Source organism: Lithobates pipiens, unplaced genomic scaffold (genome assembly GCF_037356315.1).
Source record: "Lithobates pipiens isolate NorthernLeopardFrog02 unplaced genomic scaffold, aLitPip1_a1.2 Scaffold_25, whole genome shotgun sequence".
Taxonomy (NCBI): Eukaryota; Metazoa; Chordata; class Amphibia; order Anura; family Ranidae; genus Lithobates; species Lithobates pipiens.
In genome coordinates this window covers 196,820,424-196,892,512 of record NW_027507787.1, presented here as the reverse complement: position 1 = coordinate 196,892,512, position 72,089 = coordinate 196,820,424, and the positions used below count along the sequence as shown (strand labels likewise).

Sequence of the window (72,089 nt, the reverse complement as noted above, 5' to 3'; positions counted from 1 at the left end):
CCACTGTGCACTACATCTGAAGCCGCATGATTTGAAAGCCGCATGTCAATGCAAATTCAGGTGCTGCGACTTGGAAGATATCTGTGAGGCTTCATGCACAGATGTCTATTGAAGTCGCACCTGAAATTGGCAAAAGTAGTGCAGGAACTACTTTTGCAAATCGGTGCGGTGCTGTAAAGTCTGCGTTCTACCGATTGGAACGGTGCCATTGCTGGCAATAGGCTGTGACTTGTCATGCAAAATCGCATGACAAATCGCTTTAATGTGAACGAGGGCTTATGGAGACGAGAGGGAGGTGCTATGTAGTCCTAACCCACTCCCAATCCTAGGCTGCTCGGTACAGTTGTCACCCTAGGACAGAAAGTCTGTTAATGGCAGGATCAGCAGGTGAAAAGAAGGAACAAATCAGCCTAAAAAAAGTAAATCTAATGACTGAATCCTGAAATCTAAGGGCTGGGAGCTGCAATATTATCAACCTGATGTTTTTACCATGCTAAAAACGCAACCCCTTTAAATCACATGGGACTCTTCACACCACTGCGCTGTGGGTGTGATGCATTTTTTAAAGGTTAATGCATGCTGCAGTAAAAAACGCAGGTCCCGTTGAAATGAATAGAATTGTCTCACAAAAACTAGGGTTGCACCGATACCGTATCGGTGCTGATAGTGAGTATTTGCTCGATACCCAAACCGATACCTTTGCGGTGTGATTTTAGCCCATACAAAATGAATGGACACAAATTACACTGTGAAGAATCGCATGTGATTTGAACAGGAATGCAATGGTATTCCTGTCTGAATCGCATGTGGTTTCTCGCACTGCACCAGGGTTTACTTCCTCTTTAAAGTAACGCAGGGCTGTATCACAAAAAAATGGCCTGGTCATGAAGGGGGTTAAATCTTGTGGTTAATCTGCGTTAATAAGCACATACATATATGACATTTTTAATGCTCATGAGAAGCATCATACACACACATCAGCATAAACAGTCATTTGGCGCGTTCCACATCAGGAAATCGAGTATACAGGTTTATGCTGATGCACTAAATCATTAGTAGAATGCGTGCCGCCATTCTCTTCTCTGGGTGGCTGTATGCACCCCCTGCGGCTCTCTGGACATGGAAAAACGCTGGGGTTTTGCGCTTGTGCAATTTGTTTAACCTTGTGCATGAGGCCAAATAACAGTCCACAAAAGAATTAATAAGAGAAGTTCATCGCTAAGGTTTACATCCATTGTTAACACCTTGTTATTCCTCGTCTGAAATGTTGGCAGGGAAAAACCCATATACTATATGCAGCACAGTGAAGTGCCGCCGCCTGTGGCTCATGTGCAGGCAGGAAAGGGGTTAATAGCGATGGTATTTCAGTGTTTGTGGGAGGCGGTAAGGACTGTGTTGTTGTGGTTTTCTGTGCTCGCCAGTCTTGTGACTGTATCACATGAGGACTAGGCAAGGTAAACAGGTGACTCAGGCAGTACGAAGGAGAAGGTGTGCACTGTCTGTGTCTGCACAACAACAAGGACAACATGGACTTCCATCAACTGTGTGGGACTAACGCAAGCCATACTTTTATTGTGCAATTATTTGTATGCGCTATATAAGCAGATCTAATAACATGCAAACGCGATTGATGCTCAATAACGCTGAATCTGATGACCAAATCGACCAGTTTTGTGAAAAGAAGGCTGAAATATGTGCAACCGCTTCCCGATCAATAAAATTGATTGCTGATGGAAACGAATTATTGATTAAAAGATCAATGAAATTGACCACAGCTCCCAATCTCCTACATTCTGATAAAATCAGACAGGGTGGGATGCGCTGAATAGATAAGGCTAGGGATGAGCTCAGGCGTGTTCGCATGGAACACGTGCAGAGCCCGCCAGGAAGTCGGTGCAGCGCTGCGCTAATCACAGGCAATGAGACATTGTCCCGATGCATGGCAGCAGAGATCAGGCAATGTCTCACTGCCTGTGATTAGCGCAGCTCTGCACCGACTTCCTGGTGGGCTCTGCACGTGTGCCATGCGAACACGCCCGAGCTCATCCCTAGAGAAGGCTACTTTCATAGGGGTGATTAGCGCACCTTGCGATTTTCAGTGGCAGGAATCTGCGTATTATGGCGTCCAAAATGACAGGTGTGTGCAAGCAGCTGTTATTCATGACTGTTCATACAGACAGCAATTAACTGCGGTGATCGTGGCTGGATGCACACCTGATGCTATTCGCACACACCTGTCATTCTAGACTCAGGAAGGCTTGCTAATCGCCTGTCTGAATGTGACCTCAGGCTGGGTTCACACCAGAACACGGCACGGCTCACAGCAGGAGTCCGGTGTGTCTTCATTCACCGGCTCAGGTCCGATTTCAGACTGAATTTTGGGCTGGAGCACCCCATCCCCCCCCCCCCCCCCCCCACCATTACCTCTTAGCCCAGGTCCACACTGAGCTGCGGGAATGAAGCCATGTGAGTTCAGCTGAACTCACACAATTTCGCTCCATCGCGTTGGTCCCGATTTCGGCCGCATCTGTGCAGGTTTCTGCACAGATGTACATGTAAACTGCAGCCCGAAATCGCAAAAAGTAGTACAGAAACGACTTTTTGAAATCGGTGGAGCACTGCAGATGCGGTGTCGCACCAGTTAGGACAGTGCCATTGACAGCAATTGCTGCCAATTTGAATTGAGAATTGACCCCCAAAAAAAGGTTAATTAAATCACATGTCAAAGTGCTCCAGTGTGAACCAGAGCTCAGTGTCCACCTGTGTTATAGGAGGAGTCCTCTAGTTCTCCCATGGTTCAGAAGTAGGATCTTCCATTCTATGATTAGTATAGGATCCACTGATAATGGGGTACTTTGATGCAGTAGTGGGCTTCACCCCTATATGGTGCGGTCAAATCCCCATATTTTTTGCTGAATATGTTCAGGTGTTTTAAACAGCCTTGCAGGATTTAAATGTAATTTTTGTATGTGTGCACTGTAATCTTTTGTTCTGAAACGGACCAGAAGACGCACAAGACTCCTGTGCAATTTGCACCGGAACTGCTCAGGAGATGTGTGAACCGGCTCCATAGAGAGCCAGTCACAATCTCCTGACATGCAGATTGGATGCAGAGATCTTCACATTCAGTTCACAATAGTGTGAACCCAGCCTAAAACCATTTTTAAATGGTGGAATTTGGTACTTTACAAGATCTACACGTCTATGGGCACAATGAGCGAGCTGATGTTAGTGTGATATTTATCAAACTGTCATTTCTAATGCCGCATACACACGAGCGGAATGTCCAACAGAAAAAGTCAGACGGAGGCTTTTTATCGTATATTCCGATTATGTGTTTGCCCCATCTGACTTTTTTTTCGAAAATTCTGACGGACCTAGAAATAGAACATTTAAAATATTTTCTATCGGGAAAACTGCTCGTCTCTATGCGGTTCCGACGGACCAAAAACGACGCATGCTTTGAAGCAAGTAAAATACAGAAGCTACTGGCTATTGACCTTCTTTTTTCTAATCCCGTTGTACGTCGCCGTATTCTTAACGAACAGACTTGGTGTACGCAAGACAGTTTCAGCGGAACTCCGTTGGAAAAGCCTTCGGAGTTTATTCCGACGGGAAAACCGGTCGTGTGTACGCGGCATTAGACGTCATTCACACCTGAGCATAGTGGTCCAATGCGGGGATCACGGGACGTGCAACATCCCATCATCATAAGCGCTGCAGGCTCCAGAAGGCAGGAATTACCATGCGGCTGCCGCACCACTGTCAGACGACCCCCACTCATCGCTAGGGCAGGCGGCTCCCCTCTACTGTCATGTCATCATGGCTCTGGCTACCTGGAGTGCCTGCTGTGTGTGATGGGCGCGCTGCAAACTACGGCTGAGCTGCAGGAGGAGGTCACTTCACTGAAGTCTGGTCAGGTATAGGGACGGGCTCGGTGTTCGACTCGAACATCGGCCGTTCATCTGTTCAGTGAATTCAGAACTTTGTGGACCGTTTGCACCAAATTTGTGTGGCACGAACGGCCCACAATGCACTACGCCATCGCAGTGCATTGCTGGCTCATGATTGGCCAAGCATGCACTGTGACCCCGCATGCTTGGCCAATCACAGCGCTGGCAGCAAGGAGAGCCATAATTGGCCACAGGCAGGATACCTGTGGCCAATTATAGCTCAGGGGGTTTAGTACACGCCCCACACTATATAAGGCCACCAGCGTGGCGGCCTTGTGTAGTGTGTTCCGGTGTGCAGGGAAAGAGCAAGATAGGCAGGGACAGTGTTCTTTTCTCAGGCATCTGCAGGAGTTAGTGGGTGTTGTGTGCCTCCAGCACAGTATACACCTGAAGATACCCCTTATTGCTGGTGTTGCCTGTTGCATACCTTGCATATTAGCCTTTAAAATTAGCACTTTTGATTTAGAACGTTTGAGTTCCATAGACTTTAATAGGATTCTAAAGTTCGTACAAATTTTTGGTCTGTTCGAAGGTTCTGGTGCGAACCGAACCGGGGGGTGTTTGGCTCATCCCTAGTCAGGTAGGTCAGTGTTTATCAGGTAGGTCAGTGTGTGTAGATGAAAGTTAACTAAGTAGCTAACTACTTCACCACTGTGCTACTAACACTCATTCATTTTTGTAGGAGGGCGGATTACCAGAATCTCCTGGGCACCAAAATACACAGTGTATTTATGTTGTAAGCAGTAGGTTTGTGTGAATGAGCCCCAAGGGATTCGGTTTGCACCATTTTCACATTCTGGAAAATACCTGCATGGGTATGTGCATGTAATCTCAAGCATTTCTCTCACCATTTACACCAGATTACAGGAGTACATTAATGGGGGCAGAATTAGGGCACCACTGCATACCGCCCAACATTTTGAGATGGGATTGAGGGACACCTACTAGCCAATGTATGCAGGCATAGGACACGCCCCCTGTCACGCCCCCTTACAGGAGAATTGACCCCAGAAAAGGTTAATTAAATGCACAAGGGTTTTTTTTATTTTTTTTGTTTTTACCACTACTATTCTTTTATATTGGCTTTTAAAATTTACAAATGCAGCCAGTTAGAATATGGATGAAAGGTTTAGCACCGGGGAAACACTTTTTGAAAGATAGAAAGTGCATTTTATATATACAGCTTTATAGATCAGACCAAAATGAATGACAAATGAGGAGGAAAGGGGGGCAGAGGGACATTGCTCCAAATCAGGGACAGTCCCTCAAAATCAGGGACAGTTGAGAGCTATGCAGCTGTTACTCCCGGGGCTGTAAACACAGGTGTATGTTATGCAATGCCTGTATTTGACCTCAATCACCCGTTTGCTGTGGCCTGTACTCTATGAATCAGTCATTTGTTTAGGAGGCTGGAGCCACCAGAGCAAGTGAGTATACCATGTTTATAAATTTTTTTTTCTTTCTTTAAATTGCCTTTAATACCGCTTTAACTCATGAGACCCCTTGAGTCGCTTTACAGGCGCTACAGCGCTAAAAATAGCGCCTGTAAAGCGTTGCTCCTGTCACTTCAGCGTGAAAGCCCGAGTGCTCTCGCACTGGAGCAGTGCGCTTGCAGGACATTAAAAAAAAACTCCTGCAAGCGGGATCTTTGGAGCTGTGTATACACCACTCCTGCCCATTGAAAGCAATGGGGCGGGGCGGCGTGGCTATACCGCTGGCATAGCGCTTTAGTCCTTTCTTGGCCACTAGCAAGGAGGTAAAAGCGCCCTGCTAGCAGCCAAACAGTGCCGCAAAATTGACAGTAAAACACCGCTAAAAAGAGCGGCACTTTACCGCCGACACACCCACCATCCCAGTGTGAAAGGGGCCTTAGACGCTTTTCACACTGGGGCACTTTGCAGGAGATATAGCGCTAAAAATAGCACCTGCAGTGTGAAAGCCAGCATCTTTGGAGAGGTGAAGGAGTGCTGTCTATACCTCTCCTGCCCATTGAAATCAATGGGGCAGTGCGGCTATACCGCCAGCAAAGCGCTGCTGCAGCAGCACTTAATGGGGGGTCTTAACCCCTTTTTGGCTGCTAGCAGGGGTTAAAAGCGCCCTGCTAGCGGCCGAATACCCCTGTAAATACGACAGTAAAGCACCGCTAAAATTACCGGCGCTTTACCGCTTTATTGTACTTGGAGGAGGCAAGAAGGCAACTGCGGCCTGAAGCACCTTAGAGAGGTTCAGCCCTGGGCCTGTTGCATGGATGGAAGGAGCCTGTCACAATCAGGAGTAAGATCAAATTCTGGCATTTTCAGGGCACCTAATGCCGCGTACACATGTAGCCGACTATCCGACGGACTTAGTCTGGCGGACTTCGCGCCAGACTGTCCGTCGGACTTTCCGAACGAGCTACTTGCCCACACACGGCACTTTTTCAGCGGACTAATACGGCGTACTAAGTCCGCCGTACTATCCACCCTACTTTTGAAAGGAACAGACTCGCCCACACACGCGGAGGAAAGTCTGCTCATTTAGAGCGCGTCTCCAGGTAGGCGGGGCCCGCGAAGGAGACATCGCGGGCCCCGCCACCTGGTATGGACTTAAAGGGGAACCCCAACGCCAAAAAAAAGTCCCCCCCAGGTCCACATCAGACCCTTGTCCGAGCACGCTACCCGGCCGGCCAGGAAAGAGGGGGCGAGCGCCCCCCCCCTCCTGAGCCTTACCAGGCCGCGTGCCCTCAACATGGGGGGTGCCTTGGGGAAGGGGGGGCCGCGCGGCCCCCCCCACCCCAAAGCACCTTGTCCCCATGTTGATGAGGACAAAGGCCTCTTCCCGACAACCCTGGCCGTTGGTTGTCGGGGTCTGCGGGCGGGGGCTTATCGGAATCCGGGAGCCCCCTTTAATAAGGGGGCCCCTGGATACCGGCCCCCCACCCTATGTGAATGAGTATGGGGTACAATGTACCCCTACCCATTCACCTGTAAAATAAAGTACAAAAAAAACACAACACACAAGATAAAATAGTTTATTGTACAGCTCCGGGGGTCTTCCGTCTTCGGGGGTCTTCTCGCCGGACTCCTCCGCTATCTTCTTGTAGCTCTTTTACTAGCGGAGGAGCCCCGCTTTCTTCCTCGCCGCCGGCCTCTTCTTCCGACTTCGGGGGTCTTGTCCCCCTCTTCGGTTCTTCTGCCGGGCCACCGCGCCTTCTTATAGCTCTTTTACAGGCGGTGGCCCGGTCTTCTGTCGTCGTCGCTGCCGCCTTCCGTTCTTCTTCTTCTCCTTCTTCTCCTGGAGATGTTGACTCGACGCTCTCTCCGGCCGCAATGCCAGGGACGCGCTGCGCGGCGACTTATATAGGGACAAGGGGCGGGGTCATCGGTTGATGTCACATGGGTTGATGTCACATGGTGACCCCCCCCCCGTCCCCTTATGATGTCACAGTCCCAGAGGAGGCTGGGACTGTCGCCATGTGACATCAACCCATGTGACATCAACCGATGACCCCGCCCCTTGTCCCTATATAAGTTGCCGCGCAGCGCGTCCCTGGCATTGCGGCCAGAGAGAGTGTTTTGTCAACATCTCCAGGAGAAGAAGGAGAAGAAGAAGAAGAACAGAAGGCGGCGGTGGCGACAGAAGAAACGAAGAGGGGGACAAGACCCCCGAAGTCGGAAGAAGAGGCCGGCGGCGAGGAAGCAAGCCGGGCTCCTCCGCTAGTAAAAGAGCTACAAGAAGATAGCGGAGGAGTCCGGCGAGAAGACCCCCGAAGACGGAAGACCCCCGGAGCTGTGCAATAAACTATTTTATCTTGTGTGTTGTCAAAATGCGTGTCCGGCGGGAAGATTGGAGTGCAAAACTACTTTCTAAGTCCGCCGTACTTTCGGGTCAAAAAAGTATGCCGGAGGCTACACACGGGGGGATTGTCCGGCGGACTTCAGTTTGCCGGACTTTTCCACCCGATTGTTTGATCGTGTGTACGCGGCATTAGAGACACAGGTACATTGTTCTGCCCTGTGGCCAGTAGCCAGTCAAAATCTATGACACTGAAATGCACTTTAGCGGCATATGACTGGATGTTGTACAAGTGGTGCTTCTGTTTAGGGGCCTTGAAGGCATACTTCCCTACCGTTGAGTACTGCTGGATACAGGGTCTAAATTAGGGCTGAAATAACTACTCGACATAATGGATTATAAAAATAGTTGTCAACAGTGGCGGTCACTCCATTAGTGGTGCCACCCCCCCAATCCATGCGATGAAAACCTGTTGGAGTCTGCAAAAGACCTGAAACTGGGACAAAGATTTATCTTCCAACAAGACAATGATCCCAAACATACAGCAAAATCTACAAACAAAATGGTTCACAAATAAACGTATCCAGGTGTTAGAATGGCCAAGTCAAAGTCCAGACCTGAATCCAATAGAGAATCTGTGGAAAGAGCTGAAAACTGCTGTTCACAAACGCTCTCCATCCAACCTCACTGAGCTCGAGCTGTTTTGCAAGGAAGAATGGGCAAGAATTTCAGTCTCTCGATGTGCAAAACTGATAGAGACATACCCCAAGCGACTTGCAGCTGTAATCGCAGCAAAAGGTGGCTCTACAAAGTATTAACGCAAGGGGGCCGAATAATTTTGCTCACCCTACTTTTCATTTTTTTATTAGTTAAAAAAGTTTCAAAAATCCAATAGATTTCGTTCCACTTCACAATTGTGTCCCACTTGTTGGTGATTCTTCACAAAAAATTAAAATTTTATATCTTTATGTTTGAAGCCTGAAATGTGGCAAAAGGTTGAAAAGTTCAAGGGGGCCGAATACTTTCGCAAGGCACTGTATATATATATATATATATATATATATATCTATATATATATCTATATATATATATAGATATATATATATATATCTTTGTGCTATAAAACATATCCAATAAAAAAAAACAAAAAAAACCCCATAAAAATAAATAAATAAATATATATATATATATATTTTTTTGAAATTGTCGATCTTTTTTTTGTTAATAGCGCAAAAGCATATAAAAAATGCAGCAGTGATCAAATACCACCAAAAGAAAGCTCTATTTGTGGGAAACAAATGACATACATTTTTATTTTTTATTTTCATGTACAGCGTCACACAACTGCGCAAATGTCAGTTAAAGTAACGCAATGCCATGTCGTAAAAAAATGGCCTGGACATGAACGGGGGGTAAATCTTCTGGAAGTCAAGTGGTTAAACTGACACATACGCAGCACCTATGCTTGTGCCTTGATAGAATCACTTCTGCACACCCAGAAAGCCTCTGTACGTGCGTGCCAGATGTAGCACTGTGTCTTATCATCTATGGCGACTATTACCTCTGACCATGCATAGATAAGGTATGCAGTCATCTTTGCTAAATGTGTGTAACAATCATGTGACAGTAATGACTATGTAGGATCACGTGTGTGATATTATCCGGTATGAGTGGATTATATCATGCTCTGTGAATTTATAAGGAGGAACCTGCTCTACTGGACACATGAGTCAGCAGATGTTGGCCATATGAACATCATGATTCCTGTTTTCCTTCTCTCTGGCTGCCAAATGCTGCGTTTATGTCACATGACTCAGTCATAAAGATTCTCTCATTATAACAGAAATAAAAGTCTATATTTACTGAACACTCCATTGTGTATTGTTGTGTTACTCTTAAGGCCTCTTGCACACTGCAGCTTGAAAAAGCTGAGTATAGCCATTTTTTTTCTTTTATACTGAGCTAAAATACAGCTCAATAATTGTAATGTGACTATGCACACAGGTGTGTAGACGAGCATTGTGTATTCTTCAGTAAAAAAAAAAAAAATAGAAAATTCTGCATTTATTTTTTGTCAGGAATTTACGCCTCTGTGCGCAAATGTCCATTAACATATTGTGAACGTGAGAATAAGTCCGCACAACATTGTGCGAACGCATATGCGCAAAAATACGCATAAATACATATAAAAGAAAAAAGTCTGAAAAAAAAATAGATGCTTAAACGGAAGCATTGTGTTTAAGAGGCCTTTATGTTGGGGCGTGGCCAGCACGCAAGCCGTATGGACGCATAGGATGAGAGCTCTGTAGCATCGGCAGAATCTACAGCGACACCGGACCACAAATCCATGCCAATCTGTCCACCTGACCGGCGGAACACCCCTGCATCAATAGCAGTATGACGAGGAAACGCAAGGACGACCGAAGAAACTCACGGAGTTCTTCCCTCCTCCATCACGCGGAGAAGGCCAAGATGGCGCCAGTCTGTCCACAGCCAGCTCTCACTACACTGATATGCCAGACACAGCGCCATTACCTGCAGACAGAGCGGGGAGCCAAACCTCTTCTTCAGGAGAGGATTCTCCTAGTCCATCATGCTGCAGTCCGGTGAAGACACGTTTAAAACTGGACTTTACGGGAGCTGAGGTAAGCCACACTCCTACTACTCTCCTAGGCCTTGACAAACCAGAGTTATCCCCTATTGCGGCCTTCCTGACCGCCAATCAACCCATTCTAGATACACAGCTAAAGGAGATGCTGCTAACTCTCCACAACTCCCTCCATAATGACTTATGTGCCCTGACTAAACAATTCTCCAGAGAATTCCAAGCCCTAGGAGAAAGAGTCGGTAACATTGAGCAATCAATGGGAGCCATGACGACTACAGTGAACGAGCTAGTAGATGCTCATGACGATAACTTAGAGGACAGAGCATGGATAAAAGCCAAAATGGCCGACCTTGAAGTCCGTTCGAGGAGAAATAACCTCAAAATCAGAGGCATCCCCGAAAATGTCCAACCACCTGACCTTAAGCAATATGCCACGACTTCTTCTCAACACTGCTACCGGACGCGCCGGCCATTGAGCTTACTATCGACTGGATACAGCGTATCCCAAAACCATCTTTCTTGTCTCCACAGGTTCCCCATGACGTGCTTATGAGAGTTCACTTTTATCATACTAAAGAGCAAGTTTTATACAAAGTCAGGGCTATGGGGCAATTACCTCAACCGTACACTGCGCTCCAAGTATTTGCGGATCTGTCTAAACACACACTAGACATTAGGGGGCAGTTGTCAACCATAACGAAAGCTCTCCGTAACCACAAAATCGAATGCAAGTGGAAACAGCCATCTAAACTCTCCATACAGAAAGACGGCACCCCCTACCTGGTCTCCACCCTTGAAAAAGGCCTGGCACTACTGCATAACTGGGGCATCATCCCGCAACCTGCACCTCCTTTGGGGGCAAAGAAAAATTTGGAGAAGCTTACACCTCAAAGGCAATGACAGCCACACTGACTCTCGCTTGGTCCAATGCAGCCACAGTCGGGTGATTATCCACCTGCAGTTTACCACTGACTTCCGCGATGCCTTCCTATGGTAGTTTCATACCAGTTGGCCCTTGAACTTTTTTCCCCAGCAAGATGCAGCATGGTGTATACTGCTGCACTCTTTGTTATGTTTTCACTTTTGTTCGCATTATTTGTTCTTTTTTTTGTTCATTCACAGCATTCTAACAGCACAGAGGAACGGAGGAACACATCATCCTGCATATAACCCAACACGTCATCCTTTGAAATCATTAGCAGTGGACGACCACCAATTCAACGAGCATCTAACGCCACCACGACCGTCTAACAACCAAATTCTCAGGTACCATTCGTCGAGACTTGTGAGTACCATGATAAATTCATTGCAACCTTCTCACTACCATATGAGTACGAAAATCATATCTTTAAATGTCAATGGGCTTAACCACCCAGCTAAGCGAAGCTCCCTGTGGCGTACTGCCAAATCCCACGCCTGTCAAATGTGTGCAGGAAACGCACTTCCAACAAGGCAAAGAACCTAAATGTACGCACCCTGACTTTCCCCATATCTGTGCATCAGGTCCCTAGAAAATGAAGGGAGTATTCATAGCCATACACCGCTCTGTGAACTTCCAGCTGATTGAGTCTATCCCGGATGTTAATGGAAGGTACATTATCCTAACATGCATAATTGACAACATTCCCATGACCCTAGCATTGATCTATACCCCGAATCGTAAACAACTGTCTTTTTTGAATAACATATTGAGGAGAAGCCGCAAGGTGCAAAAAGGCTCTCTAATCCTTTCCGGGGACTTTAATACTATTAGCGATCCAGATCTGGATTCCTCCAATCCTAAATTGAGACGCCATCTCACTTTGGGTCCTCTTTTACATAGACAAGAACTATATGATACCTGGAGATGCCACCATCCAGATGAGGGAGAGTATTCCTTTCATTCAACGGTTCACAATACATATACAGTGCCTTGCGAAAGTATTCGGCCCCCTTGAACTTTTCAACCTTTTGCCACATTTCAGGCTTCAAACATAAAGATATACATTTTTAATTTTTTTGTGAAGAATCACCAACAAGTGGGACACAATTGTGAGACATACCCCAAGCGACTTGCAGCTGTAATCGCAGCAAAAGGTGGCTCTAAAAAGTATTAATGCAAGGGGGTCGAATAATTTTGCACGCCCCACTTTTAATTTTTTTATTAGTTAAAAAAGTTTCAAAAATCCAATAGATTTCATTCCACTTCACAATTGTGTCCCACTTGTTGGTGATTCTTCACAAAAAAGTTTAATTTTATATCTTTATGTTTGAAGGCTGAAATGTGGCAAAAGGTTGAAAAGTTCCAGGGGGCCGAATACTTTCGCAAGGCACTGTACTCGTATTGACTATATTATTGTTGATAAATGGTTATTGCAGAGGGTCGCGGAGTCTGACATTGCACCCATAACTTGGGCGGATCATGCCTCTATTAGAATCACAATATGCCTATCCAACCCACATCCAAAGCATAAGATATGGAGGGCAAATGCCCACCTCCTGGGGAGCCCATAAGGCATTCAGTAGAGGGATTCTGATTCAACTCAATGCACAAGCTAGAAGGAGGAGGACGCAGCACATTGACTCTCTTACGGCTGACATTAAACAGCTGGATACCTTGAACCAATCAAACCCAACCCCTCAACTAAAACAAAAACTCCTAATTTTAAGACAGGAACTTAGGGTGGTCCTATTGGATACCTCCATTCAATGTGCAGGAAATTGCTGCATCTATTGTATCTCTCCCAAATGGGAAATCTCCTGGCCCAGATGGCCTAGCTGCAGAATATTACAAACTACTCAAAGACACTTTAGCGCCACACCTATGTCAGTTGTACAATGCTGCCTCCTCCTCAACATTTCCAGAAGAAATGCTTAAAGCCCTAGTGGTCACTTTGCCAAAACCAGGCAAAACAATTGACGTCCCCCAAAATTTCAGACCGATTTCTCTTTTGAACACCGACCTCAAGATCTACGCAAAGACAATAGCAAATAGACTGACAACTTATATGCCCCAGCTTATACATAGAGACCAAATGGGATTTATTAAAGGAAGACAAACCTCAGATGCAACTAGACGCTTGATTAATATTATCCATCATGTGGACTGCTCTTGAACGCCTTCTCTGCTTCTTTCCCTGGATGCAGAGAAGGCGTTCGACAGGGTCCACTGGGGTTACCTTCGACAGGTGTTCATTAATTTTGGGTTTACTGGTCCCATCCTTTCAGCAATTCTAGCTTTGTATAGCCGGCCCTCTGCACAAATCTTCGTTAACGAGATGTTATCCCTACCATTTGTAATCTTGAACGGCACAAGACAAGGATGTCCTCTCACCCCTTTGATCTTTAATTTGATTATTGAACCTTTAGCAGAACTAATTCACTCAGACCCCATCTCCACAGGTATAAATATTGGACCAACAGACCATCGCATAAGTCTATTCGCAGATGATATAATCCTTATAATTACCAACCCTAGAACTTCCCTCCCCTGACTACAATCTATATTAAAAGACTTCGGCGCTATTCCCTACTATAACGTAAATGAAACCAAGTCACACATTCTAGATCTAGGAGTAGATGACGTAACGAGACACGATCTATCTTCTACCTTTCCCTACAAATGGACAACTGACGGAATCCCATATCTAGGAGTAACATTGACTAAATTTACTAATAGACTATTCTCTGCTAACTTCCACCTATTTAAAGCGGAGGTCCACCCTAAAGTGGACCTTCCGCTCATCGGAACCCTCCCAATTGACACCTTTCAGGGGGGAGGGGGGTGCAGATACCTGTACAGTACAGGTATTCTGCACCAACTTCCGGGATAGCTCTCTGCGGAAAGGGGCGTGGATTACGCCCCTTTCCGCAAGTGCCCGCCCCTTTCCGCAAGTGCCCCGCTGCCTGCTGGGAAACACACAGATCCCAGAGGCAGCGGGGACCGTCCTTATTGCGCAGCGCGGCTCGCGCATGCGCAGTAGGGAACCGGGAAATGAACCCGAAAGGCTCCATTTCCTGATTCTCATACCCAAGATGGCGGCAGCAGCACCCGACAGACGATCTAGAGATCGGCTTCGGGTCCCGACATCGCGGGCGTGCTGGACAGGTAAGTGTCACTATTTGCAGTATTTGTAGCTGCTGGCTTTTAAAAAAAAAAAGTCCCGGCGGACTCCTGCTTTAACCACTACAATACAGGGCACTTTCGCCCCCTTCCTTCCCAGCCCAATTTTCAGCTTTCATCGCTCTAGCGCTTTCAGTGACAATTGCGCGGTCATGCTACGCTGTACCCAAATTAAATTTTTATCATTTTGTTCGCACAAATAGAGATTTATTTTGGTGGTATTTATTCACGACTCCGTTTTTTATTTTTTGCGATATAAGCGCAAAAAAGCGGAAATTTGGAAAAAAAACTATATTTTCTTTTTTATATTTTAAAAGAAATCCAATAAAATCAAATTTTGTCATAAATTTAAGCCAAAATGTATTCTGCTACATGTTTTTGGTAAAAAAAATTTCGTTAAGTGTATAATAATTGGTTTGTGTGATCACGGACATATGTACGCAAATGATCATGTACATATGTGTGCAGGTGATCACGTACATATGTGTGCACATAATCATTGGGACAAGTGATTTTAGTGGGACATATGTGGGGGACATGTTTTTATTATTAGGGACATGTGTTTTTATTTTTTGGGGACATGTATGTTTTGGGGACATGTGTGTTATGGGGACATATGTGGGGACTGTGTTTACACTGTGTGGTGTGTGAAAAAAACAGCTCATACTCACTGATCATCAGCCGGCTGCAGCAATCTGCTCTCCTCTCCTCAGCGATGACTTCTGTGTGAGGAGAGGAGGAGCCGATTGCCTAGCAACCGGCTGTTTGTTTACATCACATGACGGCCGTGATTGGACACGGCTGTCATGTGATCAGGAGGGCCAATCACAGAGCCCTCCTGCCGATCTGAGATGCGCCGTGTCCCGGTGACACGGGCGCATCGGGATCGCGCCGCTGCGCGGGCACGTGCGCGCGCGATCCCGCTCCTCCCGATGGACGTTCCTGAACGTCCTATCAGGAGTAGACGGCTCCCACCCGGCCGTATATGTGCATTGGCCGGGTGGGAAGTGGTTAAGCAACAATTTGAATCAGAACTACGGTCCCTTAGCAAATTTGAATTTTCTTGGATAGGCCGACTTGCGGCCTTTAAGATGATGGTATTACCCAAATTGTTATACCTACTTAGAGTTCTTCCTATCCTCATTCCTAGAAGTTACTTAAACTCATTAGAAGGCATTTTAGGACCTTATTTATGGCAACAAATGAAACCCCGATCCTCAAGACTAGCTCTTACTAAACACAAATCAGTAGGAGGGTCTGCAGTTCCTGACCTTAACGATTACTACGACGCTACTATCCTAAGCCAGCTTAGAGAATGGTTCTGCTCTCCCCAAAAATCCATATGGGGGAAATAGAACTAGCACTTATCTCTCAACCTTCTCTCCACTACTGGCTGTTCAGTTGTGGAGTGAAAAAACCCATACCAACCCATCTCCCACCCACAATCAAAGCTAGTGTTTTGAGTTGGCACAGTGTCCTTGCTAACCAGTGGCGTAACACCCCAACCACTAAATTAAACCCACATTTGACAATCCTTCCTTCATTAATGCCCAATATTAATATTAAATCGTGGAACATAACATCTACTACTAAACTTAATGCATTATACAACCAAGAATCCCTAAAACCGTACCACCAAATTCAAACAGACCTTAATCTCCATGTGCCTGCTCACTTTACTTACCTTCAAATAACACACTGCCTCAATGCCAATCCCCAGCTCCGGGCCAGTATTCCCATCAAAATCTGGACATACTTATCTAATCCTACTCTAGGATTGAAAGGTATCTCAACTATTTATAATGTACTGAATGAGAAGACTGCATTCACAATGATACCACCACTTGCCAAATGGGAACTAGATCTAGGTCGCCATTTTACGCCATCTCAATGGAAGACCGCCCTCCAATCCATACATAAAGCAACGGCTTGTGCCTCACTACTAGAACTAATGCAAAAAATAACACAATGTAGATATGTAACCCCGTCAATTATTTCAAAATTTGGGGGCTCTTACCCCCGTACCTGCTGGAGGAAGTGTGGCCAAATAGGGACAATATTCCATATTTTCTGGGACTGTCCTGTCATACTAGACTATTGGAAAACTGTCTTCGGGCTGATCTCCAAAGTCATAGGCACTCTTCTACGAACCTCCCCAGAATTGGCCCTACTCAATCTAGAAATCAATAACATTCCCCCTGTATACCGTAAAAATAGCAACTCCCATACTCCTATACTCCTAGCAGCTAGACTGTCGGTCACTAGGAACTGGAAATCGGAAACCCCACCTTCCTTAAATGATGTTATACTTTTGACTCAGACTCACTATTCCTATGAGCTCATAACTACAAATTCATGTGATCACTACCATAGAGAACAACAGCTATGGGCACCGTGGGTCAAATGGTACAAAAACTTCAAAGAAACAATATAACAATCTATGATGGTCCCTACTGTTAGCTAGTGGTTCCACATTTACGTTTTCAAGCGCTAGAGGTACTAAGTGATTTTGATCTTAATACCAGTGTGGTGGTGTCGGACCCCTCCTGACACAGAGAGTTCCCGTTAAGGGGTGTCGGAGGTGCCCTGTTACTGTCACTAAGGTTGAATAATGCAACTATCTATTGACTACTTGTACTACTGTGTACTCAGATTTTGGAACTGGATACTGTACTTCCTTATATGCCTCATGCTGTGTGTGACATGTCGAGCTGTGGTGTTCTTCTTCTTTCCCCATCCTCAGATGTAAGCTGTGTACTGTTTTTGTTTATTTTTGTTTATTTCTGTTTACTTTTGTATTGCTTTATTGTTGAAAATTAATAAAAAAGATTTGACGCAAAGAGGCCTTTATGTTTATGGAACAGTTATTTTCTAAATATTTTGTTTCCTTGTACCCCCCTCTTACCCTATATAACCAGGTCTAAAAGACACAAATACAGCTCTGTATTTATTAGGGTGGCACCGATACCATTTTTTTAATCGGTGAGTACAAGTACTGATACTTTCAGTCAAGTACTCGCCGATACTTTGCAGTGCGATTTGTGTCAATACAAAAAAAGGCACAAATCGCACTGCAAAGAATCGCATGGATTTCTATGTGTGTGTATGTATAGAAGCGCCATCTAGTGGGCAGTTTAGAACTTCAGAGAGAACGAAATTCAGAGGGAACACTGTTCTAGTAGGTAGGTAGAGACAGATTAGAAGTTCAAAGCAGCAATCATTTATTGGAAAACTGAACAGACTGATGACATTGGGTAAATCAATCACAAGCCCATGCAGGGAGAGGATAGTGTGCCAGTGAGGCACTGTGACTCGCGGGTTCTGTAGTTGAATCTGTTGAGCCTTGTGGAATAAGCGGCTGCCTCTAACCCTGGAGCTCCTGGGGGCAAGCGGTGAGCCAAATGGATGCCGGATCGATGGACAGAGCCGGCAACGGCTGGCGCACCTGGAAATGACAGCTTCCCTGAACTTCCAATGTACACAGGAAAGAGTTTACTGTGGATAGCACCTTACACAAGTAAGGGAGTGTCTTGCTGTCCTAGGCTATCGGGCCATGTGTTTCTATTGATATACATGGTGAAAGGGTCACAACTTTAGTCCCTGCATACAAGGGTGGCTCCATAAAAGGCTGTAAGAGAAAGGAGCCACCCTGAAACAGGAAACCATGACACCAGCTTGAAGAGGAGCTCCAGTCATATTTGTAAAAATAAAAAGTCAGCAGTTACAAAAACTGAACAGATACTTACCTGTCCCATACTAGTACACTATGGCTACCAGCTCAAGGGGTGCCCATTAAGGCTGGGTTCACACTATTGCGAATTGGATGTGGGGTTCCCTGCATCCAATTTGCATGACAGGAGAGTGTGACCGGCTCTCAATGGAGCCAGTTCACACATCTCCAGGGTGGCTGCGGAGCAGATTGCATGGGGGTCCTGTGCATCTTCTGCTCCGTTTCAGGTCTGAATTCAGGCAAAAATGTGGGCCTGATTCGTCCCTGAAACAGAACAGGAATGCACCAGACCCCTGCTGTGAGCCGCATGGAGTTGTAAAGTCAGAACGTTTTTTATCTTAATGCATTAAGATAAAAAGCCTTCTGTGTGCAGAAGCCCCCCTCAGTCTCCCCAATACTTACCTGAGCCCATCTCTGTCCAGCGATGTCCACAAATGTTTCAGCCGTCCATGATTCTCCCTCCTGATTGGCTGAGACACAGCAGTGGTGCCATTGGCTCCCGCAGCTGTCAATCAAAGTCAGTTAGCTAATCAGGAGAGAGAGGGGCGGGGCCGAATGGCAGCTCCATATCTGAATGGACACAGGGAGCTGCAGCTCGGCTCAGATGCCTCCATAGCAATCTGCTTGCTGTGGTGGCACTCGACAGGAGGGAGGGGCCAGGAGCAGCAAAGAGGGACCCGAGAAGAGGAGAATCCAGGCTACTCTGTGCAAATCACTGCACAGAGGAGGTAAGTATAACATGTTTGTTATTTTAAAAAAAACAAAAAAAAACGAGCCTTTGCAATCACTTTAAGTGTGAGCCCAGCCTTAAAAGAAAAATACTGAGTTTAAAGTGATACTAAAGTCTTGCTTTTTTTTTGTTTAAAAATAACAAACATGTTATACTTACCTGCTCTGTGTAATGGTTTTTCACAGAGCAGCCCAGATCCTCCTCTTCTCGTGTCCCTCTTTGGCCCTCCTGGCCCCTTCCTTCTGCCGAGTGCCCCCAGAGCAAGAAGCTTGCTCTGGGGGCACCCAAGCCGAGCCACTGCTCTGTTTGTCCATTCAGACACAGAGCTGTGGCTCAGCCTCTCCCCTCTCTCTCCTCATTGGCTCACTGCCTTTGCCTTTGGTGCAATCGGCTCCCGCTGCTGTCTTTGCCAATGAGGGAGAGCCCCCCAACAGCCAAGGCTCTTGTGCAACATTACTTGATCGGGATGGGGCTCAGGTAAGTATTAGGGGGGCTGGGGAGAAGCTGCTGCACACAGAAGGTTTTTGATCTTAATGCGCAGAATACATTGAAATATAAAACCTTCTGCCTTTAGAAGTACTTTAATTCCGCTTAAGTGGGAGAGTCTTGTACAGGTCCGCACTTGGTTGGTGTATAACTAAGGGGGGGTCTTTTCGGGTTCTCAGCCTATATGCCTGGCTTTGCTCTGGCAAACACAGGGTGCACAGCCTTTTTGGCTCACTCTCAGCTGAGCAAGGGGTAGCTTTCTTGCTCTCTATGTTATATCTGGTGCACAGAAAACTGAGCAGATCACTACAAATTAACAAGGGAAATTGCACCTCCTTTGTTATTTATAAGCAGGATCTTCTTAAATTTCTCCATTTAGAAGAGTGGCTTTATGCCTGTGCCACTCTTGCCTAATTCCCCCCTAGGTGTAAGAGCACTTGATGGTCGTTCACAACACAGTTGAGCTGCGTACATTAACACAATACCAAGACACATAGTTTTTCATGCATCCTATTCCCACCATAACACTGCGTTGAGGTGGGGTGGTACACAACGTACACCAGTCTGCACCAACCCTGTCACCCTAGGCCACAGACTACTAAAGTCTATTCCTGCCGCTGGTGATTAGGGATCCCACATCCTGCACAGCCAGGCACACCGAATCTTCATCGACACACTTGGAGTCAGTGAACAGTCCAGCAGCTTTGTTTTTGTGTTTTATTTAGGGATTAAAATACTTGAATGGGGATGAGGAAATTATGGAATGCCCACTTGACTTCTCAGCAAACTCTTCAGGGACACAACTATATACAGTGTATATATACGTCTCTTCTCACTTCTGCACAAACTTGCTTACAGATCCTCCGTAGTGTCACCGTATACTTGGAAAGGGGGTGACACCACTAGCACAATTCACAAACTTCCTCTCATGGTCACAGGTCCCAGAACCACCTCTTCAGGCTCTGCCAGCCCTCCTGTCTTCAGCAGCCCCTTTCACTAGCCCTCCTTGCTACTTCTCCACAGTCCTCCCAGACTGATGCTCCCAGCCATCCCAGGCTGTCACTCACCCGTCCTCCCAGACTGCCACTCCGGAGGTCTCCTGGAAGTGCTGACCTGCTTCTGCTATCATCTCCTTGCTCCTGTGCCTACAGGAAAGATGTCCTCTGTGTGTTGTAGAGGATCCCTCAGCACCCAAACTCAAGGCCCAAGGTCAACCCGCCCCCCTAGTCTAGGAGGCTCCTAAAAGGCCTCCAACAGCACTCTATCTCCAATCTTCCACCCGACACTCACTGCCCCCTGCTGGCATGACCCAGAATATTTAAGAGGTGCCCACCCCCTGCCAGTCTTAATACTCCAGGCAGCTCCGCCTAACCTATCACCCATTCTTCTAGAAGCTTCTCCAAGGTTCCAGCAAGTAGGGGGAGATACCAGAGGTGCTGCTTGATGAGTCATCCAGCCTCCCTGAGTCACTCATCCTGACCCAAATTCATCTCAGCCTGGCTCGCAGCCAAGCTAGCAATTATGTATAGATATCAGCGGCACTCGCTCCTCCGCTCCGAGAGGTGTTGAGAAAAGCGTAGATACACAGGACCGTATCTTGGTGGTGCCATTTTCAAAATGCAGTGACACTGACATGTCATTGCAGTTTAACTGCAGCCTGAGCAAGGCTGCAAATGACACTGAGGAGGCTGCAGATGGACGCTGCAAGGCTGCAAATTACACTGACAAGGATGTAAGGCTGCAAATGACACTGAGGAGGCTGCAGATGGACGCTGCATGGCTGCAAATTACACTGACCAAACTGCAAATGACACCGACAAGCATGCAGATGGATGCTGTGCAAGGCTGCAGATGGACACTGATAAGGCTGCATTGATGGGCATTTAAATGTAAGTTTGTTTTTTTTCCCTAAAAAGTTTTTTTCCTTAACCTCTTCGCGCCCGCCCTATGGCCGAATGACGGCAGTAGAGCAGGCGCCTTCGTCCGGGTTGTCGTCCCTGGACGGCGTGATGTTTACTTCCGCAATGCGCGCCGCCGCGGGCGCGCATCGCGGAAGTTCTGTGTTCGCCGTGTCCCCCGGGGACAGGCAAACACAGATCGCTGTAAACGGCCAATCACAGCGGCCGTTTACAGCGTGATCGGCGTATCCAATGGGAGATGATCTCATATGTTTACATATGAGATCATCTCTCAGCGCCGCTCTCCCTCCTCGCACAGACAGTGCGAGAGGGGAGAGATGAACGGCTGCAGCGGCAGCCGTTCTGACTGTGAAAGAAAAAAAAGTAAAAAAATAAAATAAAGTGCCATCCTCCCCTAGCAGTGCCATCCTCCCCTAGCAGTGCCATCCGCCCCAGTGCCATCTGCCCCAGTGCCATCTGCCCCAGTGCCATCCGCCCCAGTGCCATCCACCCCAGTGCCACCTGCCCCCAGTGCCATCCACCCCAGTGCTACCTGCCCCCAGTGCCATCCACCCCAGTGCTACCTGCCCCCAGTGCCATCCACCCCAGTGCTACCTGCCCCCAGTGCCATCCACCCCAGTGCTACCTGCCCCCAGTGCCATCCACCCCAGTGCTACCTGCCCCCAGTGCCATCCACCCCAGTGCCACCTGCCCCCAGTGCCACCTGCCCCCAGTGCCACGTGTCGTCAGTGCCACATGTCGTCAGTGCCACGTGTCAGTGCCACATAGTGCCATCTGTCATCAGTGCCATGTATCAGTGCCATTTGTCATCAGTGCCACCTGTCAGTGTCACGTGCCATCTGTTGTCAGTGTCACGTGTCATCAATGCCACTTATCAGTGCCATCTGTCATCAGTGTCACGCATTATTGGTGCCACGTATTAGTGCCATCTGTCACCGGTGGCACGTATTAGTGCCACGTATTAGTGCCACGTGTCATCAGTGCCACGTATTAGTGCCACGTGCCATCAGTGCCACGTATTAGTGCCACGTGTCATCAGTGCCACGTATTAGTGCCACGTGTCATCAGTGCCACATATTAGTGTCATCTGTCATCAGTGCCACATATTAGTGCCATCTGTCATCAGTGCCACGTGTCATCAGTGCCACGTATTAGTGCCATCTGTCATCAGTGTCACGTGTCATTGTCCTGGTATTTCAAAAGTGTAATAAATAGTCAACAAGTTAGATGTGTAATTTATGCTTCTAGAACACGTGATGGCGCTCCCTGCATGTTGGGCCTCTCTATGTGGCCAGGCTGTGAAAAAGTCCCACACATGTGGTATTGTAATATTCAGGAGGAGTAGCAGAATTTTTTGGGGGGTGTCATTTGTGGTATACACATGCCACGTGAGAGAAATAACCTATTACAATGACAATTTTGTGGAGAAAAATAAAAAAAATGAAAAATCTTCATTTTGCAAAGAATTGTGGGAAAAAAATGACAACATCAAAAAGCTCACCATGCCTCTTACTAAATACCTTGGAATGTCTACTTTCCAAAAAGGGGTCATTTGGGGGGTATTTATACTTTTCTGACTTGTTCGGGTCACAAGAAGCGAGATAGGCCACCAGTACATCAGATGTGATCAATTTTGTGCGATTCGCACCACAGCTTGTAGACGCTCTAACTTTCACAAAGACCAAATAATATCCACAAATTTGGGTTATTTTTACCAAAGATATGTAGCAGTATAAATTGTGACCAAAATTTATGAAGAAAAATTAATAATTTGCATAATTTTGTCACAGAAACAAAGAAATATGCGTTTTTTTTCAAAATTTTCGGTCTTTTTTCATTTATAGCGCAAAAAATAAAAACCCCAGAGGTGATCAAATACCACCAAAAGAAAGCTCTATTTGTGGGAAAAAAAGGACAAAAAATTCATTTGGGTACAGTGTTGCATGACTGAGTAATTGTCATTCAAATTGTGAGAGCACCGAAAGCTGAAAATTGGTCTGGGCAGAATGGTGTTTAAGTGCCCAGTAAGCAAGTGGTTAAAATTTGCTCCTAAACTTGGGGTGCGTGTTATACACCGATAAAACGGTATGTGAAAATGCTCCACAACCTTAGCAAATCAGCCCAACGTTAGCCTATTATTAAATTACCTCGAAAATTTCACTCCGCCTTATCTTCCTACTACTATACCTAATCTATAGCGCTGCTTCTTTTTGAATCATTTAGCTACTGAATGTTACTATAACTTCATTATTCCAAATATTTACAATTAATCTCCCTTATGTGACCCACAGACAGCCAGCGATAACTGGAAAGCACCAGAGGGAGCACTAGGCGATAATGAAATGATATCTCTGGCATGTGATCACATTTGTACTTCACTCACAATTCCCATGTTAATGTTCATCGGTTTATTTAGAGGGATTCACATTTATCTCCACAGTGATGAGAATTTAAATGGCTCAGAAATCTGTGAAATGTCAGTAGTGCGCCATCTGCTGGTAGCTGGGAATGTTACACAGCTAATTTTACTATCACTGTTATGCCAAACATGCTTGCATTTTTTTTTCCTCTAGTCGATGTGAGATTCAAACAAAATGAACAACCCCGCAGACAATCAAATAGCCAAAACGTACCTTTCAATCGATTTAGACTTAATTTCGTTTGGATTTGATTAAATTAAGTAAATTTACTAGGGCAAAATATTATTGATTGTTTTCAATCAATTGGCAACACTGAGATATTTTGTTCATGAATCTGATCATATTTCAGTTGATCAGATGTTGAGATTACATGATGGAAACAGAGATGCAATTGTTAACTTTTGATCATAAGACCAAGCAATGTTTTTCCAATCTGCTATTATCCAATTTTGGTGATCTGTGCGAATTGTAGCCTCAGTTTCCTGTTCTTAGTTGACAGGAGTGGCACCCAATGTAGTCTTCTGCTGCTGTAGCCAATCTGCTTCAAGTTTCGATGTGTTGTGCGTTGAAATATTGATTTCTGCATACCTTGGTTGTAACGAGTGGTTATTTGCGTTACTGTTGTCTTTCTTATCATCTCAAACCAGTCTTCCCATTCTCCACTTGTCTCTGGAATCAACAAGGAATTTTCTTCCATACAGCTACCTCTCACTGGATATTTTCTCTTTTTTTGGACCATTCTCTGTAAACCCTAGAGATGGTTGTGAGTGAAAATCTCAGTAGATCAGCAGTTTTTGAAATACTCAGATCAGCCCATCTGGCACCAACAACCATGCCATGTTTAAATTCACATAAATCCCCCTTTTTTCCCCATTCTGATACTCGGTTTGAACTTCAGCAAGTTGTCTTCACCACGACTAGATGCATTGAGTTCCTGCAATGTGATTGGCTGGTTAGCAATTTGTGTTACCAAGCAATTGAATAGGTGAACTTAATAAAGTGGCATGTTAGTGTATATACTGTATATATACAATAGACACCGGCTATTTAAACACCAGTGCTGTCAGCTGGAACCTGTCCAAAGTTCCCCTACATGGCAATACAAAGTGGCTGTATCATTCCTTTTCTTAATTCATCTATCAACAACAACACGTTTTCAAAGTTCCAAAAGGACAACAAACTAGCAAGATTTTCAAGTTTTGTTACTTTGCCCTTTGTCAAGCCCAGTGTCTAATCCTCATGGTTTTGCACAGAGCAGCCACAATCCTCCTCTTCTAGGATCCCCCGCCAGCACTCTGGGCTCCTTTTCTTGTCCATGTGCCGACAGTGAAAGTTTTTTTACCTTTTAATGCAGAGAATGCGTTATGCCGCGTACACACGACCAGACTTTTCAACATCAAAAGTCTGACGGAATGATTCCGGCAGACTATTCGAACGTGTGTGGGCTGCAGCGGACTTTTGATTTGCAAAAGTCTGACAGACTTTAGAAATGGAACATGTTTCAAATTTTTCCGACAGAACTCTGCCGGACCCAGTTCCTACAGAGAAATCCGCTCGTGTGTATGCTAGTCTGATGGACTAAAACCGACGCTAGGGCAGTTATTGGCTACTGGCTATGAACTTCCTTATTCTAGTCCAGTCATACGTCATCACATTCGAATCCAGCGGACTTTGGTGTGATTGTGTGTGGCCAAGTCCGTTCATTCGGAAAGTCCGTCAGAACTCTGTCAGAACTCCGTCAGAACTCCGTCGAAAGTCTGTCAGACTTAGCCCCTCGAAAAGTCTGGTCGTGTGTACGCCAAAGGCGGATCCAGAGTCAAGTCTCGGGAGGGGCACTGCCAAAATTCTTGCTCTTTTTCTGTTTATATTGCAAAAAATTAAAAACGCAGAGATTATCAAATGCCACCATAAGAAAGCTCTATTTGTGGGGAAAAAAGGACATACATTTTATTTTCGGTACAGCGTTGCACAACCATGCAATTATCAGCCAGTCAAAGTAACGCAGCGCAGTATCACAAGAAATAATCATACATAATGGCACACATGTATTTTGCGATTTGTCACATGACATTCATAATGTGCATGGATGGATGGCGGCAGCAGGGATTTGGGGGGCGGTTCCCACAATACATGGGCTGCTACATTTGTATTGCTGCCCCACACAGCAGATCAGGGGGTCTGTGACTAGTAACCTGTGGCTGACCATGTTGCTGCTTCCAGAAAAGGGTCATCACCTTGCTCAGCTGCAGTGTCTTACCAGCAGGGAAAGGGGAAATAATTCTTCCCTCTCAGGCTCCCTCCAACTTGTACTCACCGCCTCATGATCCCTTCTCATCGCCCTCAATGTCCTTTGCAGCCTCCTGGTGTTCTCTCCCCTCCCCCTGTGCATGCTGCGGGCTACAATCAATTCTTAGGCAAGCACCATTTTTCCACTGGTACTTGGGACTACATATTCCATGATCCTCTCCTGCTTGGACACCTCCCTCTCATTGGCTCTGGCCAGGGCCAATGAGCAAAGGAAGAGAGCAGACGAAAAGCAGTGTCTGTGTGAAGAGGAAAGGGAGGGGGAGGAAATCCCCCTGCAGCTGAAGGTTATATCCCTTCACCTAGCCTGTCAGTATCAGCGCCGCTGCTCTGTGGATCCTGTGGCAGCGACAGCTGGTAGTATGTCCGCATGGGGGCCAGACATGGATTATAAAGCTGCCACCTGATGGGGTTGTACTCAGCCAATTGTGGAACTGCACATGCGATGTTCACCACTGGCAGCACACTAGCACATCAGCCTTTTTCTGGGGAATCAGAGCGTTGACTATCCTCTCCCCAGCTGCCTGACCTGTTCTCCAGCAGCTCCTCCTCCGTCAAGTTGGCTCAGTCTGAGAGTGAGACTCCCTCCCACGTGACTCACTCAGACTGACGTCACTCGTTGCTAGACGCCAGGCGGCCCAGGCGTTAGCAACGAGTGCAGGAGAGAGGCTCCACCCACCGCTGTTCCTCATCCTGGTCAGTGCTGGGCGTAAAGTAGAGTCTCTCTCTCTCTGCGCCGCTGATCGGGTTATGTGAGAGAGACTCGGGCAGCGGAGGCAGCGCAAGGGAGAATGTGACAACGACATGTCACTGCTACTATTTCGGGGGGGGCAATTGACCTGTTGCCCCCCCCTGGATCCGCCCCTGGTGTACGCGGCATTAAGGTAAAAACCTTCGGCCTGTATAAACCAGATTTGAAACGGTCTCATTAGCTTTAATCTGGCCATACATGGATCGAAATTCTGCCAGTTCAGCAGAGACTGTGTGAGGGCCTTGTATGTCAGCACACACCCACATGGATGTAAAATTGGGGGCAGCAGATGTGTCCCAAATGGCATGAATAGTACTGCTTACATGCAGATGCACAGAACAACTACAGTAAGGGAAAAAAAGTATTTGATCCCCTGCTGATTTTGTACATTTGCCCACTGACACAGAAATGATCAGTCTATAATTATAATGGTTGGTTTATTATAACTGCGAAAGACAGAATAACAACAAAACTATTGAGAAAAAAACATTTCAAACAAGTTATAAATTGATTTGCATTTTAATGTGTGAAATAAGTCATTTACCCCTTCGCAAATCATGGCTTAGTACTTGGTGGAGAAACCCTCGTTGGCAATCAGAGGTCAGACGTTTCTTGTAATTGGCCCCCAGGTTTGCACACATCTCAGGAGGGATTTTGTCCCACTCCTCTTTGCAGATCCTCCCCAAGTTATTAAGGTTTCGAGGCTGACGTTTGGTAACTCGAACCTTCAGCTCCCTCCACATATTTCTATGGGATTAAGGTCTGGATACTGGCTAGGCCACTCCAGGACCTTAAAGTGTTACTAAACCCACAACAGGAAAATCTGTCTGTGTATGCAGAATAACATGCTTGTTATACTCACTGTGGAAATTAAGGGGCTATTTCTCTGCATTGTGTAAAAAGTCTCTTTTACACTATATGGACTGATCCTTCCCTCCTGCACTGTCTATCTTGGCAAGGCCATATAATACAGTGAGGGTAGCCATCCTGCACATGCTCAGTTTAGGCTCTATTGCTGGAGAGAACATTTCCTGTTTCAGTTGAACTGTTCAGGTCACATGATTTTGACATCACACATGTAGGCGTGTATACAGGCTATAATGGAAATCTCCTCCTACCTGGAGGCTCAGCACTGGACAAACTGTTCAGTTTATCATGTGATCGTGGTATACAGATCAGTAAAAAAGGTATATAGTGGCAATATTTTAATGTAAAAAGATTTATAAGCTGTGGGCACTGTGGGGGGGGGGCAGAGGAACTCCTTTGTTGCCTTGGTGGTATGTTTTGGGTCATTGTCATGCTGGAATACCCATCCATGACCCATTTTCAATACCCTAGCTGAGGGAAGGAGGTTCTCATCCAAGATTTGCCGGTACATGGTACATGGCCCTGTCAATTGTCCCTTTGATGCAGTGAAGTTGTCCTGTCCCCTTAGCAGAAAAACACCCCAAAGCTTAATGTTTCCACCTCCATGTTTGACGGTGGGGATGGTGTTCTTGGGGTCATAGGCAGCATTCCTCCTCCTTCAAACACGGCAAGTTGAGTTGATGCCAAAGAGCTTGATTTTGGTCTCATCTGATCACAACGCTTTCACCCAGTTCTCCTCTGAATCATTCAGATGTTCATTAGCAAACTTCAGATGGGCCTGTACATGTGTTTTTCTTGAGCAGGGGGACCTTGTGGGCGCTGCAGAATTTCAGCCCTTTATAGCGTAGTGTGTTACCAATTGTTTTCTTGGTAAATATTCTTCCATTTGCAAATAATCACACCAACTGTTGTCACCCTCTCACCAAGCTGCTTGCCGATGGTCTTGTAGCCCCTGCCAGCCTTGTGTAGGTCGACAATCTTGTCCCTGACATCCTTGGACAACTCGTTGGTCTTGGCCATGGTGGAGAGATTGTAATCTGATTGGTTAATAGCTTCTGTGGACAGGTGTCTTTTATACAGGTAACAGACTGAGATTAGGAGCATAACCTTTAATGCCCCGTACACACGACCGGACTTTTCAACATCAAAAGTCTGACGGAATGATTCCGGCAGACTGGTGGATGTTAGAGACCTTGCACTCTTCCATCCCCCGTTTGAGGATGCCCCACAGATGCTCAATAGGGTTTACATCTGGAGACATGCCTGCCCAGTCGATCAACTTTACCCTCAGCTTCTTTAGCAAGGCAGTGGTCATCTTGGAGGTGTGTTTGAGGTCATTATCATGTTGGAATACTGCCCTGCAGTCCAGTCTCTGAAGGGAGGGGATCATGCTCTGCTTCAGTATGTCACAGTACATGTTGGCGTTCATGGTTCCCTCATTGAACTGTAGCTCCCCAGTGGCGGCAGCACTCATGCAGCCACAGACTATGACACTCCCACCACCATGCTTGACTTTAGGCAAGATACACTTGTCTTTGTACTCCTGGTTACCGCCAAACATGCTTGACACCATCTGAACCAAATCAATTTATCTAGGTCTCATCGGACCACAGGACATGGTTCCAGTGATCCATGTCCTTAGTCTACTTGTCTTCAGCAAACTGTTTGCAGGCTTTCTTGTGCATCATCTTTAGAAGAGGCATCCTTCTGGGATGACAGCCATGCAGACCAATTTAATGCAGTGTGTGGCGTATGGTCTGAGCACTGACAGGCTGATCCCCCACCCCTTCAACCTCTGCAGCAATGCTGGCAGAACTCATATGTCTATTTCCCAAAGACAACCTCTGGATATGACGCTGAGCATGTGCACTCAACTTATTTGGTCGACCATGGCAAGGCCTGTTCTGAGTAGAACCTGTCCCTTTTAAACCGCTGTATGGTTTTGGCCACCGTGCTGCAGCTCAGTTTCAGGATCTTGGCAATCTTCTTATAGCCTAGGCCATCTTTATGTAGAGCAACAATTCTTTTTTTCAGATCCTCAGAGAGTTCTTTGCCATGAGGTGCCATGTGGAACTTCCAGTGACCAGTATGAGAGAGTGAGAGCGATAACACCAAATTTAACACACCTGCTGCCCATTCACACCTAAGACCTTCTAACCCTAACGAGTCACGTGACACCAGGGAGGGAAAATTGGGCCCAACTTGGACATTTTCACTTAGGGGTGTACTCACTTTTGTTGCCAGCGGTTTAATGGCTGTGTGTTGAGTTATTTTGAGGTGACAGCAAATTCACACTGTTATACAAGCTGTGCACTCACTACTTTACATTGTAGCAAAGTGTCATTTCTTCAGTGTTGTCACAAGAAAAGACATAATAGAATATGTACAAAAACGTGAGGGGTGTACTCACTTTTGTGAGATATTTTATATATATATATATATATATATATATATATATATATATTATATTATCATACAGGTGCATCTCATAAAATTAGAATATCATCAAAAATGTATTTCAGTAATTTAATTCAAAAAGTGAAACTCATATATTTTATATAGATGTGTTGCACACAGAGTGATATTTCAAGCATTGTTTTTCTTTGAAATTTTGATCTTTATGGCTTACAGCTAGTAAAAACCCAAAATTCAGTATTTCAGAAAATTAGAATGTTACATACGACCAATAAAAAATACGATTTATAATACAGAAATGTTGGCTTACTAAAAAGTATGTCCATGTACAGTATAGTATGCACTCAATACTTGGTTGGGGATCCTTTTGCATGAATAACTGCATCAATGCGGAGTGGCTCGTCTGCATAGTTGGGTCTGGTGTCTCTCATCTTCCTCTTGACAATACCCCATAGGTTCTCTATGGGGGTTTAGGTCAGGCAAGTTTGCTGACCTAAACAAGCACAGTGATACCATGATCATTAAACCAGGTATTGGTACTTTTGGCAGTGTGGGCAGGTGCCAAGTCCTGCTGGAAAATTAAATCAGCATCTCAAAGCTGGTAGAGGGCTGTGCTGACTTTGGACTTAATAAAACACAGTGTACCAACACCAGCAGATGACATTGATCCCCAAATCATCACTGAGGTGCATTTGCAGCAAAATTAGGATAACACCTACTTTCTACATGCTCACATTAACAAATCATAACTTAAAAATGTAACCAGCAATTTCTATTTATTTTTTTAAGTGTTTTACGGGGGGGGGGGGGTGAGCGACCCTGTAGTGATGTTTTAAAGAGGTTCTAAAGGCTCAAGGTTTTTATAAATAAGGCATTCTATTCATTAAAGTAAAAGACCTTCTGGGTGCAGCTCCCCTCTCCCCCTCTTATACTTACCTAGGCCCCATCTCAATCCAGCGATGTGCACAAGAGCTCTTCTGTCAAACCTGTCTCCCATCTCTTGTCAATCATAGCCAGTGAGCCAATGAGGTGAGAGTTGGGGTGGGGCTAAGCCATGCTCTGTGTGTGAATGGACACACAGAGAGCATCTCGGGAGCGAGCCTGCTGGAGTGCTCCAATAGCAAGAGGATTTCTATTGGGGGGGGGGGGGCAGGACTCAAAAAGAAGAGCATTGGCAGGCTTGAGGGAGGGCAGCGATAAGTTTAGCATACACAGGCTGAACAAAAAAAAAAATCTCAAGGATTCCTGCATCCACACAAGCAATGTGAATGCAGGGATCTCAAATAATGGTTTCCAGCATGACCACTCCACAGAAGCTGGTCTAATGATCCGGATCTGGTTCTGTTAAACATACAGGGCTACACACAGATTGAAATTTGGCCAGTTAAGTTCAATGCATGTATACCGAGCTTCAGACTAGCAAGTTTAAATTGACTTAAAGCGGAGGTCCACCCTAAAGTGGAGCTTCCGCTCATTGGAACCCTCCCCCCCTCCGGCGCCACAATTGGCACCTTTCGGGGGGAGGAGGGTGCAGGTACCTGTACAGTACAGGTATCTGCACCCACTTCCGGCATAGATTCTGCAGAAGCTACGCCCCTTTCCGCAGAATCTACGCCCCTTTCCGAAGGTCCCCCGCTGCCTGCTGGGAAACACAAGGATCCCAGAGACAGCGGGGACCATCCTTATTGCGTAGCGCGACTCGCGCATGCGCAGTAGGGAACCGGGAAATGAAGCCGCAAGGCTCCACTTCCTGATTCCCATACCCAAGATGGCGGCGGCAGCACCCAAGAGACGATCGAGAGATCGGCTTCGGGTGCCAACATCGCGGGTGCGCTGGGTGGGTAAGTGTCATTAGTTTAAAAGTCAGCAGCTGCAGTATTTGTAGTTGCTGGCTTTTATAAAAAAAATTAAATAAACGGCGGACTCCCGCTTTAACTAACAAATTGAAGCTGAACTCCAGCTAACACTATTTAAGCAAGTTACAACAACATGTTTTTTCCTTTTTTAAAAGGTTTTACATAAATGAATAAAAGTTGAATTATACATTTCTATGAATGAAGGTTGGGCAGATGATTAAAAGGTCCACTCCCTCTATTCATAGATCACATTTCATTCATAGAAGTTTTAGTACTGGTGTCTATGAATGGAGTAGCTGAACAGAAAGGATGGGCATAGTTGGCCAGTCTTGATGATCCCTATCAAAGCTCCCTTTAGATCAGCCTTTCTCAACCTTATCAACACAGAGGAACCCTTAAAATACTTCTCCAGTCTCGGGGAACCCCTGCTAAAAATTTGAAATCTACAACTAAACTCATGATACATTAGTGTGATGGTCAGTGGGAAGAATGGTCCTTACACTTGTGGTCATTGGGAAGAATTACCTCCTTACAGATAGCTAAAAAAATCAATGCTGTCGGTGGGAACTTATCCCGAGAGGCAGAAATGGCCCAATGCTGAAGGAACCCCTACAACCTCTGGAGGAACCCTACAGTTTCACGGAACCCTGATTGAGAATCATTGCTTTAGATATATTAACCCTTGTAGTGATTTTTTTAAATGTTTTTTTTTATTTAAAAACTCATTCTACAGGTCAAGCTAGAAATTATTACATTCAAGAAAAAAACAATTATTTTAGTAGTTCTAAAAGCTTCAAAACATTTGAAAAGTTGTGGGTGAAGAACAGGATTTGTGGCTGAGCAACCTAGGAGAGTTCCCACAGCCTCAATGATATTTTCGGTACTTTCTAGTACAGAGCTGATTGCTAATGCAGCCCTGCTCTCATCTTTGCTGGAAATAAAGCTATGGCTTTGTTATATCAATATGCCCTTTATGGTATGGGTATCTAATTTCTTTCTTCTGGGACAGGAGCAAGACTGCAAGGCTTATGAGTACTGCGGGCGACAGTAAAGCGACTCATCCGCAAGGCCTCATCATAACACGGTGGGGTTTCAGGTCCCACATTCGTCAGCTGAGGCGGAGGACCATGGGAGTGTGACACAGCAAATATCCTGCGGGCGGCCGGGCCAAATACTGACTGCAAAGCTGTAAGCAAAAAGAGATACAGAGTTTAAGAGAGGACATCTTGGCACATTATCGATGTACTATTGATGGGATTTTATGGTAGTTTTAATTGTGCATTTCATATGAAGATTCCTGCCAAAACCTGCATAAGCTTAAAGATTGTTAGAAGGAGTCAATGAGGAGGTTAGCCAATGATTTCTAAGTAGTAATATTATATTGTATATTGCCTCACCTTTTATCCTTTGCTTGCTGACAGTGTGTCTAATGCCACGTACACACGATCGAATTGTCCGGCTGAATTGGTCCGGCAAACAATCCGGCAAACAATCCGGGAAAAACAATCCGCCGGACTTTATAATGAACGCACTTGGCCACACACGGATGCTCCAAAAGTTTCTAACGCGATGACGTACAGCATGTGCGACAGGACTAGAAAAAGGAAGTTCAATAGCCAGTAGCCAATAGCTTCCTTCTCGTACTTGCTTCAGAGCATGCGTCATTCTTAGTCCGCCGGACTAGCACACCGACGAAGGGATTGTCCGCTGAAAGCCAAGTCCGGCGAACAAATTTTGAGTCAAAACTACTTTCTAAGTCCGCCGGACTTGACAAAGAATAAATACACTGGAGCCCACACACGATCGAATTGTCCGGTGTACTGTGGTCCGACAATTCGATCATGTGTATGTGGCATTAGTGATCTAGGACTCTAAAACCAAATGGGAAGGGTACTGACTAGATTGTGATTAGCATTCAGGTTGGGCGGCTGCCAGCACAAAATGACCACCTTGCCTTAAAGCTGTCTGCTAGCCTTACCTTTTATTCCCACATTTGTAGCAAGTGTTCCTCTCCTGTGTTGAAGCTGATTACTCTTTAAAATTTCCTGCAAACTTGCATCTCCAAAATATACCTCTTTAATGCTGCAGCAGCTTTCTTGAGCCCACTTTTTCCTGCCTGTTCACTGTTGCCAAATGGCAACAGTAAAAAACTGTCACTTTTCTCCTGCCAGTAAATGCCAGTAAGAGGAAAAGGTTGGCAGTAAAAAATATAGCTGTGACGCTTGGGTTGGAACTGGGCATGTGCAGCTCCGGTCCGGAGCCAGCCAGAACCATCCAAGTGCCTGCTACAGTGTGTTAGGGTGGTACCGGCGGGGGACAAGTCTGGCGAAGACAGTGCCTAAGCATGTCGTGTGATGTCATGGTGCAAGTGAGCCGAGCAAAGAGGCTAGAGCCTCGTGTGCGCGTCTACGGGATGAGAGCAAGGCAAGCCAGGACTGGGACTTTCAGCACTATTTGGACTGGAGGGTAATGAGGGTAACCACCTTGCATGGAGAGAGACTGTCACTATGACTCAGGATGGGATGTATCAGTGATCTGTGCTGCTGCACAGTCATGTCCCTGAACCACTTACTATATTGAAAATAAAATAAGAAATCAGTTTTTTACTTTAATATCTACCTTAAATCACATTGCTAATTGCATATTGTAATTATTTGTAGCCTAAATACTGAAATTTGCACTTTGCACAACTGTAATTTTGTAATTTTTGGAAAATTTCAGTAAAAACTAGGCTGTGCCAGTAAATTTTGGGTGTTGTGTCATTAAATTTCAGTCTAGTAGGTTGGCAACACTGTGCCTGATCAGCTTCAGTCATCATCATCATCATTTCCATCTCTTCCTTATCCTTACTCTTATTGCCCATCTCTCAAAGCTATTGAATTTCTCCATTAATCATTTTATTCCCTGTCATCCTTTGAGATATGCATGCTCATGTAGCACCCCCATAGATAGAGTAGGCTGCTGGGCCACATTTAGCTTTTGGTTCCATGGAACCAGTGGAGCAGGGGTGGACTAATTGGGACTGCTCAAGAATTTAAAGGCTGCAGCTCTGATACTTCCCCTTGTTTTTTGGAGATTTTCAGAAATTAGTGGGAGGGAAGGCAGAGCCTAAAGCCTGCATATTGCTGGGACTCCAGCCAATCCCTGGGGAGGTGTTTGCCCAGAAGTGGAGGGACCATAAATATTGTGCAGTGGGGGGTGGAAGAATGTGGTTCTAGGGCAGTGTTCCTGAGTCCAGCCTGCTGGAGGAGACCCCTGTTAAGGGATCTTGCCCTCTTGGAAAGGAAGTCTGGCTGGGCCACTCAAGGACATTCACAAAGTTGTACCGTAGACACTCCTATGTTATCTTAGCTGTGTGCTTTGTCCTATTGTAAGATGAACCTTTGCCCCAGTCTGAGGTCCAGAGCACTCCGGAGCAGGTTTTCATCAAGGAAGTCTCTGTACATTGCTGCATTCATCTTTCCCTCAATCCTGACTAATCTCCCAGTTCCTGCTGCTGAAAAACATCCCCACAGCATGATCCTGCCACCACCACGCTTCATTGTAGGAATGGTATTGGCCAGGTGGTGAGCGGTGTCTGTTTTCCTCCAGACATGACACTTGCCATTCAGGTCAAAGAATTCCATCTTTGTTTCATCAGACCAGAGAATTTTGTTTCTCATAGTCTGAGAGTCATTCAGGTGCCTTTTGGCAAACTCCAGGTGGGCTGTCATGTGCCTTTTACTGAGGAGTGGCTTCCATCTGGCCACTCTATCATGCAGGCCTGATTGGTGGAGGGCTGCAGAGATGGTTGTTCTTTTGGAAGGTTCTCTTCTCTCCACAGAGAGCTCTGTCAGAGTGACCATTGGATTTTTGGTCACCTCCCTGGCTAAAGTCCTTCTCCCCCAATTTTAGCTTGGCCAGATATCCTGCTCTAGGAAGAGCCCTGGTGGTTCTAAACATCTTCAATTTACAGATGATGGAAGCCATTGTGCTAATTGGGACTTTCAATGCTGCAGAAACTTTTCTGCACGCTTCCCCAAATCTGTGCATTGATACAATCCTGTCTTGGAGGTCTACAGACAATTCCTTGGACTTCTTGGCTTGGTTTGTGCTCTGACATGCACTGTTAGGGTTCTTTTTCTTTCAGTGCTGATCTGCCCTGTGTATATCCGCTTGCTCAGCGGGGATTGCCAGAGCGATCTCCGCTGAGCAGGAAGATGACAGGTCTGTCTCTGCACACTGTGCAGGGACGGACCTGTCACAGCGCCACTCTCCCCTATGGGAGATCGGGTGAGGACGCACTGCAGTGTGCTCGGATGTCAGTGGACATGTCTTGCCCCCCCCCCATCATGCAGTTTTGCTCTCCACCTGCTCTGAGACATACAATAAATAGCAGTTAGACTCAAAATCAGTTTACTGAATCAGATCAGGTGGCTATTGCAATTTGTTGCCTAGGGTTACAGTGTATCATTACTGCTCACTGGCTGGTTGCTAGAGGTTATAGCACAGATAACTACTCACTGATTAGTTGCTAGAGGTTACAGCACATGATTTCTGCTTGTTGATTGGTTGCTAGAGATTACTGTGGATATGACTTCAGGGGGCATGATATACATATCAATGCTGCCAGTCGCCCCTATTTACATATGAATGTCACCGCTATTTGCATATGAGTGCCAGTAATTTACATGTAAACACAGGGTCTGCAGCTGAGTCATCTGTAAACAACAATAGGGCAGGGCTGGGCAGCATTAGTATCAGCACTTCACACTGAGATATCGGGACACAGCACAGGACTAAAACCTCAAGATACGAGGGAATTTAAACCAGGATAGTTGGCAAGTATGAGACAGCTGCTTTGGGCCCCATAACAATCACAGGGCCCAGGGCAGCTGCCCCTTTTGCCCTGCCTTAAAAACGGTCCTGGACCTTATATAGACAGGTTTGTGCCTTTCCAAATCATATCCAATCAACTGATTTTTTTACAGGTGGACTTCAATCAAGTTGTAGAAACAGCTCAAGGATAATCAGCGGAAACAGAATTTTGAATACTTATGTACCTTTTCTTTTTTATTTTTAATAAATTTGCAAAGATTTCAAACAAAATTCTTTCACATTATCACTATGGGGTATAGTTTGTAGAATTTTGAGGAAAATAATGAATTTAATTCATTTTGGAATAAGGCTGTAACAAAATATGGAAAAAGCGAAGAGCTGTGTACTTTCGGATGCACTGTAAACTGTAAATAAGACAAACTCATTGCTTTGTGGATTTGTGATGGAAGTGATAATGTGTGGAAACCTTTTGAAGAAGTCAATGCTTTGTACAGTATGTATGAGCCCACCTTGTGAACACCAGTAGGCACCAGAACAAGGTTATCTGTATTCCTCAGCATCACTCCCAAGCTATAAATTAATTACTGTGCTGATGTCAAGGAATTATTTACACACAGTAGGTATTTTGAATGTAATTATCAGAATCTGTTTAATGGTGTTTAATTTATTTATCCACATAATGTGATTATATATATTCACAGTCATGCAATGCAAATTAGACAGTGTCAGCATATGAATCACTAATGCCCTGTCATCCCTGTACCTGCTGCTGCATACATAATAGCACTGCTTCATAGTAGAACAAGGAGCATATAATACGCTACATGACTCACAGGTCATAGTGCTCTGGATGGTGCTGTCGTGGTCAATGGCTATGACTGTGACTTCATAGGGTTGCTCTTCTCCCCTCTCAGGGTGGCGCTGCTGTCTAAGATACCAGCACCGCAGGCAGGCACACGTGATTCCAAACATGAGAAGCAGGACTCCGGCAGTGACAACAAGCCTGGGGCACAAGAAAAAAGAGCGTTGGTGGGATAGTCCTCATGGGTTAAAATGGTACTTCAGCTAATACTAGCTTTGAAAAGACTAAAGAAGCATGGCAAGTTTTTTTGAAGTTGTAATTTTTTTCACAATTTTTTGGAAAATTTAAGCGGAGGTTCACACAATAATTGAACCTCCGCTTTTCGGAACCCTCCCCCCCCTCCGGTGTCACATTTGACACCTTTCAGGGGGGAGGGAGGTGCAGATACCTAAGACAGGTATTTGCACCCACTTCCGGGCATAGACTCCCATGGGAGTCTATGCCTCCTTCTGTCCCTCCACGCTGTCTGCTGGGACACACACGGGTCCCAGAGACTGCGCGGGCCATTCTCATTGCGCTACGTGACTCGCGTATACGCGCAGTAGGGAACCGGAAAGTGAAGCTGCAACGCTTCACTTCCGGATTCCCTCACCGAGAATGGCGCCGGCAGCAGCTGAGAGCCGAGCGATCCGACATCGCTGGATTCCAGGAAAGGTAAGGGTCCATTTAGTAAAAGTCAGCAGCTGCAGTATTTGTAACTGCTGGCTTTTAATAATTATTTTTTTTAGGTGGACTCCCTCTTTAAGAAATTAAATAAAAAATGTTTCACAATTTCTTTTTTTTTATGTACTGACATGACTAGTGTGGCAGTGATCAGAGATGTTGACTGGAGACAGTATGTAAAAAAAAAACTATATATATATATATATATATATATATATATATATATATATATATATATATATATATATATATATAAATGTATTTTTTTATTAAATTTAATAAACATTTTTTTCTTCTCTTTTTACATTTTTTTTTTACATACTTCCATCAGAGTAGTTCAGTGTCACTGTACTACCCTGGGGGGGGGGGGGTTCAGGGATTTTTTTTAACTGTCATAAGCAATAGTTTACTGTCATGAATGGCTCTTTATTCATGACAGCTTGCTTAGTTTGCTTAGTTTTGACATGCTGTGATTGGCTACAGCTAATCACATGGTACAGAGTGCTATTATTGGCCCAGGTATCATGTGATAGCTGTGAGTCAATCACAGCATCACAATACAATCATGAATGGAAGTCATTCATGACTGTTTTGTTGACATTGGTCATAGCGTTCGCTTGATTACAATCTTAACGATCACATGATACCCCAGTATCAGTATATCACCTAGCCTGGTTGTGCCACCATGTACTGTGGATGGACGGCAAGACGTTAAAGAAAAAATATCATTTTTTTTCTAGTGTTTTTTAGATAAACGCATAAGGCCAGGTTCACATTTTTTGTGATGCGCTAACAAACGCACGTTAATATTGGGCTGTGACATATGTTGCCGTACAACAGCCTATTCATTTTAAATAAACTGACAAACCAACCTAGAACAGACTAAACCGCACCTGACCTGTTTTTGAGAACGCAAACTACAGCACTTTGCAGTGCGCTGCAGAGTAACGCAAAATATTGTGATCCTGGTCTAAATGTGATCGGCTTGTTGCAATTGATGTCATCAGTTTGTGTTAATGTAAAGTAAAACATTGTCTCTGCGTATAGCTATACAATTATATATGTATAGGGGCAGCCATACTTGTTCATTACATACACAGGCTCTGCTTATTATTTACAGTGGTTGCATTTTACTGCTTCTTTTCACAACCTATGAGTCAGCTGACTTATTGAAATCAATGCACTCCATGTGTGGCATGAGGTTCTTTTGCAGGAACATTGAATTAAGCGGAATTAAATACAGCTATCTTAAGTATCTATCTATTATCGTTATATTTAATAAACTATATTAGGAAATCAACTCCTACATTTTTTTTATATGGAATCATTTACTCTTAGGGGTTATATTCATAAAATATTAATTGCAGGAATGTCTGAAAATTTTGTGTAAGCTAAACAAATTGTGCCTGTATGTTTCCAGCTGTATCATCAGCTCCATCTAGTGGCTAAATGCAGTATATTTTCTCATTGCGGTAGTTCAGAAAAATGATATAACATTTGGCCACTAGATGGAGCTGATGATCCAGGAATGAATCTATTTGAAAGCATACAGTGACATTTTGTACAGTTTGCACTAATGTTTATGACATTTGTGCAACATTTTTTTTATAAATAGACCTATTCTCTCATACTCTTAAACTAGAATACATGTATGTGAATGTAATAACAACAAATGTCCTTTAACAGGCCACTACCAAAAATGCCAGAACTAATAACATTATTCCTTAAACCGTTATCAGTTATTTTAGGATCTTACCATATGTACCACTGATTTATCCATTCTGTCTTAGAGCAGCTGCAGCAAAAAGCAGAACAATTAGTTTATATTTACTTTAGGAGACATGACACATGATGAACAGAATGAAACAAGGTCACATCACCTACAGCACACAAGCTCTTCTTTCTCTAATAAACAGTTTGATTGTGAACTATACAAAGGGACGTAATGCAAATACAAGAGAATATAAAAATGTATATAACACCCTGCTTAGAATACAATATCATAAGGTCTGTAGTCTTTAAAACTTCATTTGTTTGGTGTTGCAGCCAGCAAGTCACAAGTGAGAATAAAGTTGCTTAAAGGGTAACTCCACTTTCGTGGGGGAAAAAATAGCAAATAATGAAAAATAATATAGCGTATACAATTACAGTGGCGGCCCGTGCACTGTAGGCGCATGGGCGCCGCCTGGCCCCTTTCAAGACGCCGGACATATAGATTCTTATGGCAGAGGTGGGAAGGGGTGGTACTTTTTAAAGCACCTGATTAGAGCCAGAGGCTCAGTGGCTTCATATATTGGGCAGAAGTGGCTGCATTTGATGGGCATGTGGCTGCATGTGATGGGCACAAGTGGCTGCATTTGATGGGCACAAGTGGCTGCATTTGATGGGAACAGTGGCTGCATATGATGAGCACAGTGGCTGCATTTGATGGGCACAAGTGGCTGCGGGCTACATATGATGGGGCACAGTGGCTGCATTTGATGGGCAGAAGTGGCTGCGGGCTACATATGATGGGGCACAGTGGCTGCATACGATGGGCCACAGTGGCTACACTTGATGGGCACAAGTGGCTGTGTTTGATGGGCACAGTGGCTGCATTTGATGGGCACAGTGAGGCTGCAATTGATGGGGGGGTTCAATATTTTTCAGTTTGTTTGCACCCCCCCAAAAAAATTTGTGCACTAGCTGCCACTGGATACAAGTCATCTTGTAATTGAATGTTATTACCTTTCTGTTCAATCTGCAGCCGCTCTGCAGCCTATCTGCAGCTGTCATTTTCTGAAAGTGAAATGCAATATGGCTACCCGGAGGTGTTCTGTGCATAGAATGTGTACAGAACTCCCCCCAGAAACATAATTTCCTGCTTGTGTGATTGGCTCACCGATTTTCCCAGAGGTCTGCAGTAAGATACAAGCCAGATTTCAGGCATCCCCTGGTACAAAATTGTCATTTATGGTGAAATACTCTCAATTGGAACACGTCTAAAGGGATGCAGGCCCAACAACTTTCCTCATCAATGCCCCACAGGTGCACAGATGATTGATAACTATGAAACCACTCCTATTAGATACTTTCCCACATGGGCACAGAGAAACACACAGTGATTTCTTTACAAAAAACAAAAGGTAGGAATCTGCAACAAAGTTTGTTTAAATCCTTGCATAGATCACCCAGAGGGCAATGTTCTTTTCTCAGCAAAAGTGGAGTTACTCTTTAAGTGCTAATGTGACTTTATAATAGTTAACTATATGGTCAGCACATTCCCTAGGATGCATGGCCAGGTGCCCCAAAACCTAAGGAGTTTTATTATGCAAATGTTGACTTTTGCCAAGAAAGTCAAGCTGTGGCTCATCCCCACCTGTGCTTCACTTTTGGTTAGTGATACCACCATGGGCGTCCGCATAACTTTTTTCAGGGGGGGCATAATTGTAGGGTCACCCATGCACCGCCCCTTTTCGAAATGTCATTATCACATTATCATGGTCAGAGACTGCAGATGTAGTACAGTCCGTAGGATAAGTAATAGATAATGGCCAACAGGCCCTCTTACCAGACCCCGTAAAACGACAGCAGTGGTCCCTTCGATGATCACTCACTCTGGGTTCCCCGGGGGCGACTCTGGTCAGTAGTGTATCATGTCTGTACCCTGGTAGTGGCTTGGTCTTTTTCTCTCTAGTGGCACTGGGCAGTGTGGCTCTCTCTGGTTGTGCTGGGTAACGTGGCTCTTTCTCTCTCTGGCTTCTGCCCAGCACACTCCTCATTCTTTGTCCTGTAGCACTCTCTCCCTCAGCTTTTTTCCAGGCTGCAGTCTCTCAATCTCTCTCTTGGTCGAGCTGTAGCCTCCCTGTGAAAAATGGGGCCACCAATCTTTGGGACTACATGTCCCATGATGCTCTCCTCTCCTTGTCTTCTTTGACTGGCCCTCAGTTATGGCCAATGGGGAGGGAACAGAGCGGACAGGAAGCTGAGTGGGGAACCTGGTAAGAGCCGCCGTCTCTTCTCCCTGACAGGAGAAAGGGGTTGGCGAGCGGGGGAAACCTCTGATAGCCTGCAGCTTGCCTTTTTTCTGTCACAGCTCTGCTGAGTTCTCTGCTGGACTGAGCAGGTAAAAGAGCCCAAAGTTACACTACACTGATGGGGGGCTTGACAGCACCTTGATGGTTTCACCCCACTGGCGGGTGGCACCCAGGTGCGGGCTGCCCACACCCCAATAGTGACACAACTGTGCTAAATTTTGACCCCCCTTGCCCCTACCTGCGGACGCCCATGGATACCACCACTCTGGGCAACTTACGCACACTTATGCCTGTGCAACTTACCAATGCAATTAATGATGCATGTTATTTAAGAATGGATGTGTGGTACAACAACATGCGCGTATTTCCAATGACACCCCATTGTACATACACAGAGAAAACAAACACAATTGTCTCTCAGCGTACAGCAACACAATTGGCATTACCTCAAAGCATGCACCAAAAAACATGTAAACATATGTACGTAGATGTAAATGGCCTACATTGAGTTTGTGTGATTCAACTTGCTCATCTTATGGCCCGTGCACTCGATCGGACTTTCCGACAACAAAACTGTAGAATTTTGTTCGAAGGTTGTTGGCTCAAACTTGTCTTGCATACACACGGTCACACAAATGTTGGCCAACAGTTACGAACGTAGTGACGTATTAGAAGCACTACGTCGTTTTTCAGCTCTTTAGCACCACCCTTTGGGCTCCTTCTGCTAATTTCGTGTTAGTAGAAGTTTGGTGAGTGTTAATTCGCCCTTTTCTTTTTGCGTTTTTTAATAACTCCATTAGTATCACCAGCAAAGCAGCTTCATTATTATCCTATTAAAGAAGAAGAGAATTGTGCGCTACATCACAAATGTTAATTCTCCATTACGAAAGCTAGTTTACAAGACCAGACGCTTCTGCTTCTAAGCATGAGTGGACTTTTGTGCGACTGACTTGTGTACACACGATCTGCCTTTCCGACAACAATGTTTTGTTGGCAGAAAATTTGAGAACCTGCTAGCAAACATTTGTTGGTGGAAAGTCCGACGGCAAATGTTTGATGGAGCATACACATTATTATTATTTCAGTTACTTATATAACACCATCAATTTATACAGTGCTTTACATATACATTGTACATTCACATCAGTCCCTACCCTCAAGGAGCTTACAATCTAAGGTCCCTAACTCACATTCATACATACTAGGGACAATTTAGACAGGATCCAATTAACCTACCAGTATGTCTTTGGAGTGTGGGAGGAAACCAGAGTACCGGGGCAAACCCACGCAGGCACAGGGAGAACATGCAAACTCCAGGCAGGTAGTGTTGTGGTTGGGATTTGAACCAGTGACCCTTCCTACTGCTAGGTGAGAGTGCTACCCACTACACCACTGTGCCACCCAACACTACTGTGCTGCCCATATACACATGGACAGAATTTCCGACAACGAGCTCCCATCCAACATTTCCCATCGGAAAATCCGACCGTGTGTACGGGACATGAAAGCGTTTGTTACCCCAACACTTCATATCCCTGATATATGCCTGATGTACCATGTACTTGTATGAGAAAGTACCCTGTTCTCTTTGTATTGCTGCCTTTATGTGAAATCCCTGGTATTCCTGTTGGTCCCTCTGCTTCCTATTACAAACTTGGCACACTAAGCAGGAGAGCACACCATGGTCGGTTCTCTAGCTGTGTTGGAAAGCTCAGTGTGCTGCTTCTTCTCCTCCCCCAAGCTCTTATGCAGCTGAGAACAAAGGGAATGGGACCATTTATAACAATTAGAAAAAAAGGTATTTATATTGTTTTTTTTATATCTATATATATTTATAATGCTTTTTTTTTTAAATCTATATATCAATATATCTTTATATTTTTTAATCTATATAGCAATATATCTTTATATTTTTTTATATCTATATATTTAGCTGTGCTGGAAAGCTTAGTGTGCTGCTTCTTCTCCTCCCCCTGCTCTTATGCAGCTGAGAACAAAGGGAATATGACTATTTATAAAAGTTGGAAACTATAGTAATATTTTTTTATATCTTTACACAAATGTTTTGCCTTTTCATTTCCATTTTAAACTGAACGGGATGTTTTACAAGGTGATTGTTTACAATCACTTTTAGTCAGTTATTGCTTTTATTTTACTGCAGATGATAACAGCAGATAATTCTTAATATGTCACCTATTATTTGTATTACATTATTCTGTTTCATTTAGGCACAATAAAAGTAATTTTGTATTTACAGACATGTATTATTGGGTTGTTTGATATAGATGACTGGAGGTTACTTACTGCTTTGAGTTCTCACAATCCGACTCACACGAACCCTTACAAATCTGAAAAACAATCATAACTAACAGTTACTTGTCAAGCATTAATGCTACAGAGTAAATACTGCATATACAGTATACTTTATGTGTAACATGTTACTGTATATGTTCATTTAAGTCCAGATGTAATATGTTGTTGTGGGTAGATCACAGGTGCACTTTAAAAAGATAGCTTTACGTTGGCCATACATGGAAACTGGATATCTGGCAGCAAGTCCCAGGTAATTACTAGGGGTGCAACGGGTCACCCCGTTCGGATCGGCACAAGCCGCGCTCTGCGGTCTTGGCCTTAGGAAAGGCCACGGCTTCGGCCTAGTTCTGAAGTGGCAGCCATTTTGGTGCACCTGTCAGGGTTTACAATGTGATCACTCCGTCCAATGACAGATTGTCATGATGATGCCGGTTCCTCTCTCCCCTCTGTGTACAGATCTGTACAGTGGAGGGGAGAGATCAGATGGAAGCAGCGCTGTGGGCTGCTCTGTGACAAGTGCAGTCACAGCCATCCCTCAATACCCTGCCAATACCCTGCAATGCAATACCCTGTCAATACTCTACAATGCAATACTCTGCCAATACTCTGCAATGCAATACTCTGCCAATACTCTGCAATGCAATACTTTGCCAATACTCTGCAATACAATACTCTGCCAATACTCTGCAATGCAATACTCTGCAATGCAATACTTTGCCAATACTCTGCAATGCAATACCCTGCCAGTACTCTGCCAATACTCTGCAATGCAATACTCTGCAATACACTACCAATACTCTGCAATACCCTGCCAATACTCTGCAATGCAATACCCAGCAATACTCTGCCAATACTCTGCCAATACCCTGCCATACCCAGCCATACCCTGCAATACCCAGCCATACTCGGCGATAGCCAGCCGTACCCAGCCATCATGCTCAGCCAATATTACAGTGGGGGAGATGATGTGGATATTATAGTGGAGACTATATGGTGGTGGAATTTTCATAGGTTTTTGCAAATTCAATTATTTGCTGATCCGAAAAATGATCCGATCCGTGACTCTGATCCGAGGAACGATCCGATCCGTCAGTTTTTTGATCCGTTGCACCCCTAGTAATTACTGTGGTGTCCATTTATGAAACTGTGAACAGCAGTGATCCAGGGGATCGCCACTGATCTCAGCTCATTAATGGTTTATGAAACCGAAGATATTTGGGGAAGAACATGTTTTCCGCCGATCATCTCCACACACAGAGAATCTGTCATTGACTAACACAGAAACAGTTTATGAAGGTGCGATCTCAGCACTTCACCGGCGATCTGTGTCAGGATTCACCAGAAGAGGTGGTGAATCACGAAGTGAAGAGAGAATCCCGGGGGGACTGAGGGGGAAGAAGGAATCGGCACTTCGCCCACAGTTATTATCTCTTGTATCTCTTCCTTCTTAGATTGTAAGCTCTAAGGAGCAGGGCCCTCTGATTCCTACTGTATTAAAGTGTATTTTATTTGTACTGTCTACCCTCAAGGTGTAAAGCGCTACGTCAACTTTTGGGGCTATATAAATCCTGTATAATAATAAAAGGAAGATTACTGACATCCTTCTTCATCGAACAGACCCCCAAGACAGTAACCATGTCCCCCGTCATATATATATATATATATATATATATATATATATATATATATATATACTGTATTTGCTGGCGTATAAGACTACCTTTTACACTTAAAAAAAATGCCCAAAAATTGGGGGTCGTCTTATACGCCGGGTATACAGGTATACAATGCTGCCCGGTGGATGTCAGCCCCCAAATGTCTGCTAATACTGTATGTGGCTTCAGCAACAAACAGTATACGCCGTTGAGCCAATCCCGGCGAGCGATGTATTCTATTAATGAATACAGAGCCTGCTTGGATTGGAGTAACAACCACTGCCAATCCGAGCAGGCTACATAGAGTAGCCTGCTCGGATTGGCTTTGAGAGAGAGAGAGAGAGAGAGGCAAGGGCTGATGATGCTAAAGCCTCTGCCAATCCAAGCAGGCGTTGTATTCATTAAAATAATACACCACTCACCATACTTCCCTGGGTAAATCCATTCACTGATCTCCTACTACTATACATCCTGCTATTTGCCTTTGAGGTCTCAGGCACCCAAGAGGGACAGGGAAATCTGGGACATATGACAGGGGGGTTATTAAATGCATTTTGGTGGACAATTCCCATAGAATGTAACCCAAAAGTGGTATAGGTTTGGTTAGTGAAAAATTCTACTTTCCAGAGTTGTGGCATTCAATAGATCTCTGTTTGTGTTATTATTGTTTGATTTACTTTATGACATATCACAGCATGGCGGATGAGTAGTTGGCATTCTTGCTTTGTATTTTTTAATCGTTCTAATGTTTTTTTTAAATGGTGTTGCCTTAGAAGGGGGGTAGTCTTATACCGCGAGTATTGCCCAAAACCTATGTTTTCACTTGAAAAATAGGGGGTCGTCTTATACGCCCAGTCGTCTTATACGCCGGCAAATACGGTATATATATATATATATATATATATTATGATGTAGGGATGTAGGGGGACTAATTATTTTATTAACTAAGGTGGGCGGTCTCCTCTGGGAATGTCCATGTTAGCTATGACTAAGCAACAATGATGTTGTGAAACGCATCAGCTATTTGTCCTGCTTCTGTTGTCACATGAACGTTGACTATTCATTACAATAAAGACTTTTATCGGAGTGTGGCTGTCCAGAATCCATTTCTTTAATATTGCTTGTGCCGAGCCTGCACCTGGCTTCCACTTTGAGGAGGGCGTTTTCTTCAGTACACCGCCCTGGAGCGTTTCACCCCTTTGTTCTAATGTCTATGTACTGAGCAGTGATAATTTACCGCTGCTTAACAAATGGACATCTCTGTGTTTCGGTGAACTTTTGGTACTGTAATCTCGCTATGTTTTATGAGATGCCAGAACCGAGAGGCGTTCTCCACTGTTTGAAGTGTTTTTAAATCGCTTCACTTAACAAAAGGAGAATCGATCTACAAAGCTTCATATACAGGCACTGAGAGGAGAACGATCTCCTCTGTGAATGCCAGAGCACTGAGCAGTGGATATTTTCCACTGCTTCATAAACGTATACCACAATCTTTGAATATACACAATAACTGGTAGAGTAACAATACACAACAAATAGAAACACAGCAAATTATATTTAAAGCGGAGCTCCACCCTAAAGTGGACCTTCCGCTCATTGGAACCCTCCCCCCCTCCGGCGCCACAATTGGCACCTTTAAGCGGGGAGGGGGGTTCAGGTACCTGTACAGTACAGGTATCTGCACCCACTTCCGGCGTAGATTCTGCAGAAGGTACGCCCCTTTCCGCAGAATCTACGCCCCTTTCCGAAAGTCTCCCGCTGCCTGCTGGGAAACACACAGATCCCAGAGACTGCGGGGACCATCCTTATTGCGCAGAGCGACTCGCGCATGCGCAGTAGGGAACCGGGAAATTAAGCCGAAAGGCTCCACTTCCTGATTCCCATACCCAAGATGGCGGCGGCAGCACCTGAGAGACGATCGAGAGATCGGCTTCGGGTGACGACATCGCGGGCGCGCTGGGCGGGTAAGTGTCACTATTTTAAAAGTCAGCAGCTGCAGTATTTGTAGCTGCTGGCTTTTAAAAAAAAAAACGGTGGACTCCCGGCGGACTCCCGCTTTAACAGACTAGAGTACAATGTAGTGTTCATATAAGCCTACATTTTGTATGTTATTTTATGTCATTTAATATAGGAATCTGCTGCCCTCTATTTTCTGTATTTGTAAATAGTTGTTTGTTAATTTCAACAGAGTTGATGGTTATAGACAGATACTTCCTGTTCCTGCTAGCTGGGTTAGAAACACAAGAGGAAAGAAGGAAGGAGAGAGAGCGACAGGGCCATCTTTAAGGCAGGGCAAAAGGGGCAGCTGCCCTGGGCCCTGTCATTGTTGTGGGACCCAAAGCAGTTGCCTCATACTTGCCAACTATCCCAGTTTAAATTCCCTTGTCATTTGAAGTTTTAGTACCGTGCTGTGTCCTGATATCTCAGTGTGAAGTGCTGGTACTAATGCTGCCCAGATCTGCCATATTGTTGTGTACAGATAACTCACCTGCAGACCCTGTGTTTACATGTAAATTACCGGCATTCATATGTAAATAGCAGCGGCATTACTAAGTAAATAGCTGCGTCCAGTGGCATTGATATGTAAATAAAGGTGGCATTCGTATATATATCATGCTCCCCTGCAGTGAGGAGATGATGTGCTGTAACCTCTAGCAACCAATCAGTGAACAGTATTACTGTACAGTAATCTGTAAGACAAAGACAATTCCATAGCTCAACTCACCAACCAGTCTGCTGACCAACCAAATTAAGCTGTCTAACCGTCTGTTAAAAGCAGGGGTTTAGTTAGCACACATTTGCAAACGCATGTGAAAGCTGCAAGGCCTCGTCACGGGACACCCTGTGTTGCTTGCAGTCCTAACACTACAAATTTATAAGTGTCTCCACAGTGGAAGCACATGCATGGAATGGATAGATGTGGAACAGGTGAGATGATGTGCTGTAACCTCCATCAACCAATCAGTGAACAGTATTACTGTACAGTAATCTCTAGCAACCACTTAACAAGCAGAAATCATTTGCTGTAACCTCTAGCAACTAATCAGTGTGCTGTATCCTCTAGCAACCATGCAGTAAGCAGTAATGATATGCTGTAACCGCTGGCAACCAATTGCAATTGCTTCCTGATCTGATACAGTAAACTGATTTTAAGTCTAGCTGCTATTTATTGTACGTCTCCGAGCAGGTGGAGAGTGAAATTGAATGGGGGGGGAAAGAAATTTTTTGCCCAGGGTCCAATCAATATTAAAAATGGCCCTGGAGAGCGGGGGGGGGGGGGGTCAGATCCCGGCCCCCCTATGTGAGGGGGTACTCCTACTCATTGACGTAAAAAAAAAGTATAGTGTAAATAAACACAGGAGGCAGTTTTTGAAAAGTCCGCTAAAAAAAAGTCACCCGTTGACATCACCAGAGGACCCCACGCTTTGTGACGTCACGACCAGGGCATGCTGGGTCATTGACGTCACAAGGGGTCTTATATGATTCAGATGGGGGGGGGGATGCTCGCTCATCTCCCCCCCTTTGCTGACCTGTCGGGCTGCATGCTCAAATCTGGGCCTGGTATAGATTTCAGGAGGAACCCCATGCCATTTTTTTTTTGCCTCAAAATCCATACCAGACCCGAAGGGCATTTTTACCTTGATTTTTTAATGCAGGCAAAGCCTCTGCTTACAGTGGTGTGAAAAAGTGTTTGCCCCCCTTCCTCATTTCCTGTTCCTTTGCATGTTTGTCACACTTAAGTGTTTCGGAACATCAAACCAATTTAAACAATAGTCAAGGACAACACAAGTAAACACAAAATGCAATTTGTAAATGAAGGTGTTTATTATTAAAGGTGAAAAAAAATCCAAACCATCATGGCCCTGTGTGAAAAAGTGATTGCCCCCCTTGTTAAAACATACTATAACTGTGGTTGTCCACACCTGAGTTCAATTTCTCTAGCCACACCCAGGCCTGATTATTGCCACACCTGTTCACAATCAAGGCATCACTTAAATAGGAGCTGCTTGACACAGTAAGGTCCACCAGAAGATCCTTAAAAGCTACACATCATGCCGAGACCCAAAGAAATTCAGGAACAATTGAGAAAGAAAGTAATTGAGATCTATCAGTCTGGAAAGGGTTTTAAAGCCATTTCCAAAGCTTTGGGAATCCAGCAAACCACAGTGAGAGCCATTATCCACAAATGGCGAAGACATGGAACAGTGGTGAACCTTCCCAGGAGTGGCCGGCTGCCCAAAATTACCCCAAGAGCGCAGCGACGACTCATCCAAGAGGTCACAAAAGACTCCACAACAACGTCCAAGGAACTGCAGGCCTCACTTGCCTCAGTTAAGGTCAGCGTTCATGCCTCCACCATCAGGAAAAGACTGGGCAAAAATGGCCTGCATGGCAGAGTTCCAAGGAGAAAACCACTGCTGAGCAAAAAGAACATCAAAGCTCATCTCAATTTCTCCACAACACATCTTGATGATCCCCAAGACTTTTGGGACAACATTCTGTGGACCGATGAGACAAAAGTGGAACTCTTTGGAAGGTGTGTGTCCAAGTATATCTGGCGTAGAAGGAACACTGCATTTCATAAAAAGAACATTATACCAACAGTAAAATATGGTGGTGGTAGTGTGATGGTCTGGGGCTGTTTTGCTGCTTCAGGACCTGGAAGACTTGCCGTGATAAAAGGAACTATGAATTCTGCTGTCTACCAAGAGATCCTGAAGGAAAATGTCCGACCATCTGTTCGTGTACTCAAGCTGAAACGAACTTGGGTTCTGCAGCAGGACAATGATCCTAAACACACCAGCAAGTCCACCACCGAATGGCTGAAGAAAAACAAAATGAAGACTTTGGAGTGGCCTAGCCAAAGTCCTGACCTGAATCCTATTGAGATGTTGTGGTATGACCTTAAAAAGGCCGTTCATGCTCAAAAACCCTCTAATGTAACTGAATTAGGACAATTCTGCAAAGATGAGTGGGCCAAAATTCCTCCAGGACGCTGTAAAAGCCTCATTTCACGTTATCGCAAACGCTTGGTTGCAGTTGTTGCTGCTAAGGGTGGCCCAACCAGTTATTAGGTTTAGGGGGCAATCACTTTTTCACACATGGCCATGATGGTTTGGATTTTTTTTCACCTTTAATAATAAACACCTTCATTTACAAATTGCATTTTGTGTTTACTTGTGTTGTCCTTGACTATTGTTTAAATTGGTTTGATGTTCCGAAACACTTAAGTGTGACAAACATGCAAAGGAACAGGAAATGAGGAAGGGGGCAAACACTTTTTCACACCACTGTACATTCAGCTGTCAGTGGGGAAACCTACTGACAGCTGATGACTTATCGGTTGTTAAAGAGGAAGTAAACCCTGATGAGTTTACTTCCTCTTTCATTCCCTGCAAAGGTAAAGCATAATGGACTACTATGCATCGCATAGTAGCCCCTTATGTGTCACTTACCTGAGCCAGCGAAGTCACCGCTGTCCCCTGTAGTCCGGCGCATCCATCTTCTCGGTGGGGCTCGCTGCTCCGCCGCTGTCATTCGGCGAAGCTGCGATGACATTACTCCCACGCATGCGTGTGGGAGCCGCCAACTCACGGCATATCGCCGTTGACCGCGGCGCGCTCAGTGCGCCTGCGTGCCGCTGTCTACGACGCATGCGCCGTAGACAGCGGTGCCTGTCTTTCAGCAAATATCTCCTAAACCGTGTAGGTTTAGGAGATATTTCTTGGACCTACAGGTAAGCCTTAATCTAGGCTTACCTGTAGGTCAAAGTTGGTTGTAAGGGTTTACAACCACTTTAAGGATTCAGTTGCCGCCCGTGCCTTAACAACCATGACAGTTACTGGTTGTTAAGGATGCCGGTGGCTGCCCGCTCCTTAAAGTGGAGTTCCACCCAAAAGTGGAAGCTCCACTTATCTTATCTCCACTTATCTTAGAGGTCCAGTTGCATGGCAGATGAAAATCCACTAGGGACTAAGATCTACTCTGAGTTCCACAGTTTCTGCTAGCAAGAAGATACATTTCAGGCTGGTTGAACAATGGCTGGAAGTTCTCCCCATCTTATCTTCAGGTCTCCATTGGCAAGGCAGATGCTGCATAATGATCATCCTCTGGGGCCCCTGCAATGGGCCTATACCGCAAAATTCATCTGGAGGTATCTTTATTAATGACAATATATACCTGGGTATATGGGCACAGTTCCACTGGGGCTCTTGTTGGGCCCTTGGCTGATATTAAAGCGGAGGTCCACCCTAAAGTGGACCTCCGCTCATCGGAACCCTCCCCCCCTCCGGCGCCTCAATTGGCACCTTTCAGGGGGGAGGGGGGTGCAGATACCTGTACAGTACAGGTATTCTGCACCCACTTCCGGGATAGCTCTCTGCGGAAAGGGGCGTAGATTACGCCCCTTTCCGCAAGTGCCCGCCCCTTTCCGTAAGTGCCCCGCTGCCTGCTGGGAAACACACAGATCCCAGAGGCAGCGGGGACCGTCCTTATTGCGCAGCGCGATTCGCGCATGCGCAGTAGGGAACCGGGAAATTAAGCCGAAAGGCTCCATTTCCTGATTCCCACACCCAAGATGGCGGCGGCAGCACCCGACAGACGATCTAGAGATCGGCTTCGGGTGCCGACATCGCGGGCGCGCTGGACAGGTAAGTGTCACTATTTTAAAAGTCAGCAGCTGCAGTATTTGTAGCTGCTGGCTTTTAAAAAAAAAAAAAAAAAACGCCCCGGCGGACTCCCGCTTTAACTGTGTGTACATTGAATGTGTGTACTGTTATTAGTCTTTTATTGTATAAAGCTTGTATTATTTCCATACTGGAGTGCATTTAAATACTTATGGCTAATGTTTAAGGCCTGGTTCACACTGGTGCAACATACGCTCTGACTTTGGGTTGCAAATCAATCAATGATTCCCTATGAGAGCCATCTTAACTGGTTTGATTCAAGTCGGTCTGATTTTAGAAAAGGTTCCTGCACTACTTTGGTCTGACTTTGGTCCGTTTTCAGCCCATTCAATATCATTGAAGCCGGATCAAATTTGGATCCTCGTCCTTAACATCCAACTTGTGAAATCCGACATGGTGATTACAGCAGCAGTAAAAAGACTGGGTTCACACTGATACTACACAACAGTCATATGCAGCCTTTCTCAACCCTTTCAACACAGAGGAACCCTTGAAATAGTTCTCCAGTTTCAGGGAACCCCTGCTAAAAATTTGAAATCTACAACTCATGATACATGAGTGTGATGGTCAGTGGGAAGAATGGTCCTTACACTTGTGGTCATTGGGAAGAATTACCTCCTTACAGATAGCTAAAAAGATCAATGGTGTCAGTGGGAAATTATCCGAGAGGCAGAAATGGCCCATTGCTGAAGGAACCCCTAGCAACCTCTGAAGGAACCCTGGTTGAGAATCACTGGTCATATGTCTGCTATCCTACTTTGCTCTGCGACATCAGTCTTACATTGGTCCTACATCTATCCGACTTGAATGAACAGGATACTACTTTGATCCGACTTTGTGACAGTATGACTTTTCCTTTGAACAATCAAAACAATCCCAGTGTGACATAAATTCCTTTTACTGCTGCTGTAATCACCATGTCGGATGTCACAAGTCGGGTGGTTAGGACAAGGATCCTACTTTGATCTGACTTCAATGATATTCAATGGGCTGAAGTAGGATCAAAGTCGGACCAAAGTAGTGCAGGGAGCATTTTCAAAGTCAGACCGACTTGTGTCAGACCAGTTCAGATGGCTCCCATAGGGAAACATTGATTTTCACACGTTATGCGACATGAGCTCCCAAAGTCGAAGCGTTTGTCTTACAAGTGTGAACCCAGCCAAAGGGAATTTATGTCACACTGGGATTGTTTTGATTGGTCAAAGGACAAGTCTTACTATTTCAAAGTTGGAGCAAAATCGTATACTGCTCATTCAAGCCAGATGGAAGTAGGCCAGATGTTGCAGGGTGAAGTAAGATGGCAGTTGTACAACAGTCGTGTCGTACCAGTGTGAACCGGGTCTTATGCTGTCTGCAATAGTTCCACTGCTTCTAATTACTTTGATTAGATTACTGGTTAATTTCCCAGGAAAGGAATCCCCTCTGTTCACAGACATCCTGTCCTGGGTGGAGGCACTGTTAACTTTATTATCAAATCCGCACTTCAGCTGGGTTCACACTGGTGTGAACATAGACATTGCATGTGATTCGCACCGCATTGCTCTGCAGATCACATGTGATGTCTGTGTGATGTGAATTCAGCCATACAAACTCTATGTCTGAAATCGCATTGCATTCGCACCAAAATGGTGCAGTAGCCTTTTTTTGGTCTGCACTGGAATTGGATCGCATGGGTGTTCACACCGATTCCTGTACCATTCGACAGTTGGCACTGCGATCTGCAAACCGATGTGGGGGTCTTTAACTTTCTATTGACACCCACAGTGGTTCGCAGAGGGCAGTGTGAACTACCTGCAAAGGACATGAGATGCAGGAACCCGCACAGGAATCGCACTGGTTCCCGCATCGCATATGTGTGAACTCAGCCTTCCACTTAGTGAAGATTCTGGTTCTCTTATTAATTTTTTGCTCTACTATGCCCACTAAAGCTCTGCCTGCAAAGTAATCCTGAGTTAACAGTGACATCATCCCTTTCTAAAATGGAAGGACAAAATCAGAGAAGCAGATGGAAAGTACAGTATGGGGGCTACCGAAGCATCAACTGTTTGCAGAAGCATCAGGCACTATTCTTCCAACGAGGTAAGTGCCAAACCCTTAAAGCGGAGTTCCTCCCTAAAGTGAAACCTCTGCTTATCTGCTTCCTCCCCCCTCAGGTGCCACATTTGCCACCTTTCAGGGGGGAGGGAGGAAACGGGTACCTGTTTTTGACAGGTACCCTTCCCCACTTTTAGGAGACAGCGCAACGTCACCATCCTTCGGAGGTTCGCCCCTCCTCTTCCTTCCTCCACCGCCGGGCCAGTTAGAAAGCACGGCTCATTTCACACATGTGCAGTAGGGAACTGACTGTGAAGCCGAAAGGCTTCACTGCGGGCCTCCCTTACAAGGAATGGTGGTGGTAGCACCTGACAGCTGATCTGAAAATTGGCTGGGATTCCCTAGACATGTAAGTGTCCATATATTAAAAGTCAGCATCTGCAGTATTTGTAGCTGCTGACTTTTATTTATTTTTTCCCCAGACGGAACAACGCTTAGTTGTTAGTGTCTTAGTGTCGAGTAGGAAATTTAAAACCTATCTCAGGGGGAAAAAAATCCTCCCTTGTATTGGGGCTGCCCCCACGCTGCAATGAATAAATGCTTGTCAAGGTTGGATACTGGAAATACAAATACAAAACTTGCAGCAGCTGGTGCTCTCCTTTACCTTTTTCTTACTATATCCCTTCTCTTCCAGCAGTGGCCTGTCCCTTGGTGTCCCCATGTCCAATGCAGGGCTATGGCCAGTGCCTTGTGCTTGATGATATCAGTGGACCTGCAATCACCAGATAGTAGAGGAGAAGAGGATGCAGGTTCAGTCTAGCAGTGTAGAGGTAGTCTGTGGGCGTGAGGAATCAGGTAAGTGCTTTTACTGGTACCCTAACCCTAAACAAGCATTTAACCCTTGCAGTGCATGGGGGCAGCCCATTGCAATGGATGATTTTTGCTTTATCTGGAGTTGAAGTTTTAAATATTAGGTGCCAATGCTGCTGATGTTTGCTATTAATAGCTAGCAATGGCAACATGAATTTGGAAGGTAAAGGTAATTTCTACATTGTTTTAATCTGATGTACAGCTCAGTTTTTGTGTCACATGTGACAAAGTAACTTCAAAGCATTCAGAGACCCCTGGTATTGAGATCTCACTTCAAATTCTCAGCTCTGTGTCTATATTCTAATGCCCTGTACACACGGTCGGAAAATGTGCGATCGGATTGTGTTGTCGGAAAATCTGACCGCGTGTGGGCTCCATCTGACTTTTTCCATTGGATTTTCAGATGCACGAAGTTTGAGAGCAGGATATAAAATTTTCTGACAACAAAATCCGATCGCATAAATTCCGATCATGTGTAGACAATTCCGACGGACAAAGTGCCACGCATGCTCAGAATAAACTAATTGACGAAAGCTACTGGCTACTGGCCCGTTTATAGTCCCGATGTACATGTTTGACGTCACCTCGTTCAGAACGATCAGATTTTCAGACAATTTTGTGCGACCTTGTGTATGCAACACAAGTTTCTGCCAAAATCCGTCGGAATTTCTTTTACGGATTTTGTGGTCATAATGTCTGACTGTGTGTACAAGGCATAACTGTAATGTCTGCAATTGTTTTGTAAAGTGCTGAGCAAACTGTTGGCTCTATATAAATCCTGTATAATAATAATAGCATTCTCACAACTCGAACAAGCATAAAGCCAGAGCCACTCTGACCCTAGATTCACATATCCGTGATTTGTGCATGCCGCATGTGCAATGGCATGGCAGTCCATTTAAATTAATGGGCTGCTGTGCCTGCATTTCTGCAAAAAAAAGGAAATTACATGTTCTTTTTGACCATGCAATTTTTTTTGCTGTTCCCGCACATGCACTGTGATTTTTCATACGTGGGGGTACCATTCAGAATGAATGGCAGCTCTGAGCGTTTCCACAGAGATCAGTGCATTTTCATTGCGGGTGGTTGCAGCCACAGAGATATGAACGTAGGGTGACAGTATAAAAGCTGGAGGGATAATAATAACTGTAAGCAACTAGCATTTTCATTAGGAGATCACCAATGACAGCCACCCTATAGTTTTTTTTTTATGGCAGGTTTCCTTTTTAAATCATATTTTACATTTCTTGTGACATTATTGCAAAAAATATGGGGTTTGCTATTGCGGACCCCCTCACTGAAAATGCTAGTTGCATGTCTTCCTGTGGTATTAATGGTTTCTGGCTCACTGACCTGCTGGTGGAGCAAGTGGCATAAGAGTAAAGTCAGAAGTCCTGATTTGCATACTTGCTCAAGGTCCATAACTTAGAATGTACTGAAGCTATTGGATATGCATAGCAGCCAGGCAACTAGCAGAAGTCAGATGTAGCAGGCTACATATTTCCCCGCAGTAGAGGTTATTATTGTATGAGTTTCACTGCTTGCATAACGTAACATTTGCTTTGTAATACTGTATATGTTCCAAAAGCTGCGATTGTGTAAATGTATTATATTTTTGCATTTGCCGGTTACATATTTATAAGGTTCCCCGTACAAATATTATTCTGTGTTCAACATTACCAAATGGAGTCCAGTGACCACAGACAATGCAATCTGTCCTCTCATGTTACTGTGCCACATAGAACCTGAGTGAGAAAATATAAATGTTTGAAATATACCGTCAGTTTAGTTTCTAGTTCTGTTAAATAATAATGCAGTTTAATTTCTCAGTACGAGCTATACTGAAAGAAATGCTAAAGCAAGCATAACTTTTTTTTTTAATTAACCTATATACAGTAACTCACAAAAGTGAGTACACCCCTCACATTTTTGCAAACATTTTATTATATCTTTTCATGTGACAACACTGAAGAAAAGACACTTTGCTACAATGTAAAGTAGTGAGTGTAGAGCTTGTATAATAGTGTAAATTTGCTGTCCCCTCAAAATAACTCAACACACAGCCATTAATGTCTAAACCGCTGGCAACAAAAGTGAGTACACCCCTAAGTGAAAATGTCCAAATTGGGACCAATTAGCCATTTTACCTCCCCGGGGTCATGTGACTCGTTAGTGTTACAAGGTCTCAGGTGTGAATAGGAAGCAGGTGTGTTGCATTTGGTGTTATCGCTCTCACTCTCTCATACTGGTCACTGGAAATTCAACATGGCACCTCATGGCAAAGAACTCTCTGAGGATCTGAAAAAAGGAATTGTTGCTCTACATAAAGCATAGGCTATAAGAAGATTGCCAAGATCCTGAAACTGAGCTGCAGCATGGTGGCCAAGACCATACAGCGGTTTAACAGGACAGGTTTCACTCAGAACAGGCCTCGCCATGGTAGAACAAAAAAGTTGAGTGCACGTGCTCAGCATCATATCCAGAGGTTGTCTTTGGGAAATAGACGTATTAGTGCTGCCAGCATTTCTGTAGAGGTTGAAGGGGTGGGGGGGGGTCAGTCTGTCAGTGTTCAGACCATACGCCGCACGCTGCATCAAATTCGTCTACATGGCTGTCGTCCCAGAAGGAAACCTCTTTTAAAGAAAATGAACAAGAAAGACAAGCAGACTAAGGAAATTGATTACAGGAGCCATGTCCTGTGGTCTAATGAGACCAAGATAAACTTATTTGGTTCAGATGCTGTCAAGGGTGTGTGGCGGCAACCAGGTGAGCAGTACAAAGACAAGTGTGTCTTGCCTACAGTCAAGCATGGTGGTGGGAGTGTCATGGTCTGTAGCTGCATGAGTGCTCCTGGCACTGGGGAGCTGCAGTTTATTGAGGGAACCATAAATACCAACATGTACTGTGACATACTGAAGCAGAGCATGATCCCCTCCCTTCAGAGACTGGGCTGCAGGGCAGCATTCCAACATGATAATGACCCCAAACAGACCTCCAAGATCACCACTGCCTTGCTAAAGAAGCTGAGGGTAAAGGTGATGGACTGGCCAAGCATGTCTCCAATCCTAAACCCTATTGAGCATCTGTGAGGCATCCTCAAATGGAAGGTGGAGGAACCCAAGGTCTCTAACATCCACCAGCTCCGTGATGTCATCATGGAGGAGTGGAAGAGGACTCCAGTGGCAACCCGTGAAGCTCTGGTGAACTCCATGCCCAAGAGAGTTGAGGCAGTGCTGGAAAATAATGGTGGCCACACAAAATATTGACACTATTGGCCCAATTTGGACATTTTCACTTAGGGGTGTACTCACTTTTGTTGCCAGTGGTTTAGACATTAATGACTGTGTTTAGCGTTATTTTGAGGGGACAGCAAATTTACAAGCTGTACACTCACTTTACATTGTAGCAGAGTGTCATTTCTTCAGTGTTGTCACATGTACACACGATCGGAATTTACAACAAATTTACGATTTTGTTGTCAGAAAATTTGAGAATTAGCTCTCAAATTTTGTTTGTCAGAAATTCCGACAAAAAATGCCAGATGGAGCCTACTACACGGTCGGAATTTGAGAACAAGCACACATCGAACATTTGTTGTCGGAAATTCCGATCGTGTGTACGCGTCATTACTCTTCTAATGATATCTCTTCTTTTTCATTGTAGGTAAATAATGGATTCCAAACAGAAGCAAAGTGCCCTCATTGAGTTCCACTCGCTGACGATTCATCTCAGTGATTGCAGTTGTCTTCAATACTGTTTTCCCCTTATTTATACTTCTTCATCTGTCTGTGCACATTGCTCTTGTCAATGGTGTAATTTCCGTAAAGATTCTGAAGCCGTCTTTGGATGTTTGGCAGCCTGCATCCCTCCTTTGTCAATAACTAAATGACGGCACATTGCTTCTACTTGGGATCCAATATTTACCTGCCATGAACAAGAAGAAGAGTTACTAGAGAGGAAGATTTACTCTACTAACATGTGAAATTTGAACAGCCTACAGTATCTCACATAAGTGAGTACACCCCTCACATTTTTGTAAATACTTTATTATATCTTTTCATGTGACAACATTAAAGAAATTACACTTTGCTGCAATGTAAAGTAGTGAGTGTACAGCTTGTATAACAGTGTACATTTGCTGTCCACTCAAAATAACTCAACACAAAGCCAATAATGTCTAAACCGCTGGCAACAAAAGTGAGTACACCCCTAAGTGAAAATGTCCAAATTGGGCCCAAAGTGTCAATATTTTGTGTGACCGCCATTATTTTACAGCACTACCTTAACCCTCTTGGGAATGGAGTTCACCAGACCTTCACATGTTGCCACTGGATTCCTCTTACACTCCTCCATGACATCATGGAGCTGGTGGATGTTAGAGACCTTGCACTCCTCCACCTTACATTTGAGGATACTCCACAGATTCTCAGTAGGGTTTAGGTCTGGAGACATGTTTGGCCAGTCCATCACATTTACCTTCAGTTTCTTTAGCAAGGCAGTGGTCGTCTTGGAGGTGTGTTTGGGGTTGTTATCATGTTGGAATACTGCCCTGTGTGGCCTAGTCTCCAAAGGGAGGAGATCATGCTCGGCTTTAGTATGTCACAGTACATGTTGGTGTTCATGGTTCCCTCAATGAACTTTAGCTCCCCAGTGACGGTTGCACTCATGCAGCCCCAGACCATGACACTCCCATCACCATGCTTGACTGTAGGCAAGACAGACTTGTCTTTGTACTCCTCACCTGGTTGCCACCACACACGCTTGACACCATCTGAAACAAATATGTTTATCTTGGTCTCATCAGATCACAGGGCATGGTTCCAGTAATTAATGTCCTTAGTCTGCTTGTCTTCAGCAAACTGTTTGTGGCCTTCCTTGTGCATCATCTTTAGAAGAGGCTTCCTTCTGGCAAATTGATGCAGTGTGCGGCATGGTCTGAGCACTGACAGGCTGACTGCTCACCCCTCAACCTCTGCAGCAATGCTGGCAGCACTCATACATCTATTTCCCAAAGACAACCTCTGGATATGACGTTGAGCACGTACACTCAACTTATTTGGTCGACCATGGCGAGGCCTGTTCTGAGTGAAACCTGTCCTGTTAAATCACTGTATAGTCTTGGCCACCATGCTGCAGCTCAGTTTTAGGGTCTTGGCAATCTTCTTATAGCCTAGGCCATCTTCATGTAGAGCAACAATTTTTTTCAGATCCTCAGAGAGTTCTTTGCCATGAGGTGCCATGTTGAATTTCCAGTGACCAGTATGAGAGAGTGAGAGCGATAACACCAAATTTAACACACCTGCTCCCCATTCACACCTGAGGCCTCGTAACACGAACAAGTCACATGACACTGGGGTGAGAAAATGGCTGATTGGGCCCGATTTTGACATTTTCACTTAGGAGTGTGCTCACTCTTGTTGCCAGTGGTTTAGACTGTGTGTTGAGTTATTTTGAGGGGACAGCAAATTTACACTGTTATACAAGCTGTACACTCACTACTTTACATTGTAGCAAAGTGCCATTTCTTCAGTGTCAGCACATAAAAAAAAAAAGATATAATAAAATATTTTAAAAATTGTGAAGGGTGTACTCACTTTTGTGAAATACTGTAATATATATATATATATATATATATATATATATATATATATATATATATATATATATATATATGTATATATTTTTTTTTTAAATATGCCTTAACTTATTTATAGATAGATAGATCAAACAAATATATATATATATATATATATTTTTTTTTTATTATATTTTTTTAAATAAATAAATTATATATATATATATATATATATATATATATATATATATATATATATATATATATATATATATATATAATGTATTTATTTATTTTAAAATATGCTTTAATTTACATTGCTAGTTAGTAGTTTAGTTATCAGTGCAGAATTCAGAAACTGTGGGTCACTTGGATAACAGTGCCAAAGCCACAATGTGCTGTGGTGCATTGAGTTGAATAACACCCCTTACCGTGCACACCAGCACACACGCATTAGATTAGATTTCAGACCCCATACTTATACAAAGGGTTGGCACTGGTGGTCAGTAAGACACAGAAAGGTAAACACTGCCATTAGACCTCCACATTTTATCATGAGATGAAAAAACATTAAAAGTTTCTTCACATATCTGGTTCTCCCATACTTTGCATACACTATTGCATTATATGAGCAGACCTTTTTTGTGATGTAGAACAGACTTTAAACACGCCAGAAATCATAACTGGTATAGTATATATAAATAAATTGTTAATGTTTTCTCACCTATAGTCTTTGACTTTGCCTAATCTTGAAGTCCTTCCAGAAGACTCTCCACTTATTACTTCATTTTGGATAAAGGTGGTGAGCAGATCCTCTATGTCCTCCCTTTTGGACTATTAGTGAACGGCTACTTAATTTCTAAGTCAGTGTTTTCTGGCATATGGGAGGGCTCAGAAGGTGACATTCCGATAGGGTGGCGGTAAGGTTGTTTAATATAGTCTTGGTTTTATGGCTCTTCCTCATGATCCAACTATTAGAAGTCTTCATCCTTTCCAGTTTGTTGTAAACAATAAAAAGCATATGCATATTGTTAACCTATTCATCTCTAGCAGTCACAAATCAAGATTTGCTACTTTAAAAAAACAAATAAAATGTATTACTATTACTGCTGGTCTGTTTTAGAGAGGCAGCCATGCAAACACATTTGTAATTGTTTTGCTTTGCTTGGGCATTTTAATGTGTGTTTTACATGTTCCTTTATGTAAGCAAGAGCCCTGAAGGGATTTCAGTGGCTGGAATCCAATGGAAAGGGAGAACAGCTTATAGTTACAAATGTTAATATTAACAGAGGGCACATTAAAACTGCTTATGTGGAACCAATATAAATGAGAAAGAAAAGGAGGAAGAAGAAGTCATAAAGGTCAATGAAGAGCATGATTAAGGTCGATGTATTAACCTTATACCATTTATGATGTATTACAAAACAAACAGTACTGCTATCTAAAGCATGCATTAACATACATTAACACATTCTGTTAAAAGATTTAAAAAGAAAGTTGTATGATGATAATATTTCAGACGTTATTTAAAATAAAATATTTATGTGTTGCCACATTAATATTGAATTGGAGAACAAAGAGCCTGGAAGTGCTCACCAAAATGGCAGGTGGGTTTTAAGGCAGAGACGGTGGGTCTGGCCTTCCCTGCTGCAGGTATCAAGATGGAGAGGGCCTTCAGCAGAGTTGGGAGTGACAAGTACATCCACCTGCCCCAGAGAGTATTGATTGGCTTACTTTCTATATCACCCACAGCTGTACCTCGCTTTCCGTCCCACGTGGCTGCCAATAGCCTGCCTAGCAGTCTTCCAGAGGGACACACGTTTCTCCTCCAGTGGACTTTTGTGTAATTCAGTTTGAAATTTGAATTCGCCAAGCAATTTGATGAATTCACTGAATTATAATGTAGACTGATTTCTCATCACTAATGCAGAGTAGTCAGATGCTAGGTTTTTGGAAATGCGTACTAGTCCCTGCCATGTTGTAGCTCAATATTTTGGTTGCCTCCTCACAATGTGCCAAAATACCGCACATGTCCTGAATAAGGCTACATACAGTTAAAAGAAACCCAAACGCAGTTCCCAGAGCCTGTCTTCATGCCATAATCATAGAGGTACTCAATAATGACACCATAGGCATTCGCAGCCTGTTGCATTAGAGCAGTGGTCCCCAAACTTTTTGGCACCTGAGACCGGCTGCGTGGAAGAAAATTGTGCCAAGGAGGGGTCGTGATTTTTCACAAGCAATGGCTGGTGTTAGCGCTTCAATCAATGCGGCACCATGCTTGATTTGGTTTCAGGGGGATTGAAGCACATTTATTTAAATAGTTCAACTCACCATAATGTAGAATCAGTGGGAGCCCTGAGTGTGTCATTTGCCACATGCCACTGTCGCCTGCCCTTAGATGCGGAATGTCACTTGCCACGCTGCCTGCTACAAGATGTGGATTGTCACATGCCACTGTCGCCTGCCACCAGATACGGAATGTCACTTGCCACGCTGCCTGCTACAAGATGTGGATTGTCACTTGCCACGTTGCCTGGCACCAGATGTGGAATGTCACTTGCCACGCCACCTGCCACGCTGCCTGCCACCAGATGTGGAATGTCACTTGCCACGCCACCTGCCACGTTGCCTGTCACCAGATGCAGAGTGAGTGGCGCGCCCCTTGTGGTATGTCAGGCAGACAGCTGAGGGGGTGAACTACAAGTCCAAGCACACCCTACCTGTACTCCCACACGCAGCTCACCTGTCACTGATTATGTCACATCTCTGTTGGATCGCCCCTCTGGATGACAGGGTGTCTCCCTCCTCATGCTACAGCGGGTCTCACCTGGCAGTGGGAGGGCCTGGGACTCCTTCGGCTGGCACTTGGCCATTCCTGATTAGCTGTCCGGGAGTGGAGGCTCTGCGCCGATGAACAGTTAGTTTTCTCAAAGAAAAAAGTGGGCAAGTGGGACTTTAAATGAAGCATGTCAATTGAAAATAAAAATAATGAATACATGTGAGTAGATAAAATGATTTAGATTTAATAGTCAATAACCCCTAGGGGTAGTCCGTGATCTGAATGCATACAATTATAATACAGTAATATAAATACAGATATAAAATTAATATATTTTCATAATAATAATCATCAGAGAATTTGGAGTACAGACACATCAAGGGACATACATGAATGCAGTTCATATCAGAAATACATAAATTACCAATCAAAATCATAAAATCACACGAATGAGTACAAACTCTATAGGACAAAGTTGATAAAGGATTTCTCACTGTGAGAAGCCACAGGAGAGCGGTGATGTGGGGCGGGCAGTGAAAGATGATGTCATCTCTCTGTTCCCCGCTGCACCTCTGACACTGAGATAGTACACTGGCTGTGAGGGCAGAAGAGCAGTGATGCGGGGGCGGAGAGAGATGATATCATCTCTGCTTGCCCACCCGCTCGCTTCTTCTATCCAGTGTCCAACCAGCTCTCTAATGCCGGCAGCCGAGCATGTCTCTTGCTGGCCGCCCCCACCTGCAGCCGGGCCGGGGGATTGATTACCCCTGCATTAGAGTGTGCACCCCAGAGTTCAAATACACATGCGTATGTTTTATATATATATATATATATATATATATATATATATATACACACACACACACACACACACACACACACACACACACACACAATGTTTTGTAGACAAACATTTTAAAATGTATTAAGACATGGAAGGTGTCAGTAGGGCAGATGTTGATGTCAGTGAGACAGTGGATGGTGTCAGTCAGTAGAGCAGAGTATGGTATCAGTAGAGCAGTGGACGGTGTCAGTAGGTTTTTTTGTTGTTTTTTTACATTTTATTATTTTATTTTATCATTTTTAACAATTTAAAAAAAAAAAATCAAATATTCTTTTTACATTTTTTTTTACTATTTATTTTTGGAGCCCCATTGAGGTGGCTTTGGTGAAATATCAGGGATCTAAGCAGACCCCTGATGTCTCACTTTTAAAACACTGAGGACGGAAATTCCCCAGTCCCTTTCTCTACAGCCTCAGCTGTACTGGACAGTAAATGAATGGCTCTGTGCTGAGCGGCATTCGCAAACTGAAGCATAGTAAGCTGGTGGAGAGCGGGGAGCCCGGGCAGCAGGAAAAATCACTGCAGCAATGTCCAGTGCTGAGTACCAGTGTGTGGGGGTATCACAGATGAGACAGTTGGCAGGCAACTGTTGTTGGTGCTGTATTTCTGCCAAGCAAAGGCCAAACATGACCACCCTAAAAGTTCCCACAAACCTTCCTCGCCTGATCAAGGCCATAGAATGCAGTGAGATGCTGCATACAAAGAGACTTTGCTTTTGTCAAGCAGGACACAGGACACCGCTTTGATTGCGTCAGCAAGAAATATATGATGTGCACACCAAGAAAAGCTCTAGCACAAAAATATATTAAACAAAAGTGTATTAAAGGCCTATCAACACTGCTCAGCACTATGCTACTCAAAGACTTTAATAAACTTCAATAAAACCAGTATATAGTAAAGATAGAGTGAAAATAAATAAATAAGGCACTCCCCATAGAACAATTTCACATCAATTGTGATCACAATGGCAGCTACTATATAAAAAAAACTCAAACATATAAAAATAGCAAATTATGCAGTCCTGAAGTCCTGTACACATCAAATGCTATAGCAGCGCTCCTGTCAGTCTTTCCTCACTTGACCGGCATTCATATAATTTGTATATGAGAAAGAAGGATGATAATGGTGAAAATAGCTCTGAAGATAGATGGTGGTCCTCCTAGTAGATATACATCCGTGCACCAATCCACCCAGGTCCACCTCACGTGAGTCACTCTCCCCAATGGGGTTTACACTCACCAAAAATCTGGAAATCATACGCCTTGAAATAGTATAGTCATCCGCTACAGGTCAGGTTAGGGTTGCAGGTCACTCAATGTGTATATCATAGAAAAGAAAAGCCCACATAGGGTGATCCCGTATAGAATTTATTACAAAGAAATATATAATATAATATATAATATAATAATATAAGAAAAATATAATATACTTCCCTCCAAAAAATAAACCCTTAAACGCTAAACTCCATGCATAGCATAAAAGATATAATATGAATACATTTGAAAATAAAAATAAAAACCCAATAAAACAGCATAAATAAATCAGAAGGGAACCAGCAGCTAAACGACAATTACAGTTCTTGCAGACACAAAAACGTAGTCCTAAAAACTGAGCTGTGACTTTGAATTCCAACTCCACTGTGCTGACTCATAACGCTACAGTTGCCTAACTCTACAGTCGGTTATAATTAAAGTGATTGTAAAGTCTCATATTTTTTTTCTTAAAAATAACAAACATGTTATACCTACCTGCTCTGTGTAGTGGTTTTGCACAGAGCAGCCCCGTTCCTCCTCTTCTCGGGTCCCTCTTCGGTGCTCCTGGCCCCTCCCTCCTGATGAGTGCCCTCACAGCAAACAGATTGCTCTGGGGGCACTGGAGCCGAGTCACAACTCCCTGTGTCCATTCAAAAACAGAGCTTTGGCTAGGCCACGCCCCCTCTCTCCTCATTGGCTCACTGGCTTTGATTGACAGCACCGGGAGCAAATGGCGCTCCACTGCTATCTCAGCCAATGAGGAGGAGAGTCCCGGGCAGCCAAGTCTCTTGTACCACATTTCTGGATAGAGAAGTGCTCAGGTTAGTATTGGGGGGGCTGAGGGGGGCTGCTGCACACAGAAGGCTTTTTATCCTAATGCACCGAATGCATTAGGAAAAAAAAACCTTCTGCATTTACAATCAGTTTAAGCACAAAATGACAATAAAGAATTTTATTAGCATCAGCTCCATAGAGGTGTGCGGCCAATTTTTCCCTTTACCCTTGAAGCTGCGATGGCGAGCCGGGGCAGACACCCACACCGGATTGCTGTCTATTAATCATCTGAGCAGTGATCACAGTATCTTTGCTCTACAGTCACCCAGACCAAAGTTTTATTCAAGAAGTTGTGCATAAATTAAGTGGCACTACAATGATAATGCTACCATGTGTAATGACAATGAATCTCTTTTACGCAGCCTAGTAATACCAGTATTTTCATCATCTGTCTATATGTTGCCAATAATATCGCATTAAAAAATGCTGCGCTATCAAAGGTATAAGCATAAAGCCTCTGTACTGGTAAAAATATATCCTCTACACCGTAATAATAATGTATAAAATATATGATGAAAAATATATAAAATAACAAGTGCTTGATAGCCAAATAATAAAGTGACAATGTGCATTCATATAGTGATGAAAAATATTAAAGCAAATAAGTCAGTTGAAATCTAAATAGATCCAAATACTGGAATAATAAAAAGTGCCTAAGTGCACTGTGCAAAGTTCAAATTAATCCAATTTACAGGTGCGCCACACTCCATGCGATTCAGTATGCTGTAAAAGTGATGCGATAATCAGATGCTGTGTTCTCACTCAGGTGCCCCCCCCCCCATGTAATGAAGGCTCACCTTATGGCGTGTGACCTTGCTGTTAAGCTTGGTCAATACACGCTTTGGAATCACTACAGGGTTCAGCAGTGCGTCCGGAATCCTGGACCAATCGCCAATGTGCCTCAGTAAATCCATGAAAAAAGGATCTCATAGTGTAGTATGCTTATGCAATTTATTGAAACAAAAATAAACAGGTCCCACACAGGGTACTCACAATATCCAGGCACTTCGGTGCGCCATTCTACATCAAGCAAAAAACAAATAGTTGAAATCGGACGGTAACGGGATGGTATGCCGATCGTTCCTAACAGCTGATCTACTAAGCATTCCATCCTGTCCCCTTCCCCTACATGTGTCAATACAAGGGAATTTTGTATCGTGATATTGGAAAGAACACACTGCTAACAAGAGCGGGGAGGGTGCTGCTCACCCCTATAAATCGAAAAAATAAAACAAATTCCCCCACCAACGGGGTTTTTAGGCAGCAATAAACAATGAGCGTAGCATAATGTAAAAAGATTATTTTATTGTATGGTAAAAATATGAGCTTCACCTAGGTATTTAAAACAAAAAATAGAGCCAGGCTCTTATATACAAAAAATACAATGATATCAATGGGCATACACTAAACAGACCTAACTATAAATATACTGTATAAAATTAGTAACAGCAAAAAATAGTTCTAACGCGTTTCAACCACTAGGGTCTTCTTCAGAGATAGTCTGTTGATAGAGAAACAAAATAAAACTTAATAAATCTATCAAATAATATTTATTTAAAAATATTCAAAAATATTCTAAGTTTGTTAGTATGGTTTACCCAATATAGTATTGCCGAACGGTTCACGTGAATTATAATGCTTAATGGTGGAGTTTACCCAGGTTCATGCTTCGGTATCCCTCACATATTAAAGAAGGTACGTGGTCCATACGTCTCACCACAGAATCCAACAGAGGGGCTGGGGTCGGAGGCCCAAAAGCGCGGCTCGCGAACGGTCACACGAGAGCCCTATGCCCCACAGAAATTGTAGGAAGTAGGTGCAAATGTAGGCAGCCTGCCCATATGGTAAGCCACGCCTGTGACAAAAATCCCAACATAAGCAAAATTAGACATATATGTTTCATATATAAGCCCACATATGTGGTATGAAAATATCATACACATGATTTATATGTATATAGAGGGAATATCCCCAGATATCCACATCTACATCAGGAAAAAAAAAAAAAAAAGGGAGGAGGGGACAAAGCTCAAAAACAACCACACACCGAAAACTGAAAAAACCAAAACAAACCACAACTAAAGTAAAAAGGAAAAGGCGTGAAATGACAAGTGGTTGGAATAGTGTATGTAATGACATCCAAATAATGGGTGATTGGAGTGAATGAGTGAGTGAATGGTATACATAAAGGGTAAGGTATGAAGGTGAAAGGTGTAAGTCTGTGTGTAGTAAAAGGAATTTGAAAGGTGACGGCTGGGATATGGGGGTGACAGTAAGATAAGTGCATTGATATGCTAGTGACAAGTAAAAATGGAAATACATAAGGTGCTAATAAGGGACCAGTGAAAGGTGACATAGAGATGAAGAAAAAAAAAAAAAAACACTAAACTGTCCAGGTGTAGTAAACCATGTTTATACTAGGAGTAATGGCTGTTACCTGGATTGCTGGGCTGGGCAGGGGATTCCCAAAATGGAGAAAGGAGGGACTGTTACTGGAAAACTATCCCGGGAAGAGTACCAGACACGGTCATTAACTCCTAATCCATAAAGTCACCCCATCTAGAGATAAGTAGAGCAAAAAAACAAGCTTGCTATTAAGAAAGCTAGTTTAAGGCAATTAATTAAGTGCAATGGGGACATGCTTGCCAAGCCAGGAAACAGTCAAACTTACCAACCAGGGATTCAGGGATAACAGAGTCCTTGTTTGTGAATTGGAGCTAACACTTACTGCCAAGTGTGCTGTGTTATATAGTGCCCCGGGATTGCGTCACAGGTGATGGCCGCCCATCCATTGGCCAGTACTGCCTATTATTGCCTGGTCGCCTAAACAGGTCGACCACGTGTGGCCGCCCCGGCATCCCGGAAGGTCGTAAAACGACCCCGAAACGACGTCACTTCCGACGCAAATGCTTGACGCGAATGCGTCACGTTCGTCCGCAAGAAGGGTCAGGCGAACGTGAGGCACGTCCGGAAGTGTCCAGGGATGCCGCCGACAAGGAGATACGTGTCCCCCGTAGCTGGGCGGAGCCAGCCCGCGCCAGTCATACAGGGGGACATCTATGGAGAGAGCCCTGTGTGTGCACAAAAATTTTGTATCTTCCTCAGGGGGTGACATATCTTCCCCCCTGAGGAAGATACGAAATTCTTGTATCGACATATATAGGGGAAGGGGACAGGATGGAACGCTTAGTAGATCAGCTGTTAGGAATGATCAGCATACCATCCCGTTTTTCCACAGCCGGATTCAACCATTCGTATTTTGCTTGATGTAAAATGGCGCACTGAAGCGCCTGGATATTGTGAATACCCTGTGTGGGACCTGTTTATTTTTGTTTCAAGCACTTTTTATAATTCCAGTATTTGGATCTATTTAGATTTCCACTGACTTATTTGCTTTAATATTTTTCATCACTATATGAATGCACATTGTCACTTTATTATTTGGCTATTAAGCACTTGTTATTTTATATATTTTTCATCATATATTTTATACATTATTATTACCATGGTGTAGAGGATATATTTTTACCAGTTCAGAGGCTTTATGCTTATACCTTTGATAGCGCAGCATTTTTTAATGCGATATTATTGGCAACATATAGACAGATGATGAAAATACTGGTATTACTAGGCTGCGTAAAAGAGATTCATTGTCATTACACATGGTAGCATTATCATTGTAGTGCCACTTAATTTATGCACAACTTCTTGAATAAAACTTTGGTCTGGGTGACTGTAGAGCATTTTTAATGTGATTTTCAGTACTTTTACATGGTTTGAGACATGTTTACTGCTTGCAGCTGATTCAAAGAGGATTTATTGATTTATTATTGTTAGTGGAGGCTCACAGGACGTTCTATATATTTCTATATGGTTCTGTATAATTTTAATAATACCATCAGTGAAGATATTTTTTTCTGTCATCGGTCCGGATGCAACTTCATAAATAGCCCTAAAAATCAATAGGATAGTATGTTCCAGAGAGAGAGAGGGAAAGGGAAGGAGAAAAGGAGAATAAAAAGATGGGGGGATAAAGAGAGAGTGAAAGATGTAGAGGATGGGAGATGGAGAGAAAAAGATTCAAACTCCCTTGAACACAATACAAACAAGTAGACTGACAGCATATCTACATTTAAAGAGGAAGTAAACCCTGATGGGTTTACTTCCTCTTTCATTCCCTGCAAAGGCAAAGCATAATGGACTACTATGCATCGCATAGTAGCCCATTATGTGTCACTTACCTGACACAGGAGCCAGTGAAGTCACCGCTGTCCCCTGTAGTCCGCCGCATCCATCTTTTCGGTGGGATCTCGCAGCTCCGCCGCTGTCATTCGGCGGAGCCGCGATGACGTCACTCCCGCGCATGCGCATGGGAGCCGACATGCGCGGCAGCTCCATTGTTGGAAATGCCGCGCTCAGTGCGCCTACGCGCCGCTGTCTACGGCGCATGCGCCGTAGACAGCGGTGCCTGTCTTCAGGCAAATATCTCCTAAACTGTATAGGTTTAGGAGATATTTCTTGGACCTCCAGGTAAGCCTTAATCTAGGCTTACCTGTAGGTCAAAGTGGTTTGTAAGGGTTTACAACCACTTTAATGAATCAAACTGACTCGAGAAAAATGTTCGAAGGAAGAGGCATTATTTTAAATGAAGCATTAGGTCAGTATTTGTATGTAACAGAAACTGGAGGTTGTTGAATGGTGATCAATCAATGTCAAACATCCACAGGTATTAGAATGAAAACATGCTTATTAGGCTTACCTGTCCATATGTAATTACACACTCTTCAGCACAATTTCAGTAAGGTGAGCCATACTGACACGTACCTTGGAGCTGAGCCTGACGTGCAGAAGGAGACCTCTCGTAAAGCCCTGGATCCGGAGTCACTGGAGTTGAGAAAGTGACCATAGGAGCACAGTGTGTTATGAGTGCCTGTAGGTTTCTCTTGGCTGAAGATGATGGCAGCTGAAC

General features: G+C 44.3%; 1 protein-coding gene across 1 annotated transcript; it reads right to left on the bottom strand.

The window, feature by feature from the left end:
- Window positions 1–32,603: 32,603 nt before the first annotated feature.
- Window positions 32,604–62,347, bottom strand: TMEM52B (transmembrane protein 52B). Its single transcript, XM_077455388.1, has 6 exons — window positions 62,132–62,347; window positions 57,513–57,577; window positions 44,579–44,622; window positions 40,015–40,053; window positions 37,567–37,736; window positions 32,604–33,101 (listed from the first exon to the last, which is right to left on the bottom strand). The coding sequence occupies exons 2-6, from the start codon at window positions 57,570–57,572 to the stop codon at window positions 32,902–32,904; spliced, it is 513 nt and encodes a 170-aa protein (XP_077311514.1). The 5' UTR covers window positions 57,573–57,577; window positions 62,132–62,347; the 3' UTR covers window positions 32,604–32,901.
- Window positions 62,348–72,089: the final 9,742 nt, after the last annotated feature.

Bases quoted from the DNA above. Each gene is read 5' to 3' on its own strand.
- TMEM52B (XM_077455388.1), bottom strand. From the start codon at position 57,572: ATGTGGCACAGTAACATGAGAGGACAGATTGCATTGTCTGTGGTCACT. The intron at 40,054-44,578 runs GTAAGTAACCTC...TTTTTGCTGCAG, and splicing joins GATTGTGAGAACTCAAAGCA to CTGCTCTAAGACAGAATGGA. The intron at 33,102-37,566 runs GTGAGTCATGTA...TTTTGCTTACAG, and splicing joins CATCCAGAGCACTATGACCT to CTTTGCAGTCAGTATTTGGC.